Raw genomic sequence first — 72,089 nt, forward strand, 5'->3', positions numbered from 1 at the left:
TCAAGTTTAAAATTGATATGCCTCTAATGGACCTTAACATAAAGGCAATACCCCCACTAAATAAAGCTGGGAAAGTTTTCACACTCTTCAATGTGGGACTAAACAAGTTGGAATAAATGAATACCCACTTAAATGTAGAATAATGAGGGTATGAAACCAAGCCAAAAACCCAACAGACGAGATTCCTGAGGCCATCTATCGATTGGTATAGATCTATATTTTTGTTCTTCCCTTTTGTTTTTGGACCAGGATATAGTGAGAACCAATTGGTGGCCTCGAGTTTAATCCATAAGAAACTTGGTTTGTATTTATAGTTTTACATATGGTTTTCATGTGTGTAGGATATGACATTATGACAGATTGATGGTTTGGATGAAGGTTTTCTCTTATCATTTTTTGGTTGTAGATTGATAAAGAATTGCTCTATTTTTAAATTTGAAGGATCGTTTATGAGTGGAATTCATGGTCAGGGCTAATGTCGATTCATAGGCCACTTATCTTTTTTCTTTATTATCTTTGGAAAAACAACCTTTAGTAATAAAATTTGTTTTTCTAATGCCGAAATTTGTTCTTGAAATTTGAAACGGCCGTTTTTCTAGTATAGTTAAATGAAAGTGAAAGTTTCTCCCAAGAAAAAAAGAAAGAGAACATATCGGTCTTCTTCCTAATTCAGAGCACTAATAGCATTTGTGATGACACTCAAAAAGATAAAGGCATCATGTTTCATGGCCAGAGGTAGGGTGCCAATGGGTCGGGTTTACCCAGACCAAACACTAAAGGATCCGAGTATGGTGACAAATAAGAAGACCCGATTAAGACCTGAGTCCAGACCTGAATGTCTATAGGATTTTATAGGATTTTATACCCGGGTATAGTTTATAGGATTTTATACCAGACCCGACCCGAGTTCCGATTAAGACCTGCAAATTTTCAATATAAAAATGATAAAAAATATTATTTTACAAAGTCTGGTTTATGTAGTTTTTATCGGGTCTGGGTATGGTTTCTCTTCTAGTAGACCCGATTAGACCTGTGTCCGGACCCAATACCATACTTGAAAGTCAGGTTCATGCTTAGTTTTATAAGAATGTGATCTACATGTTTGATTTTATAAGAACTCGCTCTTTAATCATCTGTGATTCTGATGCATAAATGAGATTTTTTTAAAGATTTAAAATCAATTGCTCATAATCTTCATAAATATTCAAGCATTCAAAAATCATATTTTTTCATGGAAAACACGTTCCAATGTTTGATTCCTAGCAAATTCACCATGTCAAGAACATCCACATGGTTGCATTTGCGAAAAAAAAAAGTTTTGAAAATGCCCATATTTCTAGTTTTCGTTTTCTAGTGACTCTGAAGATGAATATCTATCTACTCTTAGGAAAAAGTTGGGGGAGTTCAGAATATGATCTTCTATGAAGGATTTTTGGGTTAGTGTGAAAGGCAATATGTGCTGCCTTTTATCAAAAGCCAGTAGGTCCCAAACTTAGCATAAAGAACTAAAGAAGGGTTTGATTGAGCGTGCCTTGGTCCAAGCAAGACAAAAGCTGGTCACTACCATTTCCAATTTTTCTTTTATAAAATGGTGTAACCTAAAATCTTGAAAAGCAAAATCCTTGGTTTTCTTTTGTCAATTGTCGATCAATCAGTGTTAGTTAAAGGCCATGAATTTGTATTTTTTGGTTGTAATTATAGATAAACCGGTAGGGGTCTGCGAAACCCCAGCTTGACTATAAAAAAGGTTCGTCAATTTGTAAATATGTTGAATATATTAAAAAAAAACAAATTTTCACTAAAGGTGTGTTTAACAGCCTTGCATCTCCAATCCAAGGATCTCCTGTGGCTCCCCCAACGGGGGCTGGCACAGTGGGATAGTGTTAGACTGGCAGTCAAGGTTCAATTCTCATGGGCACCACCCCTCTACACATGCTAATGTGTAGCATAGGCCCTCGGGTAGGGGTCCTAGCCTCGGAGTTTTAAGCTGTCAGCACGGCGACCGTAAGTACGGCAGGCTGAGCCAGCGCAGCCAGATCTTTGTGTTGGGTGTGGTTTTTTAAGTTATAAATTAAAAAAAAAAAGAATCTCCTGTATAATATGGGGTCCATGAAGTAAGTGGACTCTTTAAGGAGAACTCACAGTCCTATCACAGACAATCGTTTTTTTTTTTTTTTTAATTGTAGGTAATGTTAACCCTAAGCTCATGTTATAGCGGCTAACTTATTTTTATGGGATCTTAAACATGATAGTAAAATAAAAAATTTCAGGACACCTTTTTGAATTAGAAAAAGATAGAGGTGATTTTGAGTACAAGCATTCACATGTCAGCTGTCGTCAGTCTGAAAGACTTTAACTTTTCAATTCGCAAAATGCTATCATTTACAATTTTCCAAGGTAAACTGAATAGTGAAAAAGATTTTCACACAACAGAGGTGTGCAGTAACGTTTCAGAAGTAACAAAAACCGTTATTTTCAAGCATCACTAAAGTTAGTTCCAGCAGCTCGAGACTTGATCAACTTTGTCAACTCAATCACCTAGACCATATGCACGCTCAGTCTAAAAAATCCCTTACATGAGCTTCAATCTTTCTTAATGGGCTCCCATGTTGCCGCCCATCCGAGAGAGACGTGGCGACGTAAAAAAAAAGAGATCCTATCAACTTATTCCGACCTAGGATAATAAGCTCATGAACTTGTCTTACTTCACCATCAAGAAACGAAAGCTCATGCTCCTCACGATGCTTTTATTGATGACTATTCACTGGTCTTCCTTCCATAACATATACTTCTCTTTATTACTATTTCCCCCCTTTCACATCTCTTAGGGTATGTTTGAGCGGCACTCTCTTCTGCCCTTTTCTTTCTGCGAAAACAAAATAGGCCCACCCCCACGGGGACCCTTTCTCATGTATTTTGGGTTTCTTTTTCTCAGGGAAAAAAGAGTATGCAGTTTGTTTGGTCACGGTGGGGCTCACGAAAATGCATGCCGGTCGATGTGTTTCCGCGAAAAGCCCCCACTTTCTGTGACAAACAAACGGGCCCTTTAAATCCCATCAAAAAATTACACATAATTCAATCTAGGAAACATGCACCAATGAATCCAATCACCCATATAATCCCCCACTATCTCTCATTAAAACATTATTAAAACCCAAGGCAGAAAACAAAGATATAAAACGAAAAGAAGGAAAAATAAATAAATTACAAAAAGTTGGCTAACTTATCAGGTATTCACAAACAGCCTTCTAGCATTCTGGTTATTGCATTTAACTGTCTACACACCCTTGCTCCTAGAATCAGTCATTTGAGCTTTGTTTAATAAGAAAAAAGTGACTAAAAATTATAAAAATTATTGATTTGCTTAACAAAAGGGCGTAGGATCACATAAGATGAACTGTTCAATAAAAAAAGACAAAAATGTCATTTATACTTCAACTGGGTACTTGAAATCAATGCACAAATTTTAATTTTAATTTTAATTTTAATTTTAATTTTAATTTTAATTTTAATTTTATTTTTAATTTTAATTTTAAAATCATTAAAATGCAAAAATATAAATAAATATGAAACAATAGAATCGATTCAGCACCAATCGCGCTGATTCTAACAGATTCAAGCTTAATTGGGGTGGAATCTGCCGATTCTTTGTGGCTGGCTCCATTCGGATGTGAGCGAATTGATTTTTGACCAATTCTAATTGAATTGGCTGATTAAGGCTGACTCTGATAACACTACTGTTAAATAGGGATGTCAACTGGTCGGGTTTGGTTCGGACTCAGGTAAAACCCGACCTGGCTCCAATTTTCAGGTATGGTATCCGGTCTGAACCCAGATCTAATCAGACTCACCATAAGAGAAATCATATCCGGACCTGATAAGAACTACATGAAACCTGGGCCATACCCGGTAAAACAATATTTTTTATCATTTTTACAATGAAAATTTGTGGGTCTTAATTGGGACTCGGGTTGGGCCTGATATAAAATTTCACAAACTAAACCTGGGTCCATGTATTAATTGGAATTTTGGGTCTGGACCTGGGTCTTAATCGGGTCTTCTTATTTATCACCATACCAAGAGCCTGTAGGGTTTGGTCCAGGTAAACCCGACCGGTTGACACCCCTACTTTTAAAAGCACTCTGAATATGTCAATGGGTCAGATGTAATCCGATATTTGACCTGAATCTGGTGGGATTTGGTAGCCAATTTCAGATCTGGATTTAGTATTGAGTTTTGCATCTAAGTCGGAATCATAACCCGACAAAATCTGAATCTGATTATGTGTAAATATCGGATTTTAAGCTAGCATATCTGGATTTGGTTTTGTTTGATCCCATCGGACTTTGAATTCTAATCCAAATCTGATTAGGTTGGACTGGGTAATGGCTAAATCCGACCCGAATATCTAATTCCATAAAATAAGCAGCTAAATGTAATAACGTAAATTTTGGGCATCCTTTCATAAATAACTGTTCTGGCTTTTATTAAATTACTCAAAAAGAAAAAGTAAGAAAATCTATATAAGCATACATCATCCCATCAGCTTTTGACAAAGTGCCCTCTACCCAACACCATCATCACAATTGACACACCATTTTCCTCCTCCCTCGCTCCCCACCTTCTCTTTTTACAACCCCCCCTCCCCAATGACGCCGGAACTATCCCGTCTGAAAAGAAACGTCAGCCGGAAAATAACTCCGGACACCACCACCACCATAGACTCAGATGAGCCCAAAGCCTCACCCTTCACAACTCTCCCTTCCTCAAAGTTCCCCAAATTGGCCACCACCATCAAATCCCTCCTCCCCCTCAAATCCTTCCTCCCCTTTCGCAAATGGCTCAAGTTCCTCCCTTCCTCCTCCTCCTCCTCCTCCTCTTCTTCTCTCGGAAAGAGGGTCACCGGCACCCTCTTCGGCCACCGGAAGGGGAACGTAAACTTCGTGGTCCAGGACGAACCGGGCTCGGACCCTGTTCTGCTGCTGGAACTAGCCATACCAACGAGCTCACTTGTGAAAGAGATGGCCTCTGGGCTCGTGAGGTTGGCCCTGGAGTGCGAGAGAGGCCTGGAGAAGGGATCAGGAGGAGGAGGGAAGGTGCTTTTTGGAGAGCCATTTTGGACCATGTACTGCAATGGGCGCAAGAGTGGGTACGCTGTGTCCAGAGAGTGCGGTGAGGGTGAGTACAAGGTGCTGGGCTTGCTGCGTGCTGTATCCGTTGGTGCTGGGGTGCTGCCTGTTTCCCATGAGGGCGGTGAGCTAATGTACATGCGCGCTAGGTTCGAGAGGGTGGTCGGTAGCAGCGACTCTGAGGCCTTCTACATGATGAACCCTGATGGTGGTGGTGGCCCGGAGCTCAGCATATTTCTGATCAGAATTTGATCTTAGGAAATAAATTGTTAAATAGTTAATACAGTTCTTGTCCTTTTTACATTAGAAGGGGTTTAATGGGGTTTTGGTGATGTTGTAAATTGAGATTTGATGTGGGGGGGTTTATTTTGTTTGTAGTTTCTGTTGCATTGTGTTTTTTGTTTCTGTCTGTGGGTGTTTGGAGAGGAAGGGAAAGGTCTGAAGAGGGATGGAGCTTCCTTGTTTGTATGCGTAAGATGGGTGTGTCCCAATACAAAAAGGATTGGGATGATGGCTGTGTATGATGTAATATGACATGGGCATTAACATGGTTCTAATTAATTTCTGTTTGAAATACGAATTTGTGAAAGTGGTAGATTTTTTTTTGGATTTTGAGTGCTGTTGTTTGGTGGATTTTTTGGATTGTTTGTTGTGGTTTTTATCTGTTTGTTATGAAGATTTGAGTGAAGTTTCACACTCTTTTTTTTTTCTTCTTTCTTCTGTTACTCCTATAGCTTGAACTGTGAATCATTGGACTGATCAGATATAGAGAATTCCTTGGATTCTGTACTTCCAAAAATTAAAAACAATTTAGAGAATCCAAGAATTCTGCAGTTTTGGTAGCATCCAAGGAAGGGTACTTTTAAATAATGGAAGGCTTGAAGATACTATGATTACCCTCAGCCCATTCACTTGCAATAGGAAAAAACTGATTTTTTTAATGGCATCTAAATGCACTCCCAAAAGAGGTAAGAAAAAGCAATGTTGTCAAAATCGTATCCGTTATGGAATCGTTTGGCCAACTAATCAGGTGAATGTCCATTCTCAAATGAATCGTTTTGAATCAGCTAAAAATTAATTAAAAAATATTTTGTATCAATCAGAACTTGGCACATGTTAAAACCATTAAAATAATAATAAAAATTAATTTTAAATATTTTTTTATTTATTAAAAATAGCCGATTCAGGTTATTAATATTATACCAATTTTCTACCGAAACGATTACGAATCAGGCCGATTCGAAACGATAGTGACAACATTGAGAAAAAGTAAAATTGAGCGTGCTGAACGTGGACGTGTTGGCTGCAAAAGATGGGGACTAAAGCAACTCAGTCACTGTATGATAAAGCATAATTGTCGCCTGAGCACTGTCAAGTGTTGGCTGTTGCATATGTCATTAGACTAGCTTGTTATATGGACCGCCCATCTTGAAAATCTGACGGTCCAAAAGATTTCAAAAACCTTTTCTTTCTGATGCAGATTCCACCATGGGTTACTTCCGGCGTTGGTCGTTGCAATATGGGTCCGACCAGGTCTGGTGGCGTCTTCTCAGACCCAGCTTGTTGGACCTATTTGTCAAGCACAGACCCAACCAAAATTTACAGTGCAGGCTGGATGGCCCCACAGGATGATAAACCTAGACTTAGACCGGACCCACTTGACCAATCGCATGAAAATGGAGATTTGGTTCAAGATTTCTTAACCGAATCTGTTGGATATCCTAATCCTATTACGTGTATATAATCTGATTCAATATTACCTTTTCTCCATCTAAGTATGAATCTGACTCCAATTAGCCAATATCTGATTAATTGAATCTGGTATTGACCACACACAACCCGAATTCGAACCATTTACATCTCTAGCCTTTTCTTTTCTTTTCATAAATGAAGTTTCCTGTCTAAGTAATCTGAGTGAAGTCACCGACACCCAGGCCCTTACTAAACCCACCAGTGATAGGCACCCGCACACCTGATAAAATTCAAACCTAAGATGAAGGGGTCAGCACCTTCTCTCCAAGCCCACTACCAGGGGCGACCATATGCACCATGCAGGATCAGAATGATGAGTCACAAGAGCATGGCAGAGTGTGCCCCATAGGATGGGATGAACTTTGATACCATGCATGCAGATCTGATCTTTCTCCTAATCAGTATAGTGTGGTCCTGCATGCCAAACCAAAACCTGGCCCACAGTGGGACCCCACCTTCTTGGCCTGTCAGTTTGGTCCTATACTTTTGTCAGCAAAAGATAGACCAGGCTGGCCCAGCCAACTTATTGGCCCTGTACTTTTGTCTCATTGGCCTAGGCATCACTAAGAAGGCACGCATGCGTGGTTCTTCATTATCAACACCCTTCTCTCTCTCAGTTAAAGACAAATTGGTATGTTCATATGCATATAAGCACGTACACCTATCAGAAACAAAAAAAAATTGTCATATATATATATATATATATATATATATATATATATATATATATATATATATATGTGTGGTTGTGTTGATTATTGCAATTAAATCTTTAAGATGTTATACATATGTGTACGTGAAACATGTATGAAAGATCACTACTTTGAATAAATAATTCATTTATTAATTTATATGCATAAAATATGTTTTTATGATAACTAGTCTAAGTAAAACAATATATTCATTAAATTGTCATATGTGTGTAAAGTATTTTTTATAAGATAACTAATTTGATTCTTTCAATTCATTCTTTAAAATATTATATATGTGTGCATGAAACATGTCTGTAAGATAATTAGTTTAAATATTATAATTTATTGATTAATTTGGGTATGAATTTGAGTTTGAGTTTGAATTTCAAATGAATTTTATATTATAAATTTTAAGAGCATTTTAATTATAGTTTTAGATTTCATATGAAACTTGGATTTAAATTTGAATTTAAATTTAAAATTTTAATTTTAATTTTAATTTTAATTTTAATTTTAATTTTAATTTTAATTTTAATTTTAATTTTAATTTTAATTTTAATTTTAATTTTAATTTTACTTTTGAAATAATTTTAAATTAATTTTTTTCTTAGATTATAATTTGAATTATAAGTTAGGATTGAATTTTAAATTTGTATTTAAAATTAAATTGTGACTTTAAATTTGAATTTGCATTTAGCTTTTAAATTAAGAAGTTGAGTTTAAACTTGAGTTTGAACTGAGATTATGATTTGGATTTAAATTTTAATTAGTTTGGATTTGAATTTGAATACTAAATTTTGAAATAGAATTTAAATTTAAGTTAAGGAGGTTTATGTTTGATTTCTTAATTTAAATTTTTATATCAAAATTTTAATTTTAAGTTATATGTTATGCTGTGATTTTTAATGTATTTATAATTTGAATTAAGAGTTTGGATTTGAAATTGAGTTCTAACTTTATATTTTTAATTTAAATTGTGAATTTAAGTTTAAATTTTATTTTCAAGGCTTGTAAAATTGGAATTGATTTTGGGTTTTCCTATGAATTTAAGTTTAAATTGTTTTTTAATTTGATTATGAAGCATTTTGTAATATTTAAATTAAATGATTAATTTGTCACATATGTATAAATTGAATTTAAGTATTATATTTTATAATTACATTATGATATTTGACTGATTTCATGAGAATTTTATTGTGATTACAAGATTTTCAAGCTCAAGAGTTGGTGGATCCAACAAGACTGAACCGAATTGACATGGAGAGCCAATAAATGCACTTCAGTTTGAAATTTTCAAACACCAATGTCAAGTTCTATTGGAAGCACTTGAAGATGCATTCTAAAGTTAAAGATTGAAGTTGTCATATTTGAAGTATACTTTAACCCTTTCAGAGCGAGAGAGCAGAAAAAAGAGGGGTGTAGCCCTTTCTATTTTATAATTGCCCTAATAGACAGTTGACCAAGTTTGGACTATTCTAAACCTGGTCAACATAGTTAATAAAAATAAAAAAAATCATGATTGTCCCCACTTTTTAGGCAACGAACAACCTAGGTGAGTTAGGTGGTACTTAGTTAGAAAAATAGGGCCCCACCGCCTATGACCAATAGACCAAGCGATGGGGTTGCCCCTAGGTCACCTAGGTCATATAGGCGGCACCTAGGCACCACTTTTAACAAGGATAAGTTTGTGAAGCAGCTGGCTACTGGGCCATGTGAGATATGAAAGAATCATCCGCATGATTCTCATATCTAAGAATTTATGCAAATAAAGAGTAGGTATAAATTTTTATCACTTTGCCCTCTTTTGAAAATACTTGTCCATTAAAGTGTAGAAGCACCTAAATTCCATATTAGGTAATGTTTGTTTAATAAAAAAATGACTAAAAAGACTTCATTTGTTGACTGTTGAAAAAAAAAACATAAGATACATATGAGTGGTTGTGAAAAGGGCAAAAGATATAAATCTAAGTATAAATGTGTATATGTGATAAATATATGTATATGTTTATACATATCTCTCTCTCTTTGTATATATATACCTTTATGTATGTATATATATATTATTTATTTATTTATTTACATGACTTTTTATAATTTATATTTATGTATTTTTTGTATTTAGTTTTTGTACTTTTATTTCTCTTTTGATGTATTTTTCATGTCCATTGGGAGCTAGGTCTAATGGCCTAACAGCTAGCTCTCCCTCTCTCTTTTATGGATATTCTCTCCTCCCTCTCTCATGTATATATAGGGGTCTTTCCCTCTTCTCCCTTATGTTTTTTTTTTTGAGCATTTGATTTTTAATAAAATTATATTTTTATATTGTGCTCTTAGCCCTCAGTGGCTTGTCAAGAGAGAGAGAGAGAGCAAAAAACATATGGGGCATGTTGGTGTTGTTGGAGGTATGAATATTGATTTGATTTGTTTGATATGAAAACATGATTTTGTTATTTTTATATAATAATTTATGAATTAATCTATGTATTATCCTTGTAAGTTTGAATATAAAAGCACATATCCATTGAAAGGCCCCTTGGGCATGACCTAATTCTTCAATTTCTACGTACTGCTATATGGAGTAGGTCACACACTAGAGGCAACCTACTATCCTTGACATATTGTTATATATCCCCTATAAGATTTAATGTTATCCAAATTATTGTGGTAAAAATCAATAGCATTGGTTTGATGACATAGTTTCACACGCTCTGCAATGATTCCCTAATCATGTAGAACATAAATTGTTCATAGATGTTCTTCATTGCTTGCACGTCGAACATCTATATCTTTAATTGGTTTCAGCAGCTGCATGTCCTCCGCGTTCTCGGTAAGAACATCAATATCGCCAACTATTTGGTGTTGTTGGATATTCGCCAAAGGTCTGAGCTTAACAGATGGCATTTAAAATATATGCACATTCTCCATGGGATTCTCATCATCAATTTTTTTTTGTACATAACTTCCAATTGCTTTTTTTTAATTGCTCATTTTTTAACTTTATGAACATCTAAGTAAACATCACCACTAAATAACAGTGATTATTCTTCTTTATCATCCAAAATATCTATCCATATTTGTTCGTTATCTAAGTTTGAAGAATAAGACATTTGTGGCTTTGATGCCTTGTTAATATTTTTGGAGACCATTATAGATCTCATATTAGTGTGATCAGTGCTACGGTAGTATACTTTAACTATTTCAGATGTTATCATTAATTGCATACACCAACCATACAACATATCATTCATCTGACAAAATTAACATATGATAAAAAGGTTATTTATATATTTTTTATACATTCAATTAAAAAAATTACCTACAACCATCACTTTAAAAACCAACTACCTACAAAAGCCTTAACCCTTATTGAATGCTTGTGCACATTCTACCCCAACCCTATCACATTGAATGTGTGTGCACAATCAACTCTAATCCCATTACCCAAGATAAAACCATCAAAAATTAAATAAATGATAAGAAACAAACCTAAGTCATATACAACACCAACAAATATACATCTATAAAAAAAACCTAAAAAATAGTAAACCCTAAATAGAAAAAACTAATTCTAAATTATATCTTAAAAACTTAACAAAACAACACATATAAACATTTACCTGTATAAAGTTTAATTCATTATTTCTGCTCAAGTAATGCATGTACAATAGGACAAATATACCACAATCAAACATATAACAATCATATACTAAGTCAAGAACATGTATATGTGCAAATTAAGGTAACAAACATATGCAAATTAATTACTTATGTTCTTGTTGAAGAATATCGTCCATGGGACAGGTCATCCAATAAGTGTAATAGTCATAGTCAAAACACGTTGCAAAAAAATGAACTTGCAATGTCAACATTAAACCTATCAAGTACAAGAGAGCAATAATTACATTATTGAATAAGTTGTTATCGTACTAGTGTTATGATGTTCTTATTTGCATTAGTTGTATTTTTCGTGAAATTATAGAGTTTGAACTTCTTCGTATTCATATTCACTTTTCAAATAACTTAGTGATTGTTGTTTCAGTTAACAGGAATTAAGATCTACAACATAAATTGTGTTTAAAGTCAATGTATACATGCAAATTTATGTTTTGTAAGTATGCAAAGTTGTAGAGCATATACCTTATCAACTTCATGGAAAGTATATGACAATTGCCCAATTTTCATGCATAAATTTGTCTCATCTTGCATCCCTTTAGCTTTGAACATATATTTAAACAATTACTGTTTACTAATTAGTTTCTATTAGTCAATGAAAAAATATCAAAAACCTCACTTTCGAGACTCGCAAAGAAATAAGGGATAAGATAAATGGTCTTTGGTGGTTCCTTTCGTCTGTCATGTCCTTGTGTGTTGCTTTGAGTCTTTCTATGATTTTTGTTAGATGCTACATAAGAGTAATATGTGAAACATTCTTGTTAGATTCAAATGAGTGTACATAAGAACGTAACAAACACGCAAACATACAAACCAAAGACTTACATCACTTGCCAACAATGTTTCTTCATAAAATTCATACTCTTTCGATTTTGATGGTTGGTGCCCTTTTCTTTACGTGTCAATAATCTATTTTCATCACCAATTGAAAAATAAATATACACATACATAAAATTGTACCACTGATTATATACACACATAACTCAGGACATTGATTATGCATCAAGTCTTTGCTTGGGGTTGGGATGGGGGTTTGAATATCTTTCTGTTGTCATATTTTCCTTCATGTTTATAAGTATTTATCATGAACAATCTAAGATACTATAAAAAAAACCTTAAATATAGTAAACACTATATGGAAAATTCAGTGACAATTATTAAATAAAATACAGAAAAATATACAAAAATACCTACAACAACCAAACACAAATACACATAGAGCTATTAAATGCTCATATTTACAAACAAAATAAAAGGTTTAGAATGAAATAACACAAATACACAAGGGGCTATGAAACTCACCTTTCGACCTAACTTGAGAACTCGATGTGATGGATACCGCAACCTCGTTATAACGCAACAAAAAAAAATTATGAGAATCACCACAAGAGAAAAGAGAAAAGAGAAAATGTTGAGGGTTTTAGAAGACAAATGGTTAGGGATTTTCAAGAAATAAATGATAAATAAAATAAAATGAACAAAAACGACTATATATTATTCAACGAGCATGTGAATTTTACATAACTTTGTAACGTATTATGATAATGCATGAGATGAATAGTATTTTATCATAAATTTATGCATTTATATTTGATTTTATGGCTTAAGTACACATTTTTATGATGATTGAGATGCAAAGAGGCTCCAGTTCAAATTTCACGTGAAACTGAGTCAAAATGAGGAAGATAGAGCGACTTCAAGGTAATTGGATTGTTTTTTTATGATATCTAGATCCATATCCAACCCAAAGATTCCACCATGGACCTTGGATCAGATCTAAGTCCAAATCTACCTAAGAACCCAAAATCCAAAGTGAAAAAAAAAAGACCAAGCCACCCTCAAAAGTGGCGCTTGGAATAATTTTATAGTTTAGGTGGTGTTTTGAAAATAGTTTTAAGATAAAACTGTTTTAGGAATTGTTTTAAAATATCTTGTTTAAAAGAAGGGTTACAGCAACCGTTCATCAATCCTTGGGAAACCCACCCCTCTCATCCACCTTATTTTCCACTTCTCCTTCTTCTTCTTCTCCTTTTCTTTCTTTCATCGTTTTCGTCTTCATTGTTTCTTCCACTTCCATCAGTTTTTCTTCGTATTTGGTGCGTACATGGCTATTTTTTTTATTGTTCTCTGCAGAAACATTATCTTGGAGCAAGAACTCGGATGTAGTGCAGTTGTACCACTTACCTTCATCGTTGGCGGTCAAAACTCATCTTCTAGCAACCGCCAATATCTCTTTTCTTCTCCACTATTCTTTCCCTTCGACAACTCCACTCTGAGACGCGTTTCAGCAAGAGGGCTTCGAAGTTGCAGTAAAGAGAATGTGGGTACGTGGTTTACAAGAAGATGGATCGCTCTCTTCTTCCTAAAAATCATTGGACAACCATTGAGGTGAGTCTTTTCATCCACTACTTGTAGTTATGCGTAGATTTAGATAGTTTTATTGATTCTTAGGATTTTAGTTTATTTGTTTGTGTTGTAGTTTATGTTGTAGTTTTAATTCCGATTAGTCTTCCTCTATTTTGCATCTTAGAATAGGTTTATTTACTTGCAATTTTTCTTTGTAGCATTTGAATTTTTTTTCATAATCAGCACCTAAGGTGAAGATCGTAGGTCTGGCCGTGGGCACCTATTTAGCTGTGAGGGCTGGTTAGGGGGTTCTCGACCAAACCATGGTCCTCGAACCTAGTTTAGGTTAGATTAGAATTAATTTATTATTGATTATAGGTTGGAGTAATTAGATTTGTTATTGTTTATAGTTAGTTCTCTTTTTAGTGGTGACCGTTAGTTTTCTTTTCTTTTTTTTATGTTGACCTTTAGCATAATCTCGTTGTTTTTATTTTAGTTTTTGAGTTGTGTTCAATTAGATATATTTATTATTGCTTATTTGATTAGTTATTGAATCTCTTTTGGTTGCCCTCGAATTTAGTTAGAATTAATTTGTGTGAGTTTTTAATTGTTAGTCCTCTGGCCCTTTTTTTTATTTTGATAATAGTCTTGTTAGTATATGTATAGTTGTGTTATTTTGTTTGTTGGTATTTTCTCTTAGAGGTTGCCTCTTTGGAGAAAGGAATATCCATCATTATCTCTTTACTTGAGCTCAAAGAGATGAAGTCTCGAGCTTAGTTTAAGATTTGTTTTTATTTTAATTTTGTTTATTTTTATTGCATTGTAATTGCAAAGATAGTGTAATTTTTTTATTTTTTTGACATATTAATAAAGTAAGGTTTTTAAGTGAAATATTATTCCTTATTTCTCATTTCTTTAGGAGACAATCTGACTTGCCACCCTACACGAGTGCAAGGACTGATTTTAAATTTATTATTATTTGGTGTGCAGTTCTTGTTTTAAAAATAACCGTTTGCAAAATCGTACCATATTATATAGGCAGATCACCGCTTATTTATGAATCTTATTAGTTACTTAAATGAGATCAAAATGACCCTATGCGATCTTCGTATTATATATGTGAATTTGGTGAAATATTTGTGAAGTTTTTAATGTTTCAGTTACTGAAAGTTTGCATGTTTGGTCTTGCAAACTTTGTACAATAGATGTGAATTTTAGTGAAATATTTGTGAACTTCGACAGGTTCAAGTAACATGAGGTTTGCAAATTTGGTAATGTGAATTTCATAAGGTCCACAAAAAAATCGTGTGAAACTACATTTAAGTGAGTGTTTGCAATAGCCGACGAGCGAAATGGTATATCGCGCAAACCTCAGGAGGTCCGTCGTTCAAATAGTAAAATGGTCTTTTTAAAGCCAAACATTTGAGATTTTAAACATTGGATGGATTTTCGAAAAGTATAGTTTTCAGAAAATGCATCATTTTTTGTTGTACAGTGGGATCATTTTCTGGGCTCCCCAACATGTTCCTAGAGCAGCACTTTCTCTAAGTTTGTTTGACTATAAACTTATTGAAGCCTTTTTTGGGTATAAGTCTAGCTAATAAATGCGAGATTTTCCAATGACAAGAAGAAACTTTTGATCATTTGCTTATTTTTTACCTATACGCCATCTACATATGGAGAGGAGTTGTTCATTTATTTGGAAGGCGTAAGATACCTTAAAAAACTATAAAGCTTTCTCTTATTTGGCGGTCTTTTAATTCTTTTTACTATCCGCAATCATGAAAGGTTCAATTTATTAGCTATGGGCGGCATTATCCGTGACAAAGAAATGATGATCAAAGAATGGTGTGTCTGGAAGGATATCTTAAAATGGTTGCCTTCTTCATTGAATGCAATCCTTGAATCATCCGAACGTGATGTAGAGACCATTCATCTACTTTGAGGGTCGTGTAGTACCCCATATGATGAATGTGTTATTTAATTTTAATAGGTTTCAATGTCACTTGATGCATAAAGATAATAATTTAACTGCATGTAACCTTGCTCAGTTGCTCTTTATTCAACAAGATAGAATCTGGAAAGGAAAACCTCCAAATTGGTTCCCAAGTTTTGATTATATGTAATGTATATGTTTGTTTAACTGGTTAGGGTCAGACTAACCCCGGCTTGGCAATAAAAGGAAAAAAAAGGTACTGAGATATCAATCTTGGAGAACCATATCCTAGGCGATCATGACCAAACCCATCACTTTTCAGAAACACACTATCGTAGGCATGTGGAGTCGTTTGGAACCCAAGGAACTCAGGCAATCCCGCAGAAATGGTGTTGCTAAGGCTGTGCTTGAATCTCTCAGATCTTGAGATCCAAGGGATCTGCTTGGGTTTGAGATCCAAACCACGTCAGATTTCAATCCAGCACTCTCCCTTTTGTCTCACAAAAGCAAGGATCTCAGATCCGAGGGTGAGATCTGGCGTTTGACTCATTGTGAACCATTGAATTTTGAAGTCCTCAAAAAATCTGTTTTATACAACACAATCAGACTATCTAAAACATGTTTTTACTAAACAACCCATATATAAATTGAACCACAAAAAAAAATTAAAAAATTATTACTGAACGGGCTGTTTCTACTAAAAAGTACAGTAGGTTAACAGTAGCCGATATTTTCCCATGAACATATCTAGACACAGATCAGGTTTGGCTTTTATGTCTACCTCAACCAAACCTCCAACAAATCATACAAATTCATCAATCTCAATGCAAGATTGAACAAAAACTCTTAACTGATGTTTTGGCTTTTATGTCTACCTCAACCAAACCTCCAACAAATCATACAAATTCATCGATCTCAATGCAAGATTGAACAAAAACTCTTAACTGATGTTTTGGATTTTACATATTCAAACTAAACAAGCAAAAGACTAGCACGATACAAGTAATCAAAGAGTCGAATCTAAACCAGATACAAGTAAACAAAGGGTCGAATCTAAACCAGATACAAGTAAACAAAGGGTCGAATCTAAACCAGTGATTCTGCATAAAATCCTTCCTAATCCAGTCGATGGTAAACCAAAGCAAATGAAGCAAAACGGGCAACAGTGATTCAGCACGAAACCCACCTGACTGTCATCCTCTCTATGTCCTGGACCTTCGGATCGGTGATCGACTGTTCCAATAAAACCATATATGAGGGTAAGGGTATTATTTAAATAATTGCTGTTCATAATTGGCTCAACAGAAACAGAGAAACGGCAGCCATACCTGCGATATCTACCATAATCAGGGCTTCCATTTCTATCATAAACTGTCCCATTGTATCTGTCATAAACTGGACTGCGTGCCCTGCCATAGTCAGGACTTGGCCGCTTTCTATATCCTGGGCTGGGAGAGCGACCATAAGATGGGCTGTCACGCCTTCCATAACCACCTCCTCTTTTGGGACTGTCGCGCCCGTCACCCCTCTCGCTGTCGTCTCTTAGAGCATATTCAACTGAGATCACACGGTCAAGCATTTTGCTGAAATTCACAAAATGAGAACATTATAAAACTTTCAGATATTGAAAAATAAAAATATGTGATAGAATAAAGAAACAAAAGGAACCAGTATCACAAATGGTGGAGGCAAGAGAAAGAGAAGAGAAAACACACACAGGAAGAACATGACAAGGAAAACACAAAATAGTGCATCTGAACTAAGGGATTGCACACTCAGACAACAAATCATAGAATATCATATAGGCAGTAGAATTAGGATTTAAATGTGACAGCCAATTGAAACCATGGGCGTGTAAACTTGTGCATCACAACCCAGTTATGTAGATATCAAACCACAATGCCTAAGAACCAAATTGCATGGTTACATAGGTTATTTACTGGAATAGCAACAGTGAGACATCAAATTGAAGAAAAAAAAGGTACACAAGGCCAGGTACCTTCCGTTGGTCTCCTCCAATGCTTTGGTAGCATCTTCTTGGGTCTCAAACTGCACAAATGCAAAGTTCCTCCGAATCCGCACATGCAAGACCTTCCCATAAGGCTCAAAATGCCTTTCAAGATCCCGAATTCTTGTATTGATAGGATCAAAGTTAATCACAAATAGTGTTTTAGTTGGCCTCGTGTTTACACCAGTGCGACCAGAGCCCTCGCGATGCCTACCCCTCTCTCCTTGCTGAGAAAGGAATTATACCAATTAGAATCAAACTAAATGCAAACTGAACAGGCAATCAAGAAGAAAGTTACCCTGGCCCACTCCACGGAGAGCCGACGCCTATGATAACCAAAAGGTATGTCATCAAGACTTCGAATAGCATCCTCAGCATCACGTTCATCATCAAAATAAATGAATGCAAATCCTGCATTGAGCAAAAGTGTAAGAGAGAGCAATACCAGTACCTACAACATCATCTACTGAGTAAACTAATCCAGTTTGGCAGCATAATCAGAGACCATTTGTTCCTGCAAAAGTGAAAAAAGAAGAATACAACACCTGATAGACATGAGAAGGCCTGAAGGACAAAAGGATGGCAAGTATTGAGGCTTTTGGATGAACTAAAAGATAGCATAAAAATTAAACCCAATGTAGGCCATTGCTGCACATGCTTCTCCAGTCATGCAGCAAGCGCACAGTAGGCATGATTATTGGATTCCTCATACTTGAAAAATGTCAACTCTATGTAATGCAGTCGTACAAAGGATGCACAATGGATTATCAGGTGAGGATAGTGTAGAATGGCAGTTGTGAGTGTAAGAGGCTTGATGTGCTCGCAGGAAGGTGAAATTGCACTGATATGGAAGATTTTGCATGGAAGTTGATACACTCAGAGAGAGGTAAGTTGCCATTAACTGTCCCTGCGTCAAAACAAACATTTAAATATGGAGGCCCTGTTGAAGCAACTGCAATAGTGCTTTAACCAGATGTCATTCTCTATTGCAAAGAAGACAGAGACACAGTGCATTCATGCAATCTCCCCTGTGTGACAGACACTGTTAAAATGTGAAAACCATCAAACATCTTTTACTAGATTTGAGTGCTGCCACCAAACATCTTTTACTAGATTGATTGTTGCCACCAAACATCTTTTGCTAGATTCATTGTTGCAAAAAGCACTTTTATTCCTGCTGCATGAATGCACTCCTAGAGACATCCAACCAAACACAAAGAGGCAATTCATTTCACATCTTAATCCGTTCACATCAGCCAAAGTGATTTACTGTTGCGGAAAAGACCGTTGTGCATATAATTCTCAACCAAATGCCTTCACGAACAAAGAAAAACAATTGTGGGCAGGGAACATGTGAACATAAGAATCCAAAAAGGAAGTGGCATTTCAAATTTTCAATATAAGGATGCAGTAGCCTTCAAAGAAAAATTTCATACCGGGCCAAAAAAAACTGCATGACTCTATACGCTTCAACTTCACCTATGTACAAGTTACATGCAGCCCTTTAGATCCGTTCCGTACCATCTTAACATGAATCTATCACAACAACACCATTCTCAATCTTTTGGTAATGACATAACCATAAAACCTCAAATACTACTAGTGATTTTTGTCCAATGTGTAGAAACCATGCTAAGAACTTGGCAATAAAAAACAAAAAGGATTTTACAGTGATTTGGTGAACCCACATCACTGTTTCCTTGCAATGTGAATTTTGGCAAAAAACTATAATCTTCAAATCCAGTAAAACATTGCGTGCTATTGATATATGTGGTGACCGTATTGTCTTAACCAGAAGATACATCTCCCTTTGCTTTCATCTTTTTGGGGATGAAATTGCATCCCAACCATCATCACGACTAGCTGTGGAACATCACGTTCGCCAGGAAATAACGCAAGCTCTGTTCTGTCAAAACCAAAAACTATGCAGGAAATTATTGAAACAGAGAAACAAAAAAAATACCAGATTTCATGTCAACGCGATCGACCCTCCCATATTTGGAGAATAGTTTCTCCAAGTCTGACTGGCGAGTATCATAATCAAGATTGCCACAGAACAGGGGCCGCATCCTTGCTATCTCAAGTTGGTTGCCAAAACACCTAACAAGCAGGAACCATAGAACACAACAGCTTTTCTCCATCAGAAAACAATAACAAAGATAGAACCCAATCATAATGTGCACAATACATTCATGTCAATGATGATACAGTAACGACCATAATAATAATAATTCAAATAAACGACTATACATGCCTGAAAATGCACTCACATACCCATATAACACACCTAAGCCAACGGTCGAAAACATGCAAGATATTTTTTTTTTTAAAAAAAAGTAAAAATCAAGACACAATCTCACAAATAAATCTCTAAATTTAACTCGATTACAAGAAATCACGTTGGAGGTGGTCGAAAGCAAAACACCACCGTTTTACAAAGAAGTAGCAAACCAAACCTCAAACAGAAGAAATACCACCTAAAGAAGACATGTTCTTTGAACGGGTTTCGACGGATAAAACACAGAGAAACTTAAGGAACGAACCCGTAAATCGACTAGAAGCTAAATACAAAGGATCTCTTATCTGCCATGCAGTCGGAGAAAGGGCCAGATTGTGCAGTGATGAGAAGGAACATGGTGCACCAAACATCTATCACCACCCTAAAAAGAAGCCATTGCTGCCATAATCAATATCTTCATGAAATGATATGATGATGATGACGATGATCCCCCAGGCCAAAACATACACAAAATAACGGTCAAATCCACAACCAGGAACGCCGACGGAAGTTGTGGTGAGGGTGATGACACAGAACGCTGAATCTCAGAAAACCCAACAGTAGAACTCAAAACCAAGACGAAGAACCGAGAAAAAGGAAACAAAGAGAAAGAAACAAGAATACGAACCATAAAAAAGAGGAGAAACAAAAGGATCTGCATCAAAATCCGTAATATTCCAATAAACCCTAGAGACTAGAACATTCCAAGAAGTATCTTCGAGAAGGAAGAAACACAACACATCGATTATTCAGAAAACAACCATGAAACCCTAAGAGAGAGAGAGAACCTGGCTTTGCTTTGGATGAGAAACGAAGAAGAAACCCCAACCACTGTAATTGGAGAACGCAACGCCTACCAAATAACGAATCAGGCGAATGCGAGCGTTCTCTTAACCCCACGCCCCTCTTTTATCAAGAGACCGCCTCAAAGGAAGAAACTTGACGCTTTTGGCCTATTCACCGGGCGTCAAAGAATTGATGGGGTTAGGGCTAGGGTTAGGGTTTAAGGGCCAAAAATATCTTTTGAAAATATCTCGATATTTTTAAATACAAATATCGGAAACACAATATTATCAAAATATCGTTTGCTTTGAAAAGACACTTATTTTCTCGTAAGGATGTCAAGCAGTCGGATTCGGTTCAGATCTAGGCATTACCAAATCAGACTTAATTGGATCTGACCTGATCTAGTTCGCCATATTTTTTTTTACCTTGCCACGTCATGTCATGTAACCGTCCTTGATGCCCTCCCAAACAGAGTCTATGTTCAAAGACATTGAGAGTTGGATAGAATAAATACTTGAGGTGTGAATTCCCCCAACCTAAACTATCGTTGGTTGGCGGCAGATAGATATTTTTTTTTTAATTAAAAGTATATTAAAATAAATCAAGACTAGTTTGAAGACTTTACATTGAGCATATCAACTTTTTTCCATGTGTGGCCATTTTTTTTCTTGGACTTTTAAGTCGTGTTTGATAGCGCGTTTTGCGCGTCGTGCCTGACGTGTAGAATGGCATCAACATCAAACAATGGACGCCGCGCGTCCGTGGAACCCCTTGTTACGTTGCATAATATATATATATATATATATATATATATAGTGACTCTTGGTAAACAAGCTACCTTGCATAAAAAGGCCAGCTTATGCATAACTAACCCATCATGCTTCTTCTGTAAAAGGTGGTTGCCAAAAGTCACAAGGAGGAAGTAAAGCAATGTGAGTAAGCAAAGCACTCAGTGAGACTAACAGAGTGAAAAAAGCGAGGACATTGTGAGCAACTTATTTCTTAGTTTAATGGCTTTCCACTTTACTCACAAACTTGCTTGCTTTGTCAAGCTCTTGTAGAAAAGTGATGACTCTTCATATATACTATACTCTTGTTGTCTACTCTCGACCCTTTCCTGCTTGGGTAGCATTACTGATCTGTATAACTTTTCACTGAAGGAACAGATGTTTTATTAAAACTATTGACCTCAAATCAAGCAAACTACTAAGCCAAGCAACCTAACAGCTACTTTGCTTGGGTATATATATATATATATAATTTATTTAACATTAAACTAATTGTGTATAACATTAGATGGATCCAATCGTATGAAAATGACTAAAATACTTTTAAAATAATGTTTTTTTTAAATACAAGGTTATTTTTTAGAGTAAAAAAGGTAATTTTTATAGCTTAATAAAGTTAAAGCGTTTGGCTTTTCAATTCCCTCCAAGTTCAAAAGACCTATAAAGACAAAAAAGTAACCTTGCATCTTTATAAAATGTCATTGTTGTAGAGGTGCTTTAGGCTAACGTTAAACACAACTAGTTTAATGTTAGATGAATTAACTCATATATATATATATATATATATATGTTTGAATTCATTTAATATTAAACTAGTTAGGCTTAACATATGAATTTAACCATAATGACTAAAATACTTTTAAAAAATAGTATTTTTTAAAATATATGATTACTTTTTAGGTTAAAAAAATAATTTTAATAGATTCATAAAGTTAATTTTTTTGAAGAAGGTGTTTAACTTTTTAATTCCCTTGAGGTTCAAAAGACATGTAAGGATTAAAAAGTAGACATGCATTTATAAAAGTACCAATCTTTTAAAAGTAGTTTAGTCATTTTAATAAGGTTGAATATATTAAATGTAACACAATTAGTTTAATGTTATATATATATATATATATATAAGAGAGAGAGAAAAAGTGGTAGCTTCACGACCCTTAAGTAAGAAGTCAGAATGAAAAAACATTGGTTGTCCATCATGACCCATGATGTAAGGCTAACACCTTAAAAATGGCAAAAAATTTATGCACTTTTGCTCGTTAGTGGTGGTTTCCTACTGCTGATAAACGCCAAAGATGCAGGTGTCATTACTAAAGTGTATTTAACGAAGGTTTTGACAGATGCTAAAGGTTTTCAGTGAACCTTTAGTGACAGTTGAAAACTGCCAGAAAAGGTTGCAAAATACAGAATTTTATGTTTTTGCCTTTTTTTCAATTTTTTTTTACATTGGTCGTCCATCATGCCTTGTGATAGACGGCCCTGCATACCTAAGCCACTCAATATATATATATATATATATATATATATATATATATATATATATATATATTGCACACCATCGATCCATTATATGAACATTTTTATAGGGCATTGATTCTAAGAAAAAACTTTGGATTAATAACTGCCAAGCACACCTTGGATGCCAGTTGTTATCAAGAACAACACTTAAGCTATCAAACCTTTCATGTTATCAATGAAAGTTTGCCACTCATTCTCTCTCCAATGACGTCATTCATTTAGAAATTTTGAACTACATCACAATTTCCTACAGGGCTCGTCTAGCAGGAGGCCATTACTTGTGATGGGTTTGGGGTGTTGTTGGGGTGTTGTTCATCTTGACAAGGAACGAATCCAATGTGCTTTGTACAGCTTTTTGTCTAACGTTTCTTTGGACCTGATTCATTTTTTCAGAAGGGGGGGAAAGATAATTAACAATCTTACCAAGAAAAAAAAAAGACCAGTTTCATGCAAGAATCAAGTGTTGGATTAACCACCACGATTAATCGTGGTGGTTATCCACAATGTGGATACATCCCCATTGAGGGATGATCATGGCGATAAATCAGCATAAGATAAAGGGGAACGGTGCGTAACCGTTCCCACCTTATGCATATAAAGGCTGGGTATCATGAGCGACCCAAGTGAAGAAAATACGGTGGAAAAGGATATCGAAGGTTTACTCACCGACTGCATCTGGTAGCCTCGTGAAGGGCTGCAGTCCGGCTGAGCAGAAATTCCGGCGACCTCCGACCTCCATAAATGGCAGCATCAGGTACGCTGTCTATATTTTGTTTTTCTGTTCTGTTTTTTGCAGGGCCACTGCTACAATGACGCCGTCTGGTATGCCGCCTCGCCGGAAATCCTCGCCGGATCCAACATCAAGATCCAAGATCATACGCGCACATGAGAAAAAAAAATACCATAGCGAGGATTTTGTGTTTTGCAGTACAGAGAGAGAGAGAGATGAAAACTAACACAAATTTAGAATGTTTTTGTCAAGATTGATTGTTAATTTTCGAAAGCACATGGATCTATACATTGCATAATTGCCACATTTGTTAATGAAACATCACGTGAAATAGAAGCAGATCATATAGGCGAGACAAAATAAAAGGCATTTGGTTTATGTAGCTAAAGTATTTGAAAAAATTAAGAGAAAGAGCTCTTTTGGGAAAGTTTTAGTTAGGGTAGCCTAGTGGGTTGGGGCCTTGGCCCGCTAGGCAGGTGGATCAAATAGGCAAGCTGATACCCAACATAGCCCCCCCTTCGGGCAAGGTCCTAGCCTCAAAGTTTTACACTACCAGTATAATGACCGTAGGTATGGCAGGCTAAGCCAGGTCTTTGTCTCAGGGCAGTTTGTTCATGTTATATAAAAAAAAAGAGGTTTTAGTACGTACCAATGCGAGCTTCACTTGTCTAGTAGGAACAGTTATTGCACGTCAGCTTGGGTTGGACGTTGCAAGTTCAAATCCCAATGTATGGTTGTATAACTGGTGGGGTCTGCTGCCTAACACCAGATTGCCTGAAAAAAAAAGCTCTGGTTAGGGTGCTGCACAGGGAAGCGGGTAACGTTAAAACGTTAAGTAATATATATATATAGGGAGGGTAATTACAAGGACACCTCTTCAAACAATACAAAATAATCATTGTTACTTATATAGGGATGGCAGTGTACCGGGGCGGGGGACAAGGTCTCCACTCCTGCCCCGTTTCAAAATCTGAACCTTCATATCCTGCACGGGGATGGATTTTAACCTTCACCCCTGCCTCCATCCCTGTTTCATGTCGGGTGAGGCGGGGCGGAGCCCATTTCCCCTTGATCTATAGTCATTCTTTAAAGGATTGGGAACGGGACGGGGCGGGGCAGGGAAAAGCGGGGATTGAGATTGGGACGGGGCGGGGCGAAGGGAAAGGATAAGTCCATCCCTGCCTTCATCCCCGTTTCATGCCCTTCGTCCCCGGTCATCCCTGGTCCAAACGGGGCGAGGCCGGGCGGAGCCCCGTTGTCCTCCGGTCCACTGCCATCCCTATACTTATAGCAGGCGAGGGCCATCACTCCAGATATGTAGCTCTTGTGTGTGTGTGTGTGAGAGAGAGAGAGATGGAATCCTTCAAGCTGATCATGTTCATCACCGCCTTCCTTGTTGCAGTCGTTGCGATGCTCTTCTTCCCTTCGCTTAACATCAGTATTCTCTCCCTCTCTCTCTATACAGTAGAGTTCTCACTTCACTATTTTATTCATGTATGTATTTATTTCTCGCAGGGACGCCGAACAGACTGCTGAGGAGCACAGATTCGGAATTTGCAGATTTGGTTGTCACCGAGGCACTCATCTACACGAGCGACCACTTCACCGCCTTCGCTGAGGCCATGGCGATTCGGGACGAGCGAATCATGCAAGTGGGGAATCACTCATCAATTCAGGTAATCTTAACCACTTATTATCTACTATACAATGGAGTTATTTATGCCCAACAAACACCTCAAGTAGTCTTATGAACGGAGGAGGGGGGGATTTTGAGATTGCCTTCGTTTTGTCTCTAAATTTTGATGCTTGGCAACTGAATGGGTATGATGGTGAAATCTATAGTGGTACTTCAAGGAAGTAAATTAATGGTGGTTGATGCAATATTGTCTAAAATTTTGCAAAATAAAATCAGATTTTCGCTTTCTTTGAAATGAAGGTCGATTGTCTTTTGTTACAAAACGGGTTACCAAGAATTTGCATCTTGGGTGCTGATATTTTGCCTATTTCTCAATTATTTCAATTGAGTCTGTTCTTGGGTGACCTTTGTGTGGTTTCAGGGGTTGATTGGACGAAAAACCCAGGTATTGAATCTTAAGGGAAAGGTGGTTGTGCCGGGGTTTATTGATTCTCACGTGCACTTGATTTCGGGAGGCTTGCAGGTGGGGCAGTCATTGTGACGTCTTTGAAGAACACGAATATATTTCTTTTTATGTAATATATTTTAGTCGTTTTTGAATCATACTTTGTATTCAAGGTTTGTGCATGAAATTGCTCTTTGATACAATGTGACAGGGATACATTAATTTTAAAGAATTTAGTCTCTGTTCGGGAGCCCGCTTTGAGAGTGGCGATGGGGATTCGTGAAATCCCCGTTGGTCTCCGCTGGTTGGTGTTGCATAGTTGGGACGAGAGCGGGAGATCGGAGTGGAGGAGAGAGCAGCGATAGCCCTCAAAATGGCGGATTCAACAACATCCTAGGGCGGATGTTGTTGTGAAATCCGCGGATAGCAATGCCCCTCCCATATCTCTTCCAACACCGGCTCCTAAACAGTGCCTTATTATGTTTCACCCTTTTTCAACTAGTTCCTTACACACTCATACAAATGCTGTTCTTAAACTGATAAATTTTTTTGAGTGAGATTAGTTGTGAATGTTGAACGCCCTTGTCAATCATGATGCTATTTATTGCATCCTTTATCTAGAATATGTTGTGCGGGTATTTTTCATCGCAAGATTGTCCATAATGGCTTGATTTTTCAAGTAGTGAATGTTGTTCTTTGTAATGTGTATGGGTCAGTTTTCATCATGTGCAAAATTTACTGCTAGTCTCTCTGTGTTGTGCTTGCTTTGTAATATCGGGTGTTTTTCTACAATGTTAAATTCAGAGATTTTAGGAAATTTGGCTAAGTGTTGTAGTAAAATTGATAAATCCTCGATTTTAGGTGGCGTCAGCTGAGTCTGGGCTTGACTCAGTTCTCATTGACAAGACCTAAATGAGCTAATTAAGATTTGGTTAAAACTTTTTATTTTTGACCTTTAAAATCAAGCTAAATTCGGGTTACATTTAGGGAAAATTCATATAATATATCATTAGATGCATTTCGAAATTCTGAAAACATTGATATTTTGTTTTTCTGAATTCGGTCTACGGTTGGCTCAAAAATCTCATTTTTTTCAAAAAAGACCCGCCTTGATGTGACCGGTTCTAGATTGGATCGGATTAGATCCGATCTATTTGACCTAAGTTAATATGGATTTGAACGCAGTCCAAGACCCATATTAATTAAGATCTGGTCCAGTTTGAGATCCATATGGATATTGGGTATGGATTTGGATATTGGATCTAGATTCAGATACAAAATCTAACTCCAACCTATTTAAAGTTTTAAATTTAATATATAGGTTAAATTGAATGAAATTCAAAGTTAAAAAGACTCCTAGAAGGGTGAGATACTCTCTAGAACTTTATGAAAATTTATTATTTAATAAATAATTAATAAATATTTAATAAATAATTAATTAAATATTAAAAATTGCTTAATTTCAAAATTTCATTTTTTTATATGGCAGAGTTCTACATTTGTAGAACTTTACCTAATATGTAGGGATTTTAGAAGAGCCCAAAAAGTAGTTAAAAGTAAAAAGGTAAAAATAATAACAAATTTGTTAAAAAGAGGAAAAAGGAGGTTAGAGATAGAGTTCTACATTAGAAGAACTCTATCTTATAGCCAAATGGGTGAGAAACTCGAGAGGGGACGTCACCCTCTCTCTAGAAGACAAAAAAAAAATTATAAAAGGGTCTAACTCGTTCCTCTCTCTACATTTCGTTTTTTAGAGAGAGAGAGAGAAAGAAGAAGGGAAAAAAAAAGAAAAGAAAGAAAAAAAAAGAGAAGAGAGGAAAAGAGGAAGGAAAGAAGGAAAAAGAAAAAGAAGAAAGAGAACTTCCTTTCATTCCGATCGTTCGACATTATTTTTGGTCTCTTTTTCCGTTTTCAAACGAAGGTACGGGTTCTTCTATCGATTCGAATGTGGAGAAATAGCTTAAATTAGGTTTATGTAATGTTTTTGGTGGAAAAGAAAAAGAAAGAAAGAGAAAAAAAATTTGATTTAGAATATAAGAATATGTATATATATATATAACATTACGTCGATTATGTATATATATCAATATACATATACATGAGATGATTTCTTTTCTTTTTCAACCGATATATATATATATATATATATATATATATATATATATATATATATATATATATAATGCTAAATCAACTGTTTATTTCCGTTATGACATGTATTCGATTTTCTGATTTCATGCTAAATCGGTTCTATTGTCCATATGGACAGATCTGTCACACTTTGCATGTAGACAGATCTGGACAGACCTGTTTCCTGTCCATGAGGACAGATTCAGACAGATTTGTCAGATCTGTCCCACCATACAAGTGGACAGATCTACAGAAATTTTTTGGTACGCAGATCTGGTCCAGATCTACTGATTTATTTTTGTGTGCACGCAAGCAAGCCAGGTCTGCTGTGAGGCCTGATATATATATATATATATATATATATATATATATATATATATATATATAGAGAGAGAGAGAGAGAGAGAGAGAGAGAGAGAGAGACCCATCGAGGTCTGGTTTGGGATTAGACAAGATCCAAACCAATCCTGTCTCATGTTCCCAGTATGCTGATTTACTGTGTTTTAAATTTGCCACTAAGGGCTATGTGCATACGCTAAAACCCTTGACTGTTAAAAGAAAGGAAAACCCGATTTTCAGCTAGGATGAATAACAAAAATTTCAGCATTTTTAACATGTTATATTAAAGCTATTTGAAGGTTGTCATGATTGCTTTCATATCATATTTGTATTTAATGTCATTAGGTTACTTGAAATTGTTTTTAATGTTGTCTTATGACCTGCTGAAATTCTGATTTGTTTAAGGAACTATCTATTTGAATCAAATAAGTTATTCTAATGCTGGAATTGTATTCTCCTTTATGCTGTCATGGTTTGGCTGAATTTTTATTGTTTCTTAATGCTGCCAAATGAGTTATTCTAATGTAGTGAGAGGTGTTCTATTTATGATTTTGGTGGGCTGTTATAGGGCAGAACAAGGTTGCATATTTATGTGCAACATTGTCTGCTCTCCAACACCATTGGCTGCATGTTTATGCAAGAGAAACATGTTGCCAATAGCATGCTAGTGCTGTCCTGTGTATGGGGGCAGAATAGCTTGGGCTCGGTAGTTATGTTCTGTATCTCGAGCATGCCGAATTGGTAAAGGTGTTTGTTGGTTATGTATGTTCATGAAATTGAATATCATGTTGGCATAGATGTGCATATTATGAACACATAAACTCTGAAGTTATTTTAATGTTGCATTAACATGATCATGTGCATGTTTGGATGTTATGCATGAGATGAATCGTGAAAGAAAAATGTAGTTGCAAGCAATTGTTCATATGCATATGCAAATTGTTTTATATGTACATTCTTGTTGTGTATGAATGAAATTGCATTGTGGACACGCTTAAATAATTATCTGGTTACATGTTCACTGAGGATTTTTGCATAAGATGCATCAGTGGTCAGATGTGAACCACTGTAGGCCATGAGCATGTGTTGCTCTACGACTTGTTATATGCATTGTAAAAGTCCATTTGAAATTATTGGCTTTCTGAATTAATTGCACTGTTAAATTTTGTAACGGGTCAAGGTTCCATGTTGTGTTTTGCATGTTGATTTGCAAAACAATTCTTTTTTAAAGAATTTGACTTTTGAAAAAAAGATAAGAGATAAACAGTGTAATTAATGTTTTTCTTCTTAGATGTCCCTTCCATAGTATGAGAATCCTGGATGGCGGTTTTGGGAAAATCGTGAGAATACTAAAACTCTGTGTGTGATTGTGCCCTTAAACCCGATATGGGGGTTCGCCTCCCAACCACGGTTTTAGAGAGTTTCACGTTACTTTGACTGGGGGTGTTGTTGTAGACACAACTATTGTTATTGGTATACGAAGAAAGTGACATTAGTGGATGTTGATTTTCTTGGTGTTCCGACATTATATGTTGATTTATAATGTTCTGATAGATGGTGTTGATTCCTGATATCGGTTGAAGAACAAGTGTGAAACCTAGTAATAAAATACAAATTGTGTGTAAGCTATCATTGGGAACCTAACTTGAACTTTGAAAATTATTGTGTTCATTTTAAGTATCCGCGGGTTTTAATGAAAAATGAAACTAAACTTCTGTGCATTTAATAGAGACATGCATGCAAAAGAGAACTCTGATAATAACTTGATAATTTATTTATATATGTGCATTGGAATCATGCATATTTATTGTTCTGCATTAGTTCATGCATTCTTACTTATTTTGTTTCATGTGAGATATTGTCATTGCATGATAATTGCTTTTAAATGCCTGAATAATAAATGATTTATGAGATTGTTCTTGTTTTATTTTCTCTGAAAACTTGCATGAGTTTGATTTATGTTGTTTTTTGCTTATTTGGATTTTTAGAAGAATTTGTACAAAGGATCTTAGATTCTTACCTATTACTTCCTATGTTTTTCATAGGATCTGCAGCTCAGTGACGAGGACGACTGCCACAAGTACCCTACGAGACTGCGTGACTTACTTTTGTTATTCTTGGATAGTGTGGCTTTATGATTTTAGACATTAATTTAATTTTGTTCTTAAACTTTGATTATTGATTAATAAAGTTAGTTATCTGATTGTTGGTTCGATGTAAGATCCCTTGTGGTTTCGAATTTGGTTAAGTCTGTGAAGCCCCGGATCCTTGGGTATTGGTTTCCGCAATTGTTTAAAAAAAAAGTTTTCACTTTTCAACGGGGATGAGTTGGGGTCGTTACATGCTTGTTCTAATATGTTAGTACAAATTGGTATCTGACATAGTTTTATTGGCAATTTCAAATTGTGCCACTTAAACGGATTCTTCACTGGGTATTTTTATTCATCGCTACTGTCAAATTTGTCAGGCTATTTGTTTTTGTTTATTGCTTTAGATCAATTAAGAGTCTCCAAGCTTAGGGGTTTCTTATAATTGTGATAAAGTCACAATATATTGGAAAGTTGGGCCATATTTTGAATTGATCTCAGTTTTATCAGGGATTTCAGTGCATGTGAATTTCCTTGCTGATTTGTGGTGCTTATGAGTGTGAGTTATTGTACATGTTGGTATGTGCACAATGAATTCTTGCAACTTGTATTTCAATGACCACTTCCCATTTTTTATTCCCATACTGCTTGCTGCTTTCGATTCTTGCTCTGACAACTATGGTTTAAACATGGTGAACTAAGAGGCATAACATCAAACAGATGAAGAAAGACAATATGTGAGAAAGGAAAGAGAAAATCATGGATGACACTAGGTATAAAATTGGCTATGCGTGTGTGTTCCAAGTATCGCTAATACATGTGTATTATTTTTTATAAAATTGCTGAAGTGCTTAACTGCCTATGTTGGTGACAACTGACAAGTAATACATGTACCTGCCAAAGAACTTATTAATTTGTCAAGGGTATAAATTTTTGGTGAACTTTTTTTGTGTCTAGAAAATGCCATTTGAGTTAGTAACCATGTCTATCTATGTGTGTCTGCATCAAGTTTGCCAGACTAGGAAGCGAAAGCGGCAAACGATACGGGAAGCGGAAGCAAGGAATAAAAAAAAGAAATATAAGAATTGAATGAGAATCAACATAAAACACAAATAAAAACTAAAATAAAAGTGACTAATATTAAATTTCATGATTTTTTGGTGTAAGAATTAAATTTTTAACAAAATCTAAAAATCATGTCTACCAATTTAGCGAAATCTCATGGGAAGTAAGCGAGAAGAGTCAGAGAAAACACATAAAAAGCATGAAAAGTTGAGTAAGAGAATATATAATAAGAATAAATGAAGCGTGTGGAAAGCATAGGATAAGCGTGGGGGAATCGAGGTTCTCATCAAGTTTCGGAAGCAAGGAGTATCGCGCTTCCGAAGCGAGTTTATGGGAAGCAAGCTTCCCACCTATCTAAGAAGCTTCTGGCAACTCTGGGCTGCATGCATGCAAATTTTAGAAAATTACAGAGATGCTCTTGGGCCTCTATGTCACAAACTATGAATATCGTCATGTTTACCGAAGTCTGTTGTAGATGCAATTCCCATTAGCTCTCTTAGATCCTGTGGACGCACTTAGTGACTTCAGTGGGAACAAGTCAGTTGTGTTAAGGCTACACAGTCACACACATACATATATGAATGCGCACATACACACACATGCATGTATATATGTACTTAGAGCATGTAGATTCACTTGGTGGATTCAGAGGGAACAACTTAATTGTGTTAGGACTGCACACGGAATTCTGCAGGATCTTATTTAACTTTCCAATCTTCTATATTTTCTGCTAGTTTCATTTTTTATGGTTTTCACAGTTTATGATTTGCAGTCATTTGATTATTCTTCAGATTCAACATCTTCACTGGTTGTGTCTAATTATCAGATGGTGCAAGTGGAACTTAAAGGTGTTAAAAGTAAAGATGAGTTTGTACAGAAAGTCATGGGAGCTACAAGAGGTGAGTCTTTTTTCTTTTCGAAATTCATAATGCAGAAAATTTCTTGGAGTGGTGTGAATGACCTATGATTGGGCTTGGCTTAGATACGTGGGGCACGGCCTGTTTGCTAGATTGGCTTTTGGGATAAATCCACCAGATGCTTAAACCTAGCTGGACTCATTACATCTGTGCTTTTGCAATCAATGTTTCAAATAAAGGGTTTTTGTGAGTCACAAAGTATGTTGAGATTGATATTCCTGTGTGAAGGAGAGCAGGTGTCGCAGAAATTGTGCATTGTAGTATTTAGGATTGATACTACTATCACTACTGATCGTGTGGAATTTCCTTGGTTATCTTCTGAAAGAGTTTCAAGGCTTTATGTTTTATTGTTTCAGTTTTTTGTTATTTAGCAAGGGCATTTTAAATTTTTTAATATCATTATATGCTTGCATAGAAGCAAGTAATTTCAGTTATTGCAATTGCATTCCATAAGGAATTTCCTTCATCTCGTGGAACTCTTTTCATTTCAAATCCAGCTTGAAATGATTGCTACATATTGATTCTTTGTTATATTGTATGGATATGTTTGCCATTCTGGTAAGATCTATGATATCAGTCATATTCTGCAAAGGGATTTTTGGTGCAGGCATTGAAAAAGGTTCTTGGATACTGGGTGGTGGGTGGAACAATGAACTATGGGGTGGAGACATACCTGTTGCTTCATGGATAGATGACATTACACCTAACAATCCGGTGAATAGTCCCATTGAAAATGCAGCTGGCCTTCTTGAAAATTTGTTCTCTTCTAAAAAACTATAATTGTTCTAATTATTGCAATAACTTGCTTTCTTGTGCAGGTTTGGTTGTCAAGGGTGGATGGTCATATGGGTTTGGTCAACTCAGTAGCCCTAAGGGAGGCTAACATTACTAATAATACACCAGATCCCATTGGTGGAACCATTATGAGGACTCCTACTGGCGGTAAAGACTGTTGGCTTTTGTTTCTTAGTTCTTGAGAAAATTGCAGATATACCAAAAAATAATTGCAGAAATAGTCAATATGGGGCTGTCACTTGCACGATTCCCAATGAGGGAGGTTGTGCCCTATATCTCTTTATTATATACTGAAAACAAAATATTTTACATAACAATAATGCCCCTGTTTAATATACAAACATAACAGGTACATATAGGGGCATATAATGTAAACAAATAAATACACAAATATGGGTTGGTAGATTGGATATGGATCCAGACCCAAATCACATCACATCCCAATAGCCTCTCTCAAGTTGTACATGGTTCTTTACCATGGACAACTTTCTCTTTAAAAGCCAAAATCTTTGTTTAGTCAACCCTTTTGTGAACAGATCAGCCAACTGAAGTTTTGTACTAACAAATTTAGCTTCCAACTCATGATCTTCAATTTTCCTTATAATGAAATGCTGATATATTTCAATATGCTTTGTCTTCCTATGATGAATTGAATTCAAGGATATCTTAATTGCACTTTGATTACTGCAGATTCGCCTCTCCTAGATCATTTAGAAGATACCTGATTCAAGTAATTTTGGTTGTCACATCCGCCATGGACCAGTATTCTGGATCTAGCTATTGCCCTTTATTTCTTACTGCTCCAAGAAACTAAATTCCTTTCAATGAAAACACAATAGCCAAATATAGACCTCCTCTCATCTGGATCTCCCACCCAATTTGCAAATAGGCTACATATTATTCTTTTGTTCTTTTATAGCACAAACCATCTCCTACCGTTCCTTTAAAATACCTCAGAATTCTTTTCACCGTTTCTATATGTGTGGTCCTTGGTTCATGTATAAATTGAGATACTTGATTAACAACAAAAACAATATCCGATTGGGTAAACGTTGATAAAACTGCCAATGGGTTGGCGTGTTTTGTTGAAGAAACCAAGAAAGGAGTAAGGAGGGAGAACAAAACCTTCTTTTGGGGAATCGGCAACCTCTCTATTTTCTTAATGGCTGCACTAATTCATCATTAAGTTTAATAGGGTTACAATACTTTTACATGGACGAAACTGCCCTGTAGTAGTAATACATATTACATTAGAATATAAAACATACACGTGAATAGCTGTGGATGATATGGATCCTCTACTGGATCCATATCCGATCCATATTCTAATACCCTCCCTTAAGTTGTGCATGGGAGTGAACCATGTGCAACTTGTTCTTCAGATACCAGAAATGGTTACTTGTGAGACCTTTTGTGAACATATCAGCGACTTGGTCTTCTGAAGACATATAAACTGGTTCAATCTCTTTGTCTGCTATCTTTTGTCTGATGAAATGTTAGTCAATCTCAATATGCTTAGTCCGATTGTGATGAACATGATTGAACGCAATTTGTATAGCACTTTTATTATCACACATAAGAGTCGAACTTGAGATATTCTCTCCAATCTCTATAAACTCTCACCTAAAGTCATTCCATGTGCTTTTCTTGGCTACTCCGAAACCCAAAAAGGGTTTCGATGTTATGATACTAAAAATGATAAGTTATATGTCTCAAGGAATGTAACATTTTTGGAAAATGATAGTGGTTTTGAAAAGAATGAATCTCATTTAGAAAATGCCGACTATTCCTTTTTCTTTGATCTTTTATCTAAAGATGATATCTCTAGTGACGATGAATCAACATATAACATTGACAATGAAGTGGTTGAAATCAACAATAATTCTAACCCTACTACCTCTCAAGAAGAAAATATAACTAGAGACCCTATCACCTATGCTCATAGAGATAGACGCACTTTTAGAAGTGCTATTGAGCAATATAGTGAACCTAGCGAATCTATCCCCCCACATGATTCAAACCCTAGAAAAACCGAGAGAACTAGAAGAACTCTCTCTAGATTCGTATCTTTTGATTCTTTCTCTCATAAATATTGGGCTTGTTTAAGTGTCATTCACTCATATTTTGAACCAATTTTTTTTTAAGATGCCAAACGATGTATTGAATGGAGAAAAGCCATGGAGAATGAAATCAAAGCGCTTAGGAAAGCCAACACTTAGGAATTTCATACGCTTCCCAGTGGAAAGAATATTATAGGATGCCGATGGATGTTCAAAGTCAAAACCAAGAGTGATGGATCTCTTTGTTAAATTATGTATATATAAATATATATATATATATATATATACATATACTTATATATATACATACGTATATATATATAAGTATATATATACATATATGTATATATATACATATTTCTTTTTTTGTTTTCTTATTCTCCAAATACCCAATAGGGGCATTTTGGTAAATCCCCATGTAAACTCTCCCCTTTCCTTTTTCTCTCCCTTTCTTACTTTTTCTTTTTCTTTTTCTTTTTTTCTTTTGCTTTTTGTAAGACCACAAGGGGCCCCACCCTTCTTGTCGTTGGGGCCCCAACGATCATATTTATGACCGTTGGGGCTCCCAACGACTAGATGGGAGCCCCCTTGTGGTCCCTTCTTCTTGGCTTCCTCCTCTATAAATAGAGGAGGCCTTCCCTTGTATGAGTGTGGGTTTTTCACCCTCTTCTTTCTTTCTTCAATAATATCCAACTTATGACTTTAAGTCATTTTTCCTTTTTGTGGGTTTTGTGTATACACTTTTAGTGTTTGTGTTCTTGGCTCTTGTGATCACTCTTAAGGAGTGGTTTGCTTTATTGGTGCTTCCGCCCCTCTTCATTTCATGGTATCATGAGCAAAGTTGGTGATCGGGCTTCTCATTTTTGTTATCTTGGGATGTGTGCCTCTCAAGCTTTTGAAGAAAGGAAGACTTTTAGGTACCTATGGAATGCGATTCTAAAGTTGAGCTTTCTTTTAAGCTCAATGGATTCAATTACCTTATGTGGGCCTTCGCTATGGAAAATCATCTAAGAGGTAAGAAACTTTGGGGTTTTGTTATGGGAACTACTCCCGAACCCTCTCTTGTTCTCACTAAAATTGAAAATGGGGTTGAAAAAGCTTTAGATGGCGATGAGCACATCAAAGCTATCAATGACCATCAATCCAAAGTTGAGGATTGGGAAAGTAACCATGCCAAAATCTTGGCATGGTTTATAAACAATGTGGACCTCAAAAATTGTGCCAACATTGCTAAATTTAGAAGAGCCAATGAAGCATGGTTCTTTCTTAAGGGTATGTATACCCAAAAGGATCTTGCTAGACAATTTTTTTGTCAAGAAAAAATCCGTTCCTCTAGACAAGCGGATATGAGTGTCCATGACTACTTTAGCTCTTTAACCCCTCTTTGGGATGAACTTGTTCTTCTTGAGCCCAAATGGGTGGCTCCGGAAGATATTGAGTTGAGAAGAGAACAAGTTGAAAAGGAGCATTTTTTCCAATTTCTCCATGGTCTTCGACCGGAATTTGAACAAGTTAGGGCATCCCTTCTCCATAGAAGTAAAACCTTACCCATTGAGGGCGTCCTTGCCGAAGTATGCCAAGAAGAAACTCGACTTGGCCTAAGTATTAAGAGTGATGAAGTTTTGGCCGTTACTAGGCCCGGATCAAATGTAAAAGCATATAGACCTCCCCACTTTAACAAAAATAATGGATCTAGAAAGGGAGTGATTTGTCACTATTGTAATGAACCGGGACACATTAGACCGGTTTGCCCAAAGCTTAAGGGAAAAGTGGCCGCGATTGGAGAAAATTCTCCAAAAAAGGAAGAAGAAAGCGCCAAATAGGGAGATATCAAAGAAACTCTTAATCATATCTCCGAAGTTCTCCAACATCTTCTCAAGATTTCTTCATCTTTAACATCAGGAGCCACCATCGCCTATTCTTCATCACCTCTAGGTATGTGGATACTAGACTCCGGTGCTTCTTTTCATATGACATCTCATAAAAACTCTTTTTCTAATATTTTTTCCGAACCCATATCTTCTTATGTTTCAACGGCCGATGGGACATCTTTAAAAATTGAAAGTATTGAAACACTTGATTTTAAAATTCTCAAAACTTTTTCGTTTCTAAAGTGAGAGTCGTTCCAAAAATTAATCTAAATCTTTTTTCCGTTTCCCAAATGACCGATCATGGATACCAAGTCTCTTTCTCACCTAAAAATTGCACCGTGCAGGATCTCCAGTCAGGGAAGCTGATTGGGCAAGGCCATAGAAGGAGTGATATTTATTTTATGGACTTTTTGACTCTTCCACCAAAGTCTTTTTGCAATCTTATAAAGGACAAAAGTATTGGAATTTGGCATGAGAGACTTGGTCATCCAAATTTTGTAAGCTGTCTCTTTTTCCTTTTTTGAACAATACTTGTAAAGACAAACACATGACTTGTAAAGATTGCATTTTTGGGAAATCTAAAGCTATTCCATTTCCTCAAAGAAATTATTTCATCACTCGGCCTTTTGAACTAGTTCATTCCGATGTATGGGGACCTTCCCTTATTTTATCCAAAGGAGGATTTTCGTACTATGTGGTATTTATTGATGACTTCACTCGATTTACATGGATTTACTTCTTAAGTCGCAAATCCGAAGTTTTCTCCTTCTTTAAAGAATTTCATGCAATGGTTAAAAATCAATTTTTAGGAAATCTATCAATTCTTAGATCCGATTCGGGAGGCGAATACATGTCTAATGAATTTCAAATCTATTTGAAAGAAAATGGAATTTGTCATCAACGTTCTTGTCCAAACACTCCGCAACAAAATGGTCTTGCGGAAAGAAAGCATAGACACATAATAGAAACCACAAGAACTTTATTAATTTCAAAAAATATTCCAAAATCCTTTTGGGCCGAAGCGGTTCTAACCTCAACATATCTTATCAATAGAACCCCTTCATCTTCTTTGAAAAATCTTTCTCTATTCGAAAAACTTTACAATGTCTCCCGATTATAAAAGACTAAGAATTTTCGGATGTAAATGCTTTGTTCTAACTCACAAAAATGATAAACTTTCTTCTAGGGCAATTGAATGTATTTTCTTAGGATATGGCGAAAAACAAAAAGGTTATCGATGTTTTGACATATTCAAAAACAAACTTTATATCTCAAAAGATGTCACATTCTTAGAGGAAGAAAATGGTTTTTCGCATAAACCAAATGAAAATATTGATTATTCCTTTTTATTTGACTTGTTACCTCAAGAAAACGTCATAGATGGTCATGTTGAATCTAGTGAATCTCTCATAGAAGATCATGTTGAATATCCAAATGATGACCAAAGTTTAGAAGAAAATGTACCAAGACAAACACAAGTCTACTCTAGAAGGAATGAAAGTAATCCACCTTGTGCCCTTGAAAAATTCTCTCAAAATGAGTCGATTGAAGAATCCTCTCAAAGAAGATCAAATCATATTTCTAAAATACCAAATAGATTTGTATCTTATGATTCTTTTTCTCCAAATTTTCGAGCATGTCTACTAGCTCTTCACTCATTTCATGAATCATCTCATTATAATGATGCTAAACAATATGCTCATTGGAATGAAGCAATGAAACTGAAACTTAATGCACTTAAAATAGCACAAACTTGGAAAATCATTGATCCACCCAATGACAAGAAACCCATTGGATGTAGATGGGTTTTTAAAGTAAAAACTAAGAGCGATGGCTCATTAGAAAGATATAAGGCTAGGTTAGTGGGCAAAGGATATGCCCAAGAGTAGGGGGTAGATTATGATGAAACTTTTGCCCCAGTTGCTTGAATGACTAGTGTTCGAGCTCTTATTGCAATAGCCTCTATTAAAAAATGGCCAATTTTTCTACTTGATGTCAAAAATGCCTTTGTTAAATGGAAATTTAAATGAAGAAGTTTATATGGAACCACCTCCGGGTATGAATTTAAATGGTAAAATTTTAAAATTAAAAAATGCCTTATATGGACTTAAGCAAGCTCCTAAAGCTTGGTATGACAAGTTTAGTAATGTATTAATCAATTTAGGATTTACTTCTTGCTATACTGACACCGCTCTTTTTGTTAAGAAGACAGGTGATTTCATTGTTATTCTTCTGTTGTATGTTGATGATATGATCATCACTGGGAGTGACAAAAAGGGGGTAAATGACGTGAAGTCTATTTTAAAAGAAACTTTTGATATGTCTGACCTTTGATTCTTGAGATATTTTTTAGGACATATTAAATTTCAGCATAATCGTGGCAGCATAACGAAAATATTCTAACATAATGCTAACAAAATTTGGAATCCATGATCTCAAAGCTAGTTCGATGCCAACCCATGTGGTAGCATCAACCCACATAATGACAACCATATAACATAAACGAAACCGAACATAAACAACCTGCTCATGACTCTCACCGGGGTCGATGTAATGTATTCATGCCATAAAACAGAAGTTTTAATGAAATCAATACTAATCGGGTATAACCATTTTTTTTTTGTCATGTTTCTATTGTCAACAACCAACTAATTTCCTGTGTAAGAATTTTGGACAGACCTTACACAGGTAGGTGAAATGGTAAATTCACATGATTTCACAAACCTGGTTTTGAGTGCCGATATACATAGGCAATTTGCAAACATAGTTATTTTCAGAAACAGTCATATTTCTGTACATGTATAAACATTGTTTGATGACAATTAACAAAATGATTTCTGAAAATAACTATGTTTGCAAACTGTCATTAAAAGTGTTTATATATGTGCAGAAATATATGACTGTTTCTAAAACTAACTATGTTTGTAAACTGTCATGAAACAATGTTTATATATGTGCAGAAATCTATGACGGTTAACAAAATGATTTCTGAAAATAACTATGTTTGCAAACTGTCATTAAAAGTGTTTATATATGTGCAGAAATATATGACTTTTTGAAATTAACTATGCTTGCAAAGTTTGTGATCAACTCTTAGCAAACTGAACTGAGGTTTTCCTAAAATGGGTAAATATTTTTTCAAAAAAGGGCAACAACGGTATTTAGCCGAGATTGAAAGAGAGAGAGAGGTACACAGTAAGGAGAAAGAGATTGAGTTGAGAGAGAGAGGTACGCAATAACAGAGGAAAAAGGGAAAACTGGAAAGAGATTGGGAGAGACAGGTAGCCGAGAAGAGAGATTGAGAGACGAGGGGGAGAGAGAGATTGAAGGAGAAAATGAGAGAGAGAATGCATACCGGGGTTGGAGATGGAGAGGAGGTGTCGCCGGACGGTGATAGCTCGTAGTCGTCGCCAGACGGTGATAGCTCGTAGTCGTCGCCAGCATCGGGGTCGGGAGACAGGTTGCAGCGTCGGGGTTGGGAGGAGAGGGCAAATTCTTTTTGCCGTAATCCTCCTCTCAACTCATTTCATCGAGCTCTTTTTTTTTAAGTCCAAAATTTGGACATTTATGACCTTGGGTGCGTTGATCGCACCCAGGGTTTAGTTGACCGCATCATATGGCGCACCCGCACATGCACCCGCATCGTGTCGCGCCGACGCTGGTGCGTCTCCTGGTTGGCCGAATCCCTGTGACATAGGTTATGATAGTGTAACCTAACCATCCACATCTAGCTATCTCATTCGACCCTGATGCTGCTTTGCTTAATTTCTCAAGGCATGTAAATAATGCTTGATTGAGGCTATAAAGCTACATACATGTAGCTTTAACAACACTGCTAAGAGCTTGGCCATTTTTATTTTTGCTAAAGTTTTCGATTAAGGAAAAACTTTTTCAAACCCAAATAAATGGTTAGTAATGAGTAAACCTTGTAGCAGTTAGATGAAATATTGTAGCCAATAGGTAATTGGTGAAAATGTCTCGTAATGGTTGATGACATACTACTGTTATATATATCATTTAGAAAATGAACATTCCTTTCAATATTCAATACATCCATTTAATCTGACAATTACTATGTACATGTGATGGTTCCCTATAGCAGTCTTCTCTGTGGAAATGATGACTTATCCTAACAATTAGTTGATGACATACTAATTGGTGAAAATGTCTCGTAATGGTTGGTGAAAACAAGCAGTCTTACTAAATGACTTATCCTAACAATTACATGAAATATTGTAGTCAATAGGTAATTGGTGAAAACGTCTCGTAATGGTTGATGACATACTACTGTTATATATATATCATTTGGAAAATGAACATTCCTTTCAATATTCAATACATCCATTTAATCTGACAATTACTATGTACATATGATGGTTCCCTATAGCAGTCTTCTCTGTGGGAATGATGACTTATCCTAACAATTAGTTCACTTAAAAGCAGATAGCTGCTTGACCATGAAAAGAATAGATTGATGTGTCAGGCATGGGCTTAAAAAACTTTCATTGGCTGACAGAGGCTTAGTATATTTAACAAATGGTTGGATTAGGTGAGTTCTTGGTCTAGAACATTCTTTGGGTGTTTCTTATACTGACCTTGGCCAGCCCATGCCTAGCACATGACCTGTCTCAATGTTGTTAAACAGTTATTTCTAGGAGTGGTATCATGATATGTTTTCAGTTTCCTACCAACACTTTTTCTTTGTTCTTATTGAAACCTTGGTGAGAATTTTTATTTGTCAATGAAATAACTGCGGGATGCTACTTTTATGATAAATATGTGCAAGAAGCTATGATCATGCTTTCATTTTTTCCCCCTTCACCTGATTGTTTTTGTGTGCTCTTCATTTTTTTAGTTCTTACAACAACTTTCCTCCATAAAGATTTGTGTATCTGTTCCATCTTATTACATAAAATTCCATGGGTTTCACATAATGTTATGTTTAATGTTACTTGCTATACGGTAGGATGTGTTTTTTAAATCTATATATGGAGGTCTGAAGTGGATCAAATCTATCTTCTCAACTTGTCATTTATCTTATTCATTTACAATATGCTTCATTCAGTAATTAGTAGATGACCTTTTGGTGTAGAACCCGTGGGATTGCTTGTTGATTCTGCAATGGAACTTATGTTACCATCGATTCCCAAGGTCTCAATCCATGAGAGGAGGAATGCCATGATAAGAGCAAGTAAGTTTGCCCTAATGAAGGGGGTCACAACTGTTGCGGATGTTGGGAGATATTTTCCTGGAACATCAGTAGATCTTGTTTGGGAAGATTTTAGAGGTGGTTTGTAGAGCTTTATCATTTTCTCTTACTTATTGATGGGGCATAGTTGATATGATCGTATGAATCTGGTTTTATTTTACCTCATGTTGATAAGTTGTTTCATCGGCAGTGCAGATGTTTATAAGTGGGCCTACTCTACTGGACAAATGCATATTCGAGTTTGTCTGTTTTTCCCAATGGAGACCTGGTCTCGTTTAGTTGTATGTAAATCAGCTTTTATGGAACTAGATTAAATCTTCTATCGTTCTCAGTTTCCTAAGATGTGATTTTTGCAGAAGTACCAAGATTGCCACTTGCATTTTCTTATCATGTTGGCTCATAGACTTATATTTTCCTTTTAGTTGCTTAAACTAGGGATCTACTAGAGTTTTTTTTTCTCATTCATAAAATAAAACTGTAGTACATTCACAGCTATAGATGTTGAGTATATTGTTCATCTCTGCGCCTTTCTTTGTCTTCTGTAGAAAACTCTTCCATTTTACATTCTTATCCCTCATGAAAGTTATATGCTCACAAGTCACATCACATGTAAGCTCACATATATGTTTGGGCCAGCACATCCTACTTGTTCATGTTTATTCTGGTGCCATCCAGGAGTTATTGGGGTTTGATCCTCTGGGACAACACTAAGTGGCAGGAAAAGCGTAGTTTCCTGTCTGGTGCTGTCTGGGAGCTTTGGGACTCTAATCCTCTGGGCCAATTATGTGGCAGGAAGAGCTTAGTTTCCTGTCCAATATGCATAATCTACTGTGTTTTTCTATTATAAGGATACTTTTTATTTGCTTTTATTGCTCTTAACATAAAAATTTATTTTCAGGATCTATTGAAAGACATGGGCCGAGCATTGGGCCACTGGATTTATTTGGGGGGTCTTAAGGCTTTTGCAGATGGATCATTGGGATCTAACAGTGCACTTCTCCATGAGGTGCATCCTTTAAACTTGTCATTTTGTAGACCTTTAGAAAGTTCAACATATTAGCATTTAAATGTATCTGTTTATTGTTCTGTTTTCACCTTTGCCAATGAATAGTATAATTGATGTGCACCCCCAGTGAGGTTACCAACTTTCAGATATTGGAAAATTTTTCTTCATATGATCCAATGTGGATTTGTTCGCCTAACTTTGTTTGTAGAAGATGACACATATAGTTTAAGCTGTCTCATTCTTGGTCGATAGAATCCTTAATACGAGGTTTCTTTCTGTTTTTCCAAACTGGCCAACATGGTGCATAGAGGAAATCTTAGCATCATATTATTGTTCAACATTAATATCTGTATATGAGAAACTTAGCATCATAGTATTGTTCAATATTTGTATTTGTATATCATGATGTTCTTGCAAAAGGATCTCATTGTAAAACAAAAAACGTGATGAAGAGTTAGAAATTTCCCTTACCACAGTTAATGCACTAGTCCCTTTTGTTTGTCAATATTGCAAAATATGCAACTATATAGCAAGAACTCAATAGTGGTGGGCTTTGATATATTTTCATTCATGTACAGAAGGTTTACTGTTTCTTTAACCATAGTTCCACAGTTAATCTCACAAGATATTATCCATCTTTCTCTTTATGTGAAGGTCTTAGATCATGATTCTTTGTTTCATTTGTTTCTTTTTTCTTCAATAATCTACATCATGAACTGAAAAGATGCTTTGGATTTCTCTAGCCTTATCTGGATGAACCCAACAATTATGGTCTTCAAGTGATGGATCGTGATTGGTTTTTGAACAGGGCAATTGAAGCTGATAAATCAGGACTCCAGGTTCTGTGTGGACTTTTTTCAATCTCCCACTTCTCTGATTGCTGTGTAATTGAACAGACTGAATCCTTTGGCTTGTGACAGATTGCAGTGCATGCCATTGGAGACAAGGCAAATGACTTAGTCCTTGAATTGAACAGGATTCTGGTTTCCACCAATGGAGCCCGTGATAGAAGATTCAGGGTAATGTGATATCTGATTATGCATTTGTGCAATTATATATTGCTCTTGAGCAGTGTAACTTTGGGAGTTTTCACTTTTCACCTTTATTGTCACTAAAATATTTTTTTCTTACTGACTTACCAGATTGAGCATGCTCAGCATTTGGTGCCTGAAGCAACAACTTGTTTTGGGGAACAAAGTATCATTGCTTCTGTGCAGGTTTGTTGATACTAACTTTTACTATTTGTTCCCTTTGTGCGCCATAAATGAAAAAACAAAAGAGCGGGAAAGCTTCCTTTTTTTTATTTCTGTGTTACCATCCCTGGGGATGCCAATGATTCCTTGGTAATCAGGTACATTTATATTTCCTTTTGGATTTGACAAGCCATGTTGCTTCACTTTGTTTCAACATTTGTACATAACTTTTGAAATTCTGGCAACTGAAATAACTCAGTGTTCTTCTGTTTCACATATTTGTAGTTTTAGCATACACTACTAAATAAATACAACATTGGTACGTGAGTGATTTTGATGATATGAACAACACCGAATCAATAACTTGCTTCATCAAAACAGCCGACTTTTTCAAAGACTTTTCTATGCAATAATCTGCACATTATCAGATTCAAAATCATATAATTGCAGTTTTACTTGGTGATTTTGGTCTGTATGGCCCACATGCATGTATCAATTTTTTACATGTCCTTAAAGGGGTTTCAGTGTTTTTCATTTATTGCTTAATGTTTTCTATATCATACTAAAACAGAGATTGTATGTGTATGTCTTGACAAGAGATGTGCTTGTCAATTTTGTGTTGTATTATACCTGGCTTTTACTGATTCTCTGATTTCTATGTTTTATCAAAATGATCATTCTGTAATTTCTTTTGCATGCAGGAGATATTTGTTAACTCTTTTCCAAATGAATACAATGTAGATTATATTTCCCAGAAGAAAACAGCTAATAATTTTTGAAAAGTAACTGTAATTCAGAATTGCTTAAGCACTTTGAATTTTCAATCCTCATTGCAGATTTTTTTTTTTGCAGCTTTCTTTTCCTGGCTATGTTATGTTGGCATTGCTTATTTGGCTAATTGTCTCTGATTAGGGATATCTGTTGTAATGAATCCTCAAGGATTAAAAAATACAATGCCTACTAAGGGCAATAGCACAATCACAACCAACAAAGGGACACTCACAAAGGCCACAAGAGCACACATTCACAATATAAAATAATTAATTTTATTAATCCACAAAATGCACTAAAAATGCACAGCATAGAAGGGACTTCAGTCCCCAATATATACAGCCAAGAGAGTGGGACTACTTAGCAGTTAGAGCATCCTAACAGCTAATTTTAACTAGCTGTTAGGTAGTTCTAACGGCTAGTTAGCTGGGCTAAAAACCTAAAAAACCTTGATGGGCATCAAACTAGAAATAAAAAAAATAATACAAGAAAAAAAATAAAAATCACATACATATCCTAAAATACATTATAGAACTATATGTAAGTATATACATATACAACTTAACAATCTGTATCATACTGACATAACTGTGATGTGTGTTTGCATGCACATATTGTACACTTTCGTTCCCCCATGACTGGTATCAAAACCTTAATATGAAAATTTTCCATGAATTGTTGAGGGTTTTGGAATTTGATATATTGTTAATGATTTCAGAATTCGGTTTGGTTTTGGGTGTGAGTTTCTGAAACAAAGTTGATAATTTATTGCTTATTTTGGTTTCGTTTTGGGTGTGAGATTCTGAAACAAAGTTGATAATTTATTGCTTATTCTTGCTTGGCACGAATCTGATGCAAAGTTCTAAGGTCTCTTAAATCATGATAATTAATGACTGCTCGAATCAAGATGGCATTGTCTATGTGGTTGCTGTCTGATGTATATTTTCTGGTTATTATGAAATGCGGAGAAGAATATCAATATGATGAGCCAGAGGGAGATTGACCTTTGACCGTTGGACTGGAGACCATGAAAAATTATTCATTAACATGTATTATTTTGGTGTGACATTTTAGCATGAAAATATTACCTTTATAATGTGAATGGCAGTTCTGCTAATATTTTCTTGTATTTTGATGCCTATGTGCAGTGCCTTTTTATGGCTATTTATTTCCCGTTGATGATTATACTCCTATGAAAAATTCTGCCGACATGTCTATGCCATTGTGTTATATATTAATAATGTCGTATTGGTAGCTATCCTTTACAGATGTAGCATAAACAAATACCTAACAACCTCAAAATTTATCATGGAAACTTCCAAAGCTCTCTTCACCATTAAAACAACCAATAGCAATAATGAAGCTGCAGTATAACATGAAAAATAGAAAGTATGTCCTTACTATAACAAGTATGGGCTTAATTCAATAATAAAATCCTAAAATAAGCTCTAATTCTTTCCTAACATGAACCATGAAGCAGCAAATGGAATTTGGATTAAATAATGACCCAAAAAGTCCATTGTACCAATCAGAAACCCAGGAACTATTGGATCCATAATTGAACACAGTCCTGCTCGTTAGTCAACCTGTAATGCATACTGCTTCATGCTTTTTTTCATTTATTCAAACTCATCAGAGTTTCTTTTTCATTATCTTCTCTCATTTTTTAATTATTAGGAGGCAAATATTTCATATACTTAAATTGACAAAAATGGTTCATTTGAGATGTTAGTTCTACAACCATTAAAATGTGCATGTGTAATGTTGATTATCTGGATAATTCTAGCCTTAAGTTCTTTTGCTGACATATAGTTTGATTTTTTTGAATTGCACCTATTCGCAGCCAGAACACCTTTTGGATGATGCTGATTCTGCTATGAAGAAGCTTGATCATGATAGGGCTCTAAAGGAATCATATCTATTTCACTCACTTCTTAAAAGTAACTCAAGAGTAGCATTTGGATCTGATTGGCCAGTGAGCTTGCCTCTGTTTCTTCTCTCTTAAATTTCCTTTATGGCTTAGATTTGCTAAAACATTCTCTCAAATAATTTGTGGCATAACTTTTATCTATGTGCATTCTAGGTGGCGGACATCAATCCGCTTGGAGCAATCAAAGCAGCAATGAAAAGGATACCTCCAGGTTGGAAGAATGCTTGGAATCCATCTGAGTGCCTGACAATAAATGATGCTTTAAATGCGTAAGTAAATTCAGCTTGCATTGAAGCTGCAATGTTATTGGGCTTATCACATGTTCCATTGCTAGCAATGGGTTATTTGCAGCCATAATCTTTTAATCACGGCCTAGCATCATGGGTAATGGTTCTCTGATGAAGCAATTGTCCATTATCTGGCTGTAGACATCTGGAACAAATGGTTCTGAAACCCATGATTAGGAACCTCCATCCAAGAATGAGAGTGGTTCTCAAGAACGTGGATTTTTTAGTGAAACAAGAAAATATTCAGGAATAGGTTTGTTTTGGAAAAAAATGCATGGTTAATTATCTCATATAGACATTGGTCACGTCTGGTGACTGTCTGATCTTAGACTTTTATCCCTCTTAAAAATAAAATAGAAAAAGGAGATGAACACATCTTGTTAAAGTTGCCTAAGAAATCCTAAATCTCTATTCGTGGGTGTGCATAAGTGGCTGCTCCAATGCACTTTTCTCTTTCTTATTTTTTTCTTCTTTTTTCTTTTCTTATGAGAAAAACTCTAAGAAAATACCTAAAAGAATTGGGGCCACCCCAATATATGTAGTGTTTCAATCTTTTTGGAAATAATTGAAAGTAACGTCTAATTTTTCAGAAGTTCTCTTAAAAAGTACTTTGATACTTGAGCAGTATCATTTTTACCCTTGTTCACCCCTAATATTCTTAAAAATGCCAAATTACACTTGCTTTTTTTTGTTTGAAACAGACTTGAATGGTTCCTTTAAACATATTTTAGTTGAGTATGCTACTCTGATACTGCTTATCAAGCCCAACCACAAGATTCGTTACTTATGCACCAGTGGATTGAAAAACTGTACCATGATTAAGCTTTCTGTAAAGTTGGCACTGAAGATGACCATCCAAACATCTTTGAAGACCATGAAGACCAAACATTTTGGAAAGCTTCCAATAAACTGTGAAAATGTTGCCATACAGACCATGCATTTTTGGAAAGCTTCCAATAACCATGCATTTTTGGAAAAATGCATGGTTAATTATCTCATATAGACATTGGTCACGTCTGGTGACTGTCTGATCTTAGACTTTTATCCCTCTTAAAAATAAAATAGAAAAAGGAGATGAACACATCTTGTTAAAGTTGCCTAAGAAATCCTAAATCTCTATTCGTGGGTGTGCATAAGTGGCTGCTCCAATGCACTTTTCTCTTTCTTATTTTTTTCTTCTTTTTTCTTTTCTTATGAGAAAAACTCTAAGAAAATACCTAAAAGAATTGGGGCCACCCCAATATATGTAGTGTTTCAATCTTTTTGGAAATAATTGAAAGTAACGTCTAATTTTTCAGAAGTTCTCTTAAAAAGTACTTTGATACTTGAGCAGTATCATTTTTACCCTTGTTCACCCCTAATATTCTTAAAAATGCCAAATTACACTTGCTTTTTTTTGTTTGAAACAGACTTGAATGGTTCCTTTAAACATATTTTAGTTGAGTATGCTACTCTGATACTGCTTATCAAGCCCAACCACAAGATTCGTTACTTATGCACCAATGGATTGAAAAACTGTACCATGATTAAGCTTTCTGTAAAGTTGGCACTGAAGATGACCATCCAAACATCTTTGAAGACCATGAAGACCAAACATTTTGGAAAGCTTCCAATAAACTGTGAAAATGTTGCCATACAGACCTATTTGTTTTCCTGTTCGAAAGTATTGTGGGACCCATTCAACATTCTGTTTCTTTTCCTTTTCCCTTTGGTCCATTTTGCTCCATTATTTTGTTGATAGGAGTGAAATATAAAGGATTACTAGGTCTATGATTTGAGTACTTAAGTTGACTTGTTAATCACTGCCAAAGGTCCTCACATTGTAGGGTAGGATCATTCTGACTTATATAGCCTCTATAATGCTTGGGTACTTTGGCTTCTCTCATAAAATAGACAATCCTGTTAACTTTTGCGCTGACTCATTTCCTATACATGTGCTAATTTTAACCACAGAATCCTTTGCAGGTAGTATATAAAATTTACATCTATTTAGCTGCCTCTATTTTTGTCCCAACACTAATGTGTATATCCATTGTATCAGGTCCACCATTTCTGCTGCTTATGCATGCTTTTTGGATGATCAGATTGGGTCACTTTCTCCAGGAAAACTTGCAGATTTTGTTGTATTATCTGCTGATTCTTGGACAGGGTTTGCTGAAGAAGCATCAGCTTCTGTGGTTGCTACATATGTTGGTGGAAAGCTGGCCTACTCCAAAGATTAGATTGGTCAACGTAAGGGATTGGATGTTATGTACATTCATCAGCTGTTCCCAAGTACAGATTATGCACGTTAAGTGCAATCATTATCCTTTACCCTGCTTCTGTATTAATGGGTTTAGTTTACAACACAGTTTGAGTAAAAAAAACATGCAAATTATACGGTTTACAGTAGATGCAGAAGCTCTGAACTAAAATCACAGAATTTTTCTTAGATGCTGTTTACTATGACGGGGTGTATCCTCTTGATTCTTGAACTTAGTGCATTTCTTGCAGTATACCAAGAGAAAAAAGATCAGGTGCAATGTGATTGCACACTTTTAGTGTGCTGCCGCACCTGATCACCCTCCATCTTGGGGATAATGCCTGTCAGTTGTGGAGCCAAAAAAATGGAGGGCGATCAGGTGCAGCGGCACACTGAATGTGTGCAATCACATTGCACCTGATCATCCCTCATACCAAGATGTAGATGACTTGTTCGCCCTCCTAAGGTCTTTCACATGGTTCTGCAATGGTGTTTTTTTATCATTCCAAAGTTCATCTCTGGATTTTTAAAATAAAGGCAATTAAAACGGATTTGCTGTTTTACCCAGAAAAAAATAGTTTCTCTCCTTGTTTGATATATCCCTGTTATTTCATGTAATTTTGTTTTTGTTTTTTCAGGTTTCTAGATTGATTTTTTAAATGGTTGGACTCGGTTGAACAGCCAGAGTATGAAACAGAATGTGAAACCGGTGTGTGTTAAAACCAATATTACCTTATTGTGCTTGAAAAATCAACTGTTTGCTGCCATGTATAAAGGCACGAGTTTTCTCCTTTCAGCTCAATATCTCTTTCTTTCTGTCAACTTTTAATGTCTTTTTTTTTATTTGTTATAATTCAACTTTACTTTGTAAACTTCATTTTAATAATTTCCTGTTTTCTAAAACATACTAACGTGTTCCTGGATGTTTCATGACACAAGATCCAAATATGTATTTTAAGTATGGCTGGTAGACGAGCCAAATGAACTGAACAAAGGGTGTTCAAGCTCGGCACATTATTGTGGCAAGCTGAGCTGAGCTGGAGCTTGAGCACATGGTGAGCCCATGTTAAATGAGCCGAGCTTGAACAAACTTGTTAACCAAAAAAGCATATATAAAAAATAATAAACATTAGGCACTAACCTACAAGCTCAACATTGTTTTAAAGTAGTAAGCGATAAGATTTGAGCTGTTAACTTATTGCTTGCAAGCCAAACACCAACCATCTACACTTTAAGATATAAAAATACATAAATATTTATTACCAGTGCCTAGCTGAGTTGATCACTCAATTCATATTTGGCTTGCTGAACCTATTTCACGACTTCGAACAAGTTCTTTATAAGCCAAACACAAACCGAACTGAGCCACAAGCCGCTTATCACGTTTCCCAGCGGACCCAGCCCTGCTTTTAAGGTATTATCACTTGTCAGCAAACTGTTTCCACTGTCAAGCACCCTATATCTAAAATGAACATATAAAGTGAATCATTATGTCACCCATCTTGATGCTTCAAATTATTTTTGATACGATTGCCAACACAAATTATCTCGATCAACCATGTTATTGTACAACACTTGCAAGTGTCCAACTGTCTAAAGGAAGAACGGTTATCATTGATAAACAAACCAAAATCTCCCACTTAGACCACATATATAAGCACCCGGACAGGAAGAACCATGCACAAGTGGGATGGCAAAATATGGAAATCCTTTCATTAAGAACTAAAAGTGATGTGGTACATGGTTTTGCAGTCATAACCAAAATGGCTTCTTGGTGATTTTGAGATATAACCGGAAGAGTCAGAAGGATCTACACATATCTCGAAATATAATAATAGAATCGAGAAACAGGTCGACATCAAAAAAAGAAAATAAAGTAAAATTACAGGGCAAGTGGATAAGCATAACTTTATGGAAATCACACAATTAAGAACAAACAAGTGAAGATAATGAAGGGTTTTGCAGCCACAACCAAAATGGCGCCTACGTGATTTGAGATACAACTAAAAGAGTTTGAAGGATTGATATACTTCTCAAAATAACTATGATAAGAAAGAAATCTATATTCCATCTGAAGGAGAAATCATCTACATTAGGAAATGTTAATGCCTTCGAGTTCAACTTGTGTAGACGCAGAATTGATTACATCAACCACCTCCATCTTCCCCATGCTCACCGCTTCATCCAGTGGAGTCCTCTCGTAACTACCAATGTTTAAACAATATCCAGCAGTAAGCCAAGAACTTACAGACAAATTAATGGGCAACTTTTATCATTAGGCAGTAAGAATATTATACCTGTTGAGAACAGCCACATCTGCTCCAGCCAAAATCAATTTCCTAACCACCTTTTGCCATTCATTTGAAAATGCAAAGAGAGTTTAGAAACCCACAGTATCCAGTAAAGAAAAGTTTCATGCAATATCATTGTTACCTCTGAGTGACCGTTGAAACAGGCCCAGTGCAGTGGAGTATTTTTTTCTGCATTAGTAGCATTGAGATTCTGTAGAAAAGTAAACATGTTCTGAAATGAGAGGGATGTTCTTATCAACAATTATAGGAGTATGATGCTTCAGATCAAGGTTCATTATCGATTTGTGTCCGATTCCAAGACAGACATAAGAAGTAATAAGTCAACGAAGAGAGTTGTTATGGTTCTCTGATTTGTTATTATCAAAGGACGCTTCAAAGCTTAAGTACTGCCATTAGCATAGGACATCAGACGATCTAAAATTGGGTATACAGGGAATAAGCTAATATAACTCTTTCATTTTAAAGGGGGGTCAGAACCATGTTTTTTAAACATACCAATAAACCTGTGCTGACAGCAGAAGATGACATTTTTATCTAACCTCACTTGCAGCAAGTCAGGATGAGATTAGCTATGAAAAGGTTATAAAGTCAGCCATAGAAAGGATATCAAATATTATAGGATGTCAGGAAGCAATAAGAGCCACAGTACATTATTAGACTTAATCAGGAACCGTTTGCAGCTTGAAGATATATTTGCTCAACAGCCATGAAATGCAAAATTAGCTAAAAGAAAGACCAAATTACATAGAGTAGATGAAATTGATTTGAGGCAATCCCAACTAAGGTTGCTTAAATTAACACATTATTGAGCACTTGGAGTTAGTCATAGGTGAAACAAAAGAGAGTAATGAGAGCATAGATATGAAGTGTAAATTGCTTACGACTTTGTTTCTGATAAGATACTCTACAACCTCAACATGTCCATTTGCAGCAGCCATATGGAGTGCTGCACCACAAATAGCAGTACCAATTAGTTAAGCATGAGATGCTTAAACATAAAACATCATATCTGAAGCAATTCATCAAATAGGTTGATAGCCCAAACAACTGCTCCACCACCCATGAACATGTGAAAATGCCATAGATGCATGTCACTTGTATTACCAACTGAAAGGTCCAAAGCCCAATATGACGTTTAGTTGAAATGCAAGCCATTGCAGAACAACATTGGAAGCAGACAAAATATTGTTTTCTACCATTTTCTTACAAAAATTATTCATTGGAAACAGAAAACTTTTATCAAATTTAAAGAGACCACCTCCCACTATACTTGTCCATTGAATGAGTTCACTGTCTTAGGATTACACCTGAAATAAATAGCATTGCAGAGAGAGCATTTCCCCCAGCTTGAAGTCAATAGTCATCTAAAGTAGCCATTGTGACAATTTGAAATGTGTTCCTAAACCCTCTATACAAACAAGTTTAAGCATCTTTTCGGTATAAAGGGATCTTTTTCTTTCTTTTCTTTATCCAACTATTTCAATCCGTTCTCTCTTGAAGCCATTGCATACGAATTGATGTGATGCATCTTTAGCTGCTGACAATTTTTCAGAAGGAAATAAAAGAGAATATAGAATCCACCTAGTCACTCCTGATCAGCCATATGTTCTATTTGAGATGTGTGTACCACCTTTTTGCCCTCGACTTCCAATGCATGCTTGCAACAATGAGACCCAAGCCCTATCCCCACTCATAAAGAACAAGAGAATTGGATATTTCAATCACTTCATTTGATTGCAAGCCTGAAAGAATGGTGCAGCAAAAAGTATGCATCCCATGCCAATGAGTTCAATTATGATTCATGTGAATAGAACACCCAAAGCAGCATGATCTAGAGAACCAGACCACCAGAGCTTTCTACATGGCTTCATATATTCCCTTATTTTCCTTTATATGGAGTACAACCTTATTATGATTAGATAAAAACATTCGATTTCACACATATCAACAAAGAACAATGACGTAAGTTGCTCCAAGAGACAACAAGCCCAAACAATATATGAGGTCTGCTTGAGATAGATGAAATACAAAAGCACCATGACATCTGCTGATATAAAAAGGATTCAAAAGAGAGAAGGTTCATTCATTGATAATCTCAAATAACACAAAGCATGGGAAAGGATCTATGATAGATTACAAGAACAAATGCATTTCTTGTGATAAATCAGCATTCAATGTTCATGCACCAAAATTCAACTACTTGGAAGCAAAGAAAGCAATCCTGTGGCACTTAAGGCAGTGACCAGTCACAAACAGTCACCTTGAGACTCTCATCACAGTCCTAGGTCAGCGTTATGTAAACAAAAAAGGAATAGCACACAAGAAGTCGCTGTTACTACCTAAAACATTTGGGAGAACATAAACTTCTGGCAAGGGCATAGTCCAGATTCATACACGACCGGAAATTTCATTCAAGCCCTTAATGACCAGAAACATGATTTCGTTTCCCTTTTGTTTTCTTTACTCTGTTCGGAAGCTGTTCCGATCCCAAGGCTGCGAAAATGCCCTCCCAAACCACAGAGATGATCAAAATCATGAACCAAACGAGTCAGAGACTGATTACTGAATGGTGTAAAAGGACATTGAAATGTGTGAATTATCTGCTACCAAGCAAATAATTTACCTTTAAAAATTCTTGATACAGAAACTTAACAATGCTTTGAAATTCAAGGACAATGCCAAAGGGTGCATCGTAACAAGATTTACCTGTACAGCCCTGAGAATCCTTGGAGTCAAGTGGGATACCTAGAGATGCTAAATTTTCCAGGTCATCAATATCAGCATATCTCGCAGCCTACACAGAAAAGACAGCATAGAAATAAGATTTAGAAATCCAGTCTCAGGGAGAATCCACCTCACTAGAAAAGTGGGAGAAGCTGGTAAACTGCAATTGCCCAGATTATCCCACTTTTCCGGCTAGGTGAGAATTCCAAACACGTTTATCCAGAAAAAACAGGTAGTCTTCGAAATCCCAGCTTTTAACCATCTTTTTCCTAATAAAAGGACCAAACACCCATCTCAAAAGGCAATTCCAAGGCTAGAGGAATTTCCCATAAAAATGCACCAGTGTAAGCAACATACACAAAGAGCTGAAGATGAGCATTTGATCAGATTAGATGTGTCAAAGAATCTAATCTACCAAATGATGGGAATAATAGAAAGCATTAATTGGTTTGATGGTAATATTGATAAGAGGACTCATTGAAGCCAAAAACAAGTGCACTGCAGAAGGGCAGGGTCATTAATCAACGAAGAGAGCAAAACCAAATGCCTCCTGATCCAAACATGTGAATAAGACAATACCGTCTCTAAACGGGAATTTCCTTTCCTTTATTCTTATTTCCCGTGTTGGTTGACAAGAGAAATATAATGGAATGTTGAAAAAATACGAAGTAATCAACACAAGAGAAACGCTTACAACTACTTGACATGCACAGTGATGTGGTTTCAATCAGCTCCAGATTGGTCTACAGATTATAGACCCATTCTATGGAAGATGGCAATTGCGACTAATTACAAATTTCACAGAGAGAGAGAGAGAGAGAGAGAGAGAGAGAGAGAGAGAGAGAGAGAGAGAGAGAGAGAGAGAGAGAGAGAGAGAGACCTCAAGCAAAGCATCGACAGACTCTGCTGCTGGTCCGTCACCGTCGGCAAGGGTCATCCTTCTTCCTCAGTAAGAAGGAATCAATCTCCCTCCCTCCCTCTCTCTCTCTCTCTCTGTGAGCAAAGAATAAGAGAAGAGGCGGCAATTTAGCCTTTGTTAGGAATCTGAGCACCGAAGGGTTGGAGTTCGAACCTAGTTCTGGTTTTTGTACTTTGTAGGCCTCTCTCAACCATGCAAAAGTTGAAGTGCACCCAATATGGGCTGCATAAGTACGGAGTCTTCGGACCAACGTCACACATCTCGTTCTTTGGAAAAGTATCGCGATATTTTGAAAGAGTGAGGCATATCTCGTTCTTTGGAAAATATCTGCCACGAAAAGTATCACGATATTTTGAAAGAGTGAGGATCAGATCATCTTAAAAATGAACGACACCCATCAAACAGTAGACAAGGCTCATTGTGAGCCGTTCATTTTAAACCATCCAGATGCCTTCCATCTGAAGCACGAACGACAACGGGAAAAAAGGTGTGGACCATCCAAGTGATGAGTATCTTATTCGTACAGGTTTGGATGCCATTCATATTGAGATTAACAGCATCCGAAGGTGCTCTCACGGTATTACCGTAGAGCATACTCTTACCTGATCCCATCTCATATTGAAAAATGTGGCAGTTTTTAGAAAAACTCTAAACAGGATCAGTATATCTAGAAATATTAGTTATATATAAAATAACTATAAAAAATATATTAATAATATAAAGGCTTGGTAAAAAGTGAGCGATACTTATAAGATCAGCAATATTTTAGAGAACGGATATGTTTGCTGCAAACATTTGCATGTACAATCTAACTGAGAAATACAATATATAGCGTGGATCATGTTGTCCTCTTTTTTCGTTAGGTCACAATTAGGACCCTCTAAAAATCATAGGTTTAGGTGTTTTATTCTCAATCTGAATCATTAAATACTTCTTTAAAATATACATATGAGTATAAAGATGCTTAATCAAATACATGTTCACTATGATTAAACAATGATATACACATCCAACGGTTCAAAACAAGCATAAAACACTAAAAACTATGATTTTTAGAAGGTTCTAATGGTGACCTAACGAAAAGGGGCAGGATAATTCCCATTCTCTATATATGAAAATTTTGAGCCATTGGTTTTCAAGTTTTAAAAGAAACTGCTTATGCATTGTAATAGGTTATGATCCAAGAGTTGGTCGTTATAAAACTAAGCATATAGCATATAGAATGGCTGTAAGAGACGTAGTAGTTCTTTCCATGTACAATATGAGAAAGACAATAATTTATTCTTTCCATTTAAAATAGAAAAGAAGATGGTCATAGTTTGTTTGCCTATGCTCTTGTAGAGACTCAGTTTGTATAAATTTTTGTGTATTGCTTATTATTAAAACCCTTATTCTAGTTCTTTTTATGTAAAATGATAGGAAAATGGTCATCATTCTTTTCATTTAAAAAAAAAACATGATGGTGGTGGTTTGTTTGCCATGCATCACATAGTGGTTATGCCCATATAAAATTTTGTACATTATTTCTTAGTGAAACCCTTAAATAGTTTTTTTTTTTTAAATATAAATGAGACGATTTGAGTAACTTGACTGCATGGTTACTTTTTGAAGAATAAAAAAAGAATACTAAACGCTCCATCTCTTTCAAATAGTGACAAAGGATTTGGTAGCATGAAGTGAGCCGACTCACATTCTTTTATATGCATGAACCCAGCTCACTTCAATAAAGAGGTTGCCACATTGGATAACTACTTGTTTTGGGATTCTAATAGCCGTTGGATTATAAAAGATCCAACGGCTATAAGATTGGTACCACCGTACTATGGTGGTACAGTACCACCATATAATTGGCTATATATATATATATATATATATATATATATATATATATATATATATATATATATATATATATATATAATCCCTCGAATATGAGAACCAGAGATTGTGAGAACCAGTCAGAATTGCAAAATTTTTATTGTAAAAGGACTTTTTTTTTCCCTTTCCCACAAGCAAAATTCCTCTAACTATGCAAACTTTTTTTTCAAATATCCAAATATACAAAATTTCTCTTAAATATGAGATTTTTCTTTTAAATATGAAAATTTTCTCCTAAACATGTGAATTTCTTCTTAAAAGCTTTAGCGACACTTTTGATTTTTCACTAAAGGCTTTAACAATGCTTTTGAAATGCTATTAAAGTTTTTTTTTTACTTTTAGCAACACTTTTGTAAATATGAGACACATAACCCTTTGCCTGACATTTGTAAATAAAGTAAGACATTCACAAACCATGAGTTGAAAGGTCTCCAAAATGTGTGAACTCTTTTTACTAAAATCACATAAGGGGCACATGCAGGAAAACATTCTCAAATGTATGAGAGTAAATTTGCATATTTGAGAGAAAATTCACATATTTGGGAGGAAGTTTCCATATTTAGAAGAAAATTGCTTGTGCTAAAGGTAAAAAGGTCATTTTACATTAAAAAAAATATATAAATTTGAAAGATTTAAAAAATTATAAAGCATTTCGGGAAACACATCATTTTTTGTTTATTTTATAAATAAGCTAGTTTGAGCAGTGTAATAGGTTTATAATCTAAATCTTATTATTTTTAATTTTGAAAAAAATGCATTTTTCTTATAAACCAGCCAGCACATGCACAACTTGTTTAAATCAGGCTTATCTTGAGCTTGAGCTTGGCTCAGCCCACCACAAAAATGAGTAGAGCTTGAACACCTTTTGTTCGATTTGTACACCAGCCCTATGACCAGGCCCTGGTCAAGGGACAGAAAAATATAGCAGCCACGAAAAGAATCATGGGGAGGCACCATCAAGGAACAAGCACATGTAGGGTTAACTCTAGTGGATGTAGTTGCGATGGGATTTTGGCTTGTATCTCACAGCTATCCGGTAAGATCAGATCCGGTTCTAAGTCTCCAAGTTAAGAGCCGAGTAAGTCAGGATTCAGATAGACCTGAATTAGTAAACAACTACAGTGTTGGTTCAGGCAATTTTGGATCCATACCCAACATGTTCGTATCCCAAGTTATTTTGTTCAAGGGGACTATTGCAATGGTTATGAATACATATGCTCCAAAGTTCTTTGACCTCCTATCAAAATTTTTTGATTTTTGAAATTTCTAGATTTTTCCATGGCCATAAGGGACGTGAATAATTCTGAATTTGCAACCCATTAGCTTCAACAAATTAAATTCTGATAATTCGACATGTAAATATTTGAACTTGGTCAAAAGTAGACTTAGGGGTAAGTAAATATGACCTCATGATTTATACCATTATCAAACCCTAACAAGACTAATGAGGCCCTTTACTTCTTGTTGGATCCAGGTACCAGATCCATGTTGTGGCCATATGGTCTCACAAAAAGTAACTCCTTTTTTAAAGTTATTTACTGGCTGCATGTATAAACTTATTTTGCATGGTTATGGGTGGGGTTACAAAATTAACGTGGCATTATCTCCAAGTAAAGATGAAATTAATGTCAACCCTTCATAGTTGTCTGTATCATGAGACAATGGCCATAACAAGTGATATAGAGTTCTAATGGAAGATTATGAAAATGAAAAATGTGGGTACTACCATTGAAAATGACACACTTTCTGAAATACCTAGAAATTGGACAAAATCCCCGGTGTATCCAAAATCTTCAACACTCAACATTTTTAGGATATTTTTTTGTTATGCACATGTGAACCTTCATGAGCATGATTTTTGGAGTCTTTAAAGCATAAATTCAGACACTTCGACGAGTTTAGAGAGCAAACAAAATCAACTATTATCTCAGATAGGCACTCAGAGCTAAAATATGTCGTTCATCACACATGTTGGATATTGCATGAAGCACTTAACAAAAAACTTTTTTAAGAGATTTAGTCATTGTTCAATACACTTTGGTGGAGCGTAGATCGAACAACTACAAAACTACATTGCAATTATTTTCTTAAAAAAATTTGAAAGCAAGATACAACCACATATGATTATATTGCCACTGACGTAAAATCAAAGTTTTAAGTTACATCTCACTTTTTAGGAAAAAAATATGGGTGTTTGACATTTAATATAACAGAGTTTTTCAATTCTTGAATTTTCTTCATATGTGACAAGCTCCTAGTGCCTTTTCTGGAGAGACTTCGTCTTATATTGATGACATCATTTAAAAAAAATAGAATATCAAGCAGAAAATACCAATCATTGTTGTGCCTGAGGTAAAAGAAAAAGTAGAGACATGAAAGAAAAAGACACAACAACTATTTGTGATTGTTGGACATTGCCATCGACGTATGTCTGAGACCTGCGACCGATCTCACAATTATAGTATTGATCTTGAGAAGATGTAATGCTCTTGGAAAGAGTGACATATAAGTAAGATTCCATACGAATATACAGTTGCATGCATTTTGTATAAGGGCAAGCTACCAGAGGATTACTATGATGAGTACTTCAAAGTTGAACCATATCTACGTGCATATCAAACATTTATATTCATCTCGATGCCGAATAATGCCCTATATAATGCTCCATTGACTATTATTCTAATACATCAACTGAAGGTCACACATAAACTAGGGTGACCTAAGGTGGAGAGACATATAACAACAAATAATGTGCCATACAAATGCAATATATGTGCTGAGGTTGGCCACAACAGGCAAAAAAATACATAAAAGTATGTTTGAGTATCTCTTGCTGCGAAATGAGTGTGTTTGTGTGTGTTTTTTTATGTATGTGTACCATACAAATACAATATATGTGCTGAGGTTTTGGCCACAACATGCGAAAGCACACATAAAAGTATGTTCAAGTACTTCTAGCTACGAAATGAGTGTGTTTGTGTGTGTTTTTCGCATATTTGTTAAGAATTGTTTGCTTCTATGTATTTATCGAGAATTTTTTAATGAATTGCTCCAATGTCATATATCTTATATGTGTATTTTAGGTCTTTTATAATATGCCACAAAAAGGAAAACATAACAATAAAAAGAGAACCAAACCCCCAACTCGAAGCAAGGATCCAATTGTAGTAAGATGTATAATAAAACAAGTGATGTGTGTATACAATTAGTAGTATTACATGTACGCATTTATATTCAATTGCAATTGGCCATAAAAACATGTTAATGACAACTAGCCGCATGGACGTAAAGTTGTAGAGCTGCTCGAGCATGATTTCTTCATGGATATTGTTTTTGTTAGTGATGTAAATGTTAGGTTTGCATGTTTGTTTGTTATGTTTGTATATTGACTCATATGAATCTAACATGAACGTATCACATATGACAATTATGTAGCATATATATAGATTCATAGAAAGACTTATTCAAAGTCACAATCGAGACATGATAATAGAAAATAAATAAACAAGACTATTTACCTTACATTGTATTTCTTGGTGAGTCTTCAAAGTGATAATCCTCATATTTTCTATTGACTAAGAGGTATTAATTGCTTATTGTTCACAACAAATGGCCGAATATCCCAATATGAAAGAAGGGACTCATTTTTTTTTAAAGAACCAAAATGTGTCAAATCTTTTTGAGGACTATGATAATGTATTCATTGAACAACATTGCGTACTTATATTTATGTTTACACTACATACACTGTGTGCTTTTTTTGGAGATCTTAAAGTAGAAGAGATGAATCAGTGGGCAAGTTATTGATTACTCTCTAGGTATTAGTGTAGGTGTTGTTGCCTCTATGAAAATCTTTTAAATCATCATTTTATAATCAGTAAATGAAGAATTTCTCACAAAAACAAAATGGACAAACTGGTGATTGAAAAATCATTTTCATAACTAACAAAAGCAAGCATCAACTATTTACATTAAAAATAACATCAAATATTATAGATGCCTAATTATATGCATTGTAAGAAGTTTGAGAAAATAATAGATATTCATTAAAATGAAGACAAAAAGCTCACTATCATATTTTTTTTTCATTTTCATTTTAGATATAATATAATTATCTAAACAAGAGATCAATTTTAATAGAACTATGTATAACATCTGATGATCATGAAACAATAGAGATACAAAATAATTTATACTAAACAAAAAATAAAATATTAAATAATAATGAAAACAAAAAAGATCATAACATTAAATTTGTTTGTTCCAACAAATACTAAAAAAATTTAATTTACTAAAAAATAATAAAAAACAAAAATGATCACGACATCTAAACAAGAGATCAATTTATAATAAGTAGTTAACCTTGACTACTCAACAACATCTTACACATCTATCAATATGTTAGCTATGAAGAATTAATTAACATTTTTGCCAAATGTCTTAGACAATCAAAGATTAGAAAATCGAAAAAAGCCAAAAAATGATCCCATAATTAATACAAAAAACATTAATCCAAAATTATGTCTCTTACCTTTGGATATCCTAGTTGACATTGTCAACATTTATAACATTCAATGTCATCCCTATTCTCATAGGGAACATAAAAAAAATTTTGAGCAAATATATTAAGAGAAAAAAAATACCCTTAATTATAAATGCAATGCAACAAGAGAATAATATATTTATTTTGCATAAGATAAAATTGAAGCATAGGATAAACAAGCATGTCTAAAAGTAAAAAAAAATATGTAGAATATGAACAATGAAGTAATTTTTAGAGCTTCACATTTATCTATTCATTTAACAAGAAAAGATAATGCCAGCATACCTGACAAGTTGCAAGCTTGTCCTTGCAATTTTGAAGGTTGAGACTAACAAATTCATTAAAATAAATTCTCATATTTAATAAATTTAATAATATAAAATTTGAACAATACACTTCTCATAAACAACAAATTTAATGATCAATGCACTAAATATAATCTTTTTTGTAGTGTAATGCTCATGAACACATTAGATAAACAAACACATGAAAATAAAGGCATACGAAACTACAAAAACACAGTGAAAAACCATGCAATTCTTTTACAAAATAACTGATTTATGCCAATGTCTAGTTAAAATAACTAATTCATAATTTTTTTTAAATATTTGTTTCAATCATTAAAGATGTGCTTACTGAAATATCTTGTTGCCGATGATGTCTCATACGCTAAAAAAGTCACTAATAAAATGCTGCCAAAAATAGTTACCATAAAATTGTCAAAAATTTTACCAAGGAAAACACAAGGCAAAAGATGTTAGAGACTACAAACAAAGCCCTAGAATGCAAACCATCGCTTTTTAAGTAATGGAGCATCACATTTAATGCTCATACAAACATTCACAAAAATATGTGGACAATATCAATTAAGCTCTGAGAAAATTTGCAAATCTCATGTTCAATGTGCAAATATTCAGAAAGTCTGCAAATGAGTAACAAGATCCACATATACAGGTATTTGCGAATGTCATACACATTTGTGAAGCTCATTGATGATTATTTACTTAAGTGAGGTTTATAAATTATATTCGTTAATGTCATACTGTATTTACAAAGGTTGTACTATATTTGTGAAGGTCTCATCAAAGTACAAAAGTCAAAGACATTCATAACGGGAATTTGTGAATGTCACACGCATTTGCAGAGGCCTTGAGTTGTATTTACTTAATTGAGGTTCACAAGTTATATTCACTAAAGTGGTACTGTATTTGTAGATTTTCACATAATCTTCTTTTTAATGAAAGGTTGCAAACTTCGTACAACATAACTATATATCGTGTGTGAACCTCATCAGGTTTACGTGTGAGAAGGAAAAAATATCCTAAAAAAGTTAGCCATCGACAATTTTGGATATGTGGAGGATTTTTCCAAATTGCTAGGTATTCTAGAAAGCTCACTATTTGGCAAGATAGTACAATCATTTTCTATTATAAAAATCCCATGTTTGGAGAAAAGTTGGAATAACTCAATTAGGTAAAGCATGTGGTATTCATGAAGTCGGAGGTTCAAGCCCTCCTAGTGCACATGCCCCTTTGATTTTTTATCCTCAACCATTAAGGAACTTATTGGTTCCAACAATTCTATTAGTCATAATCTAGATTTAAGAAGTATATGAATGGTTCATAAGTTTCTAATCTTTATTCATTTTAGCAAGATTGAAGATCAAGTTATGTTAAAACACTTAAATCTTTTGGTTGGTAATACCATAAGGTAGAGAGTACATAGAGTTTTACACGGCAATCACCGAAACAAGGGCACGGTCAAAGTGGCACCTCCGGGCCCATAACAAGACATCTGAACTACAACTGTGGTTTCTCCTCGTTATTAAAAAAAAGGCCTAAACTTTTAATATACTCAATTTCCAATTTTTTTTTTCATTTTTACTCACTATATCTACTTTAATATGTGCATAAAGATCATATGCACTCTTTTTTTTTTTTGAACAAATGCTTCAACGTCAAACAGCTTTTTAGCATATAAGAGACATCTATCACTACCTACGCACTACTAGCAAGCTTATTTCCCTACCACTCCATCCAACACCAACCATGCTAGTAATATTTTTATCCATACCATACTTATAAAACTCATTATTGGGAAAATATTGCCAAGGAAAAAGCTCGCCGTAGATTGAAAAAACTTGTTTTTCTTAAGAAAATCTTGAAAAATGAAAGTATATACATAAGATATATATAATATTAAAAAATGTTTTTATTGCATAAATGTTGGGTTAGAAAGACTGATATTTTGAAAATATTAGATTTTTTTGAAAATATCAGCGATATTTGTGACTATGATCCAAATCAATTTACTATGTTGGGCTTAAGTATCAAAACCTAATGATAGATCACTGATTACACGTTACACACCATTCCCTTGATTCTTAAGCTTGGTTTAGGGTCTTCTTTAATATTGCTGACAAGGGCTCCATCTATCTGAATAGAGGTAGCCATGATTTGTCACCTGACATAAGAAGACCATAGTTCGAAACTCACATGGGGCGTCCCTTGCTGCAAGGTCGAAGCTCAATGGGCAGGGGGAACTTCAAGGCTTTTATCAACCAAAGGCTTGCCAATATGTGGTTGGTGATGGGGGTGTTTCTCCCTTGGCCTAGCAAAAAAAAAAAGCTTTCAGTAATATTTCATTCGTTTTTTATCTGCATCACCTAGCTCAATTAATTAGTATCATTGCCAGATTGTCTCTTTTCTATACTAAAACCTCATCACAACCATTTCCAATAAGTTGTTTTTGGGTTAAGGAATCCCAAGTCTAGTTTGTGTTGGTCCACGAGTAGGGGTGTCAACGGGTCGGGTTTGGTTCAGACCAGGTGGAACCAGACCTGGCCCCGATTTTCGAGTATGGTATTCGGTCTGGACCCGGGTCTAATCGAACCCACCATAAGAGAAATCATACCCGAACCCGATAAAAACTACATGAACCAGACCTGGGCCATACCCAGTAAAATAATATTTGTAGCATTTTTACATTGAAAATTTGCGGGTCTTAATCAGAAGGTCGGGCCTGGGTCTGGTATAAAATTTCACAAACTATACCCGACTCCATGTATTAATCAGACCATTGGGTCCGGACCTGGGTCTTCTTATTGTCACCATATCCAGATCCTATAGGGTTTGGTATGGGTCGGGTCCAGGTAAACCAGAACCGTTGACACCCCTATCCACGAGTATTAATTATATTTATGATAAGTAAGAATAACACTATTTTTTTTAAATATTAACAGACGATAATTGAGTTTCTATTTCCTTTTACTATTCATCTATTATGCAATAAAAGTGTAATTGCATGTAAATGAAATAAGATAATCCATTAGAGCCCTGTTTTGATCAAGCACACAGATCTCTTTCTTTTTTCCCATGTTAGTCACTGCACACGTTGGCTTCTTATAAGAAGAACACTTGAATAACAAAATAATATGATGGATAGAATCAAGAATAAGTTTAAGATTTTCTTTTTAGGATGTTAATTAGTCACTGCATAAGTTGGCTTCTCATAAGAAGTGTGAATAATATGATAATATCTTGTATATTGTCAAGAATAAGTTAGATATATATGACAAAATAAAATACTTCAAGGTCAAATTGCAACTCTGCATTTTATAAATTTGGCAAATATTGGCTATTTTCATTTATAGCTACTAGCTAGTAGAATCTGTTTTCTTTTTAACCTTTTTAGTTGGCAAAATATTGGCTATTTTTTAGTTGTTTTAGATTAAGTCTTATAGATATATATGGCCATAAGGGCGCTGTTCATCTGGTAGGAGTGACTTGTGAAGGTTATCTGCTTAACAATACATCACGACTTCAAAACCTGTGGGAGGCATCTCTTGCTGCAATTTGTTTTAAAGGACCCCACCAGTTATTACTCAAAATACCCATTGGGGTTTGAACCAGCTGCAACGTCCCAACGACATGGAGACCAGCACTGATAGCTCCTACCAATCACGCCGAGCTCCGTTGGGGGGACCTCAAGGGTTTTACCAATCAGAGGCTTGACAATGCCAGGTCAGTGATAGGGTTTTTTTCCTTGGCCTAAAAAAAAAGTCTTAATAGTTAATTTACTAAACATGTCTTAAATTATGCAATTATAGTGTGTAAGAAGGCTTTTTAATCGTTTTAAAAATTAACAATCTACAATCCACTGAATTTTCCCAATTGAAAACACCATTTTTTTTCTTTTACATTGAACAGTTAGGGATGGCAGTGGACCAAGGCGGGGGCGGGGGACAAGGTCTCCACCCCCGCCTCCATCCCCATTTAATGTCCTCCATCTCCGGTCCAAACGGGGGCGAGGCGGGGCGGGCCCCGTTTCCCCTCGGTCCATTGCTATCTCTTAGAAGGATTGAGGACGGGACGGGACAAGGCGGGGCGGGGGAAAGCATAAGTCCATCCCCGCACAGGTTTTGATTTTAACCTTCATCCCTGCCTCCATCCTCGTTTCATGTCCTTCATCTCCTGTCCAAATGGGGAGAGGCGGGGAGGGGCCCGTGTTTTCCCCCGATCCACTCCCATCCCTATGAACAGTCAATTGAATATGCAGTTCTTAATAAAATATCCCCGTGGAACAAAATAAGGGTTTATATTAATAAAATAAAGCTGATCACAACTAGCGGTGTCAACAGGTCGGGTTTGGTTCGGACCCAGGTACAACCAAACTTGGGTCTGATTTTTGGGTATGGTATCGGGTCTGAGCCCGGGTCTAATCGGGTCCAATATAAGAGAAACCATACCCGGACCCAATAAGAACTATATGAACAAGACAAGGACCAGGTAAAATAATATATTTTTTTTATCATTTTTACATTGAAAAATTGAGGGTCTTAATCGGAACTTGTGTTGGGCCCGGATCTGGTATAAAATTTCATAAACTATACTTGGCTCCATGTATTAATCGGTCCTTTGGATCCATACCCGGGTCTTAATCGAGTCTTATTATTTATCACCGGACCCTATAGGGTTTGGTCTGGGTTGGGTCTGAGTAAATCCGACCCATTGACATCTCTAATCACAGCTATAACTTTATGATAGAGAGTATTTTTTTTGGCACCTGATGAGGAACATTTTACAAATTCATTACAATTGACCAAAGACTGGATGGTGAGCACGATCCATCATGTACGAGTGATATTGAAACCCAAGCAATTCAACGGAGGGCCATTTAGAAAAATCGAGTACCCACCACTCGGCACGTTGTGATTTAAGTGAAGTTGTTTTTCTAAGTTCTATCTTCTTAACATGACAATGTTTCTTGTCTCTTGACTTAAATGAAGTCAGCAACATGTTGGCGACCTTAGCACGGGATTAACAATAATTTCATATTACGTTAAGTTACCAATTAACAGTTTTCTTACTCTTTTTTTTGGGGGAACATTTTTTCTTGTTCTTAATCAGAGAGAGAGAGAGAGAGAGTCATTCAACATTACCAAAATACATCCAACAGAGTATTGGATGAGAGAGGAGGGAGAGAGAGAGTAGTAAATTACCAATTAACAGTTTTTTATTCTTATTTTTTTGGGGAAACAGTCTTGTTCTTAATATGAGAGAGAGAGAGATGTTTTTGTAATGTGGTTTTAGAGGGCAGTGATCCCTCCAAAACTGTGTTTTAAATGGGCTTTAGAGTATTTTAAGTTTTTCTTCGGAATTCTAACCAAGAAGACTGTCAGATTTTTGAAATCGAACGTGGATAGAAGGAGATGGACACGCACGAGAGAGAGAGAGAGAGAGAGAGAGTCAAGGAAATTAAGGAGAAACAAAGGAGAAACCTGAAGTTCTTTCCAATTCAGTGCTCTCTCTCTCTCATGGAGCAGCATCGCCATTCAGGAATTTGGTGATAAAACAGAGAAGGGTTTTGCTTTTCTTGCAGATCGAAGACGTGGGTATCCATCGGATTCTCCACTGGGGGAAGCTAAGCCACTCGCCCGATTGGGAGACATGGGGGTTTCTTGATGATTCAGTATTTAGGGAGGGAAGAGAGAGAAAGAGAGGCGCACAACCACCATCTCCGAGTCTGATCCTGCGGAGGGAGAGGGATGACTCCTTCCGTGCATGATAACTTCCCTTCGACGCCGGGGAAGGTGAAGATCGACCGGTCCCATCACGGCCTCGCCCGCCAATTCAATCGATTGGTCACCTCTCTGTCCTCCCCCTGTCTCTTCTGGTTCTTGTTCTTCTCCGTCTCCATCCTCTTCCTCCTATCGAGGAAGGCCGCCTTTTTCAACGACACCAACTCTAACAACGCTCTTCTGGTTCAATCATCGTCTTCTTGGGAGGGCCCCAATTGGGAGAAACAGGTGAGGAAGTCGTGCCAGAGGAAGAGGAGCGACGGATTGATCGTTCTGGTCACCGGCGGCGCCGGATTCATCGGCACCCACGTCTCCCTCGCCCTCAAGAAGCGTGGCGACGGCCTCGTCGGCCTCGACAACTTCAACTCCTACTACGACCCATCGCTCAAGCGAGCCCGTCAGGCTCTGCTCAACAAGCACGGCGTCTTCGTCGTCGACGGCGACGTCAACGACGCCGCGCTACTCGCGAAGCTCTTCGATGTCGTCCCCTTCACCCATGTGATGCACTTCGCCGCGCAGGCCGGCGTCCGCTACGCCGTCGATAACCCCTCCTCCTACGTTCGCAGCAACGTCGCCGGGCTCGTCACTCTCCTGGAGGCCTGCAAATCGGTGAACCCGCAACCGGCATTCGTGTGGGCGTCGTCGAGCTCGGTCTATGGGCTCAATGTGAAGGTCCCCTTTACCGAATCCGATCGAACCGATCGGCCGGCGAGCCTGTACGCGGCGACGAAATTACTCATGTCTATAACCATATCTATGGTTTATCCATCACCGGCCTTCGGTTCTTCACCGTTTATGGCCCCTGGGGCCGGCCAGACATGGCCTACTTCTTCTTCACTCGCAACATTCTGCAGGGGAAGAAAATTGTGGTTTATTGGCGGAAAGATCACCGGGAAATCTCGCGGGATTTTACCTACATTGATGATGTAGTGCGCGGGTGCGTAGCTGCGCTCGACAAGGCCGGAAAGAGCACCGGCAGCGGCGGAAAGAAGAAGGGGAAGGCCGACTACAAGATATACAATCTAGGGAATACGTCACCACTTGGGGTGCCAATGCTGGTGAACATACTAGAGCGTCACCTGAAGGTGAAAGCCAGGAAGAATGTGGTGGAAATGCCTGCGAACGGCGACGTGCCGTTCACGCACGCGAACGTCACGCTTGCGAGGTTAGAGCTCGGTTACATGCCTACTACTGATCTGCAGACAGGGTTGAAGAAGTTTCTAAGGTGGTACCTGGATTACTATGGCTATGGATATAACACTAAGAGCATTGTTCACCACCACTACCGTAGCAACAAACAACAACAATAGCAATCGTATTTGGATTTGGATTCTTGATTGAATTAGACAAATTCTTTGCTTTTTTCTCTTTATTGCTTAGATTATCTTGTGTTCTTTCTTCGATTTATGTACTTGATTCTACTGCAATCCTTGCTGATTCTGTCTCAAATTTCTTTTCTTATTTTCGTTCTTATGTGCATTCTCTGCCATCATGTACACTCTGTATAGTTGGTGTTTCTTCTTGTTATTGTTACCTGCTATAACCGTTTGTTTTGAACACTTTGGTTCTATTGATGTGAATTGAGGTGCCATCAGAGAAGGTGGGAGTTATCATGTACAGTTTCTTGGTGTTGCTTCTTCTTCATGGAGAATAAATATGCTTTGCTTGGAAGGTGAGAATTGTAATGATGATATTTGTTGATGGTTGGTATGTAATAACTTTGGAAAGTGGTTTCAGACCCATGTGAGTTTTTCTTTTGCATTTTCATTTCAATTAATTGGAATGGGACCACAGCAGAGTATGCCTGAGATTTGAGTTGGTATATGGAACAATTCCCTTGATGTGTTGCCTTGCTCTTGGACATGTTCTTTTGCTTTTATTCAAACAGTTTGATTACTTTCTTATACTCCCAAGTTTCTGACCTTTCCCTTTGTTGAATGATTCATTCTGTGTAATGGTTTTACTTTTTATGTTTCCTTGTTGAGGATGTTGAAAGAGAATCCCACAATGTAATTGCTGACATCAATATTAGCAAAAAAAATGGAAGAAACAGAAAAAGAAACAAATTAGAATTTTTGATTTTTTAATGATTTATTTTGAAAATACAAAATTTTAAAGCCCGACTCAGAATCGTTCAATTCAATTCAATTCTGGATCACATAGGGACACGTTTGCTTGACCCCTTGTGAGAATGAGTCTCACGTTTGTGCGAGAATGATTCTCACAAGACCCACTTTCTCATTGTCATTGCAAAACGTGAGAAAGTGGGGCTGTGAGAGAATGAGTCAAATTGATTCATTATCACGAGGTGGGGGTGGCTCCTGATTAGGGCTGGGAAACGAACCGTGCAGCTTGAGGTTTGGCTTGTTTGGGGTCGTCCTGGACTTGTTCTTAATCGTCTCGTGTTTAGTCGCCACAAACTGCTTGTTTAGCATAGAACAAAGGGTGTTCCTCTCAATATTCAATCACACACAAAAGCATGTAATGTGGTTTGGTTCATTGTGAACCTACTACGTCCATGAAATGGCTCCTGCACCGTCTCACCATGAGCTGCCTTGGAGTAATTATTTCAATAAATAGAGAGGCTGCAAAAGACTTATAAAGATAAATTTTCAGAGGGTGAACCCAGCTGAAAATCTGCTCCTCATTGACTGTTATTAGGATGCTTATCTTCTGGTGATATTCCCTCTTTTATCTTCATTTCCTTCTTGCCTTGATTTGGACGATCTCCCTTGATTTTCACCAGCCTTAGTTACCACATTTGACTTAAGGAGGTAACTTTTCAACATTTGTCCAAGGTAGCAACTTGGTTTTGGATCTTGACTAGGGCTGGTAAATGAACCGAACAACTCGTGGTTTGGCTTGGTTAGGCTCGTCCCAAGCTCGGTTGTGTTCGGTTTGTTTAAATGGCGAGCCGAGCATGAGCTTGTTTGTTATATATACCCGAGTCGAGTACGAACAAGGGGTGTTTGGTTCAGCACGTAAAAGCTCATTTAAATAGCTTATATTGAATTTTTTATATAATATGTATTGAAAAAACATGTTAATTCAGCTGGGTGATTGGGTATGCTTGTGTTCAACAAGTCAAGGGTTACATTCTCACTGTGAACCCTTTGCTAAAATATAATTATTTATTTAGGCGAACCGGCTTGCTTGGCTCAAGCCCATATGAGCTGAGCTTGGTTTGGCTCGCACAAGCCATAGGAGCCCGAACACTATATGGCTGTAAACAAGCCGAACCCAAATTCGTTCAACTCGTTTTACCAGCCTTAATCTTGACCCATAATATAAACAGGAGTTGATTCTCTCGAAAAACAAATCAAATCACAAGATAAAGAGAAGAAAAGAACAATAAGACACAAATTTTATATGATTCGGCACTCAAGTCTATGTCCACGGGCGAAGATGAGTAAAAAATTCACTAGCAAATGAAGAAAATACTCTCAAAACCCTAATCCCAAATACACCCACAAGTCTCAAACCCTAACTTTCAAAAGGAGGCAGTTGTAAATACAATAAAGGGGATAAAACCCTATCCGGTACAAAAGAGAAAAATCACAAAAGTGATAAGGTTCATGCCCTAGCCAGTCCCGATCTCTAGGCTACCACCACAAACTCCCATTGTACAGTCACCAAAATATTTCTGAATCGGGTCACGTACCAGAGCGGGTCTAGAATTCAAAACACTCCCAACATGTCTATTTTCTTAAAGAATAACTAGATCAACGACCCATCCTCATGGACTGGGCAATAAAAACAAAACAAAAAAACTCAATTCAAAACAAGAGGGTAATCATGGGATCACTTACTCAGAAGAAGAGCACACCCTCCCTTAATTGCTGCCTTATAAAACCTCCTTTTTCTCATTCAAGTCTCAAGACATGAAATCCAAAAAAATAGTAAATCTCACGTCTTCCATTACAGTATGACCTTTTAATAAATAGCATTTGGAAGGAGCCCAATGAATCCCATGCTTAATGGATTTTGAAATTTGGCGTAGCCTTAAAAAAGATCCATAA

At 36.0% G+C, this 72,089-nt stretch overlaps 3 protein-coding genes and 2 pseudogenes across 6 annotated transcripts; 3 read left to right on the top strand and 2 right to left on the bottom strand.

The window, feature by feature from the left end:
- The first annotated feature begins 4,586 nt into the window (after nucleotides 1–4,586).
- On the top strand, nucleotides 4,587–5,705 carry LOC149836684 (protein MIZU-KUSSEI 1 pseudogene; annotated as a pseudogene). The gene has a single exon (XR_016431828.1). The product of XR_016431828.1 is annotated as a protein MIZU-KUSSEI 1 pseudogene (transcript).
- A 10,748-nt stretch (nucleotides 5,706–16,453) lies between these two features.
- On the bottom strand, nucleotides 16,454–20,742 carry LOC149836685 (serine/arginine-rich splicing factor RS31-like). 3 transcript variants are annotated; one of them, XM_090005520.1, is made up of 6 exons: nucleotides 20,602–20,742; nucleotides 19,499–19,635; nucleotides 17,834–17,946; nucleotides 17,527–17,762; nucleotides 16,856–17,110; nucleotides 16,454–16,760 (listed from the first exon to the last, which is right to left on the bottom strand). In XM_090005520.1, exons 2-6 carry the CDS (start codon nucleotides 19,602–19,604, stop codon nucleotides 16,730–16,732), a joined length of 741 nt encoding a protein of 246 aa, XP_089861646.1. In that variant the 5' UTR covers nucleotides 19,605–19,635; nucleotides 20,602–20,742; the 3' UTR covers nucleotides 16,454–16,729. The 3 variants fall into 3 exon arrangements, with proteins under 3 accessions (XP_089861646.1, XP_089861647.1, XP_089861648.1); XM_090005521.1 differs by lacking the exon at nucleotides 20,602–20,742 and adding an exon at nucleotides 20,079–20,242; XM_090005522.1 differs by lacking the exon at nucleotides 20,602–20,742 and adding an exon at nucleotides 18,081–18,442 and having other exon boundaries at nucleotides 19,499–19,633.
- A 4,107-nt stretch (nucleotides 20,743–24,849) lies between these two features.
- On the top strand, nucleotides 24,850–49,844 carry LAF3 (Amidohydrolase family). The gene is made up of 15 exons (XM_090005526.1): nucleotides 24,850–25,070; nucleotides 25,148–25,308; nucleotides 25,690–25,791; nucleotides 32,161–32,233; nucleotides 32,859–32,965; nucleotides 33,070–33,193; nucleotides 42,070–42,264; nucleotides 42,382–42,467; nucleotides 43,085–43,192; nucleotides 43,936–44,031; nucleotides 44,113–44,211; nucleotides 44,335–44,409; nucleotides 47,000–47,131; nucleotides 47,240–47,355; nucleotides 49,415–49,844. The coding sequence occupies exons 1-15, from the start codon at nucleotides 24,986–24,988 to the stop codon at nucleotides 49,593–49,595; spliced, it is 1,740 nt and encodes a 579-aa protein (XP_089861652.1). The 5' UTR covers nucleotides 24,850–24,985; the 3' UTR covers nucleotides 49,596–49,844.
- Nucleotides 49,845–51,509: 1,665 nt separating this feature from the next.
- On the bottom strand, nucleotides 51,510–55,652 carry LOC149836687 (uncharacterized). Its single transcript, XM_090005527.1, has 6 exons — nucleotides 55,532–55,652; nucleotides 54,634–54,721; nucleotides 52,809–52,873; nucleotides 52,049–52,117; nucleotides 51,913–51,962; nucleotides 51,510–51,819 (listed from the first exon to the last, which is right to left on the bottom strand). The coding sequence occupies exons 1-6, from the start codon at nucleotides 55,586–55,588 to the stop codon at nucleotides 51,708–51,710; spliced, it is 441 nt and encodes a 146-aa protein (XP_089861653.1). The 5' UTR covers nucleotides 55,589–55,652; the 3' UTR covers nucleotides 51,510–51,707.
- Nucleotides 55,653–68,037: 12,385 nt separating this feature from the next.
- LOC149836688 (UDP-glucuronate 4-epimerase 1 pseudogene) lies at nucleotides 68,038–69,410 on the top strand (annotated as a pseudogene).
- Nucleotides 69,411–72,089: the final 2,679 nt, after the last annotated feature.

The sequence above is a fragment of the Nuphar pumila genome, chromosome 5 (genome assembly GCF_984573655.1).
Source record: "Nuphar pumila chromosome 5, dmNupPumi1.hap1.1, whole genome shotgun sequence".
Classification (NCBI taxonomy): domain Eukaryota; kingdom Viridiplantae; phylum Streptophyta; class Magnoliopsida; order Nymphaeales; family Nymphaeaceae; genus Nuphar; species Nuphar pumila.

Coding starts and splice junctions, on each gene's coding strand:
- LOC149836685 (XM_090005520.1), bottom strand. CDS start 19,604: ATGCGGCCCCTGTTCTGTGGCAATCTTGATTATGATACTCGCCAGTCA. Junction 17,763..17,833: donor TCTCCGTGGAGTGGGCCAGG/GTAACTTTCTTC, acceptor TTCCTTTCTCAG/CAAGGAGAGAGGGGTAGGCA. Junction 17,111..17,526: donor TTGGAGGAGACCAACGGAAG/GTACCTGGCCTT, acceptor TGTGAATTTCAG/CAAAATGCTTGACCGTGTGA.
- LAF3 (XM_090005526.1), top strand. CDS start 24,986: ATGGAATCCTTCAAGCTGATCATGTTCATCACCGCCTTCCTTGTTGCA. Junction 44,212..44,334: donor CCCGTGATAGAAGATTCAGG/GTAATGTGATAT, acceptor CTGACTTACCAG/ATTGAGCATGCTCAGCATTT. Junction 47,356..49,414: donor ATAAATGATGCTTTAAATGC/GTAAGTAAATTC, acceptor CCATTGTATCAG/GTCCACCATTTCTGCTGCTT.
- LOC149836687 (XM_090005527.1), bottom strand. CDS start 55,588: ATGACCCTTGCCGACGGTGACGGACCAGCAGCAGAGTCTGTCGATGCT. Junction 52,118..52,808: donor ATCTTATCAGAAACAAAGTC/GTAAGCAATTTA, acceptor ACTTTTCTACAG/AATCTCAATGCTACTAATGC. Junction 51,963..52,048: donor GTTTCAACGGTCACTCAGAG/GTAACAATGATA, acceptor GAATGGCAAAAG/GTGGTTAGGAAATTGATTTT.